We start from the raw sequence: 72,089 nt of genomic DNA, 5'->3' as shown, positions 1-72,089 counted from the left end.
AAAGGCTTATATAAAAGAATTGCTAAGCGGCTACCTTTCGGGCTAAGCTGCCGCCGGATTTACCCTACCCTACTATTAAAGCTTTCTAACGCAGAATATTACGTATATAATTAAGCCACTAGCTAAACAGTAAAACGAGTAAGGCGTCCGCTATAACGCGCATTTTAGCTATATATTGGAGTCACCAGATATATATAGCCCCTCCGCCAACTAAAATATCTTATAAGAATTGGATTCTTATAGCTCGTTCTTATTTATAAGGTAAATTAACTACAGCTAGTTTATGCGCCTTTACGTCATATATATAAGTTAATTAATTATTAACGCCTGACTTTATATTATTCGGACTGCCGTTTAGTTTCAGCTATATTATATAATTTAAATTGGCTGGCCAAGTCGTGAACGTAGTTTTAGCCTTGCATTCTCTATTGTTTATAGCATTATAAGTAGTAATAAGTGGCTCTTACTTACCGCCCTTAAAAAAGTAATACTCTTACGGACCTTTTTATGCAGCCCTTATATAATAGGAAATACACCATAAATAGATTAAGCCGGAAATAGAATATATAATAGGAAATAGACCTCTAAGCTAAAAGAAGTGCGCTATAAATAAATTAAGCTAGAAATAGAATATATAATAAGAAATAGACCTCTAAGCTAAAAGAAGGGCACTACTATTATTGCTGTCTTTTTTGCCTAGTAGGCCGGCCCCTTTTCTTCTATATAGTAGGCCGGGCCTTTAATTTTAAATAATAATGCGCCTATAGTAATCTAAGACTTCTCTCTAGAAAGTAGTCTTTAATCCATTCCTATAAAAGATTATATCCCTTCTTTAATTTAATAAGCAGCATATCTTTCTTTTTAGTGAATTTTATTCTAAACTTTAGCCCTTAGGGCTTTAGCTCCTAGGGCTGCTTAACTAAGTTAAAAGGTAAAGGGAATTGTTAAGGGAGGATATTTAGTGTATATAACCCGTCTTTCTAGCGCCTAAAAGCTGCTTAGATTAAAATTTCTTCCGAATTAGCATTTAAGGCGGCCCCTAGTATTACTTTATTAGAGTTAAAGCCAGAGGTAGGGCTTAGTAGCAGTTTTTAGGTACGGAGGCGATTATATATAGGGGATGCAACCTACTTATAATAATTACTAGTAAGCGCAGTGCTTTAGTTAGATATATGCGTAGATAAAATTAAAGGGGAATAGTGAGACCGCTAGAGATAATGCTTTGTAGCACGCTTTGTCCTTAATTAACTAGTAATAGGGGTTAGTAATCCTTATCGCCCTATACACCCGCGGGCCTTATTACCCTTGTTGCTATTACTGCTATTACCGTCCCCAGAGTTATTATTATCTATATTATTACTATTATTACTTCCGTTACTATAGTTCTCGGCCTTACCTTTATCTATAATATTCTTGCCATTCTTATTATTGCTTTCTTTAGCTAAGCCGTTAATAAGATTGTCTAGAATATAATTATAACTGTTATTAGCCCTATCTTCTAGTGGTTTAGTATTATAAGGAGATATAAAGTGCTAGGGGGATAAGCTAGTAGGCTGCGCAGCAGAGACCACTCGCTCCTTAATACTGTCACCGTTGTTAAGGCCAAGGGTAGGAGAGCTAGAAGGCGTGGTCCTCCGGGAAGTAGGTAACCTTTATTACTTCCTAGGTTGTATACTCTCGCCGCTCTTACTAATAGAAGTATTAGAGATATAATTAATGCTATCTAGTTAATTAAGCTAATTAGACCTCCGCTTCTTTAACTTTTTGGCTTTTAAAGACTTTTAACCGGCAGCCATTAATATCCTAAGCTTCTACCTAAACTGCGGAGTAGTTCTAATGCGACGCCCCTTAGCTAAATTATCCATTTGATTGCTGTCTAGCGTTAAAGGTATAGTATAATTATGTGTAGGTATATATACCCCCTCTTCCGGCGCTTCTAATAAAGGCAGCTCCTTATTATCTTTATCGTCTTTACTACTGCTATTATTCCTATTATTTACTAATTATTAAATAAGGCCATTATAAATTAAAAGGGGAAGCGTATACCTAATCTATAAGATATCGGTCGATTATCGGCTTTATTAGCTTTGTTATTAGCGTTACTAGCTTTATTGCCCTTAGCTTCTAAGTTTAGATCGGCTGTATTATCTTTAATAACTATTAGATTTTCTGCTAGTTGTTAAATATATATATTTACAACTGCTAGGGGAATAGGGAAAGTGTAGTGGGGTGATTATAGGGGATAATTACTTTAACTACTTCCTCTAGAGACTTAATTGTCATTTTTATCCTTATAGAAATCTTCCTCGTCGTCCTTGTTATTCTTATTATCCTTATAATATTTCTTATAAGCTTTCTTATAATTATATATAGGGTCTATAGGCGCTTTATTAGACGGAATCTCTAAACTAAGGCCCTAAGTAGAATAACATGCCGTTAATTGCCTAAGCTTTTAATGCTTTTTTATTTTTTAGGGGGAAAATAGGTACTCTTCTACTCCTCCTTTTAGGCTTGCTGCTTGCGCTTTTCTTAGGGGCTGTAATTATATGGTGCTAAGACAAAGCTATTAATTTTCTAGGGGGACTAGTGTAGAAATTGTTATTATTAAGTGAAATTTTGGGAGGGATACGAAATAAAGATTAAGATAGTGCTAACGTTATTATTATTAGAGTTGCTATTACGTTGTGGCTTTCTATAGCCTTAAGGGGGGAATTATAGGTCTTTTTAAGTGTATATTAGCTCTCCCTTTGCCACTAGCTCTTATCCATTACCTCTTACCTATTACCCCTCGCCCAAGCTTCTTACTGAATTAAAGCACTTAATATATACGCCTCCGGTATAAACCGGAGTAGATTACCGTTTATAGGGTATAAAGGTTTATAAGGGCTTAAATTCCTAACGCCTAATTAATACCCTTAGCAAATTGCGATTAAACTATATCCGCCTATCTAAGCTAGTATATTTAGCTCTAATATAGCTATTATATCTAGCCCCTTATTAGGAGGTTGGTGGCTTAAATTCTCTACCCTTATTCCTTAGTAAAGGGTAGTGCTAATATATCTATTTACTTCCTGATAATACCGATCTAGCTAATCTTCTATGCCGCTTATATTAATAGGATATAAAGCCCCGCTTATATATACGCGTTATAAGCTATCTATAATAAAAGGAGGTAGTGTTTTTATTAGTAGCGGGGCTCTCTAATACTAATAGCCTAGTAACGGATACGCCTGCCACTCGCACGGTAATCGTATATAGATATATAAATACGCTAAGTAAAGGACTATATAGGGTGCTGTATAAGGTGCTATATAATACTCGCCCTCCTAATATAGCTGGCTGGTGTTAGAGATTACTTTACAGTTATACCGCGGTGCTGCTAATCTATTATACGCCTAAAAGCTATAACCTTCTAATTTTAATCTAGGTGGTTTCTACTATAGCCCTATAGCTTAGAAGGCCGGATTGTTAATCCTTTACTACTTTGCCGCTAAGCAGTTAGGTAGAGCTAATAGCCCCTTAGCCCTAAACTAGTAGATTAAACGGCGTCTCTAAAATATCTGTAGTAATGTAACTATATTACTAGGTAGGTATATATAGCCACCTAGGCGACGCTCTATATAATATCCGTTTAAATAATGCCTAACATAGCCCTATATAGGGTAGTTGCTTAAATTAGTGATATTTAGATGCTTTTCCGCTAAGTAGCCTAGTAGGTATACTAGCTATAATATAGGTAGCTTTAGCTATTAGTAAACGCTAAAGTGGGCTGTCTAACTAACAGTATATCCTAGGAGAGAAAATAGTATATAGGTTAGCTAAAATAAGTATAACGTAAGCTTGCTTAAGCCCTTAAGGGTAGTAATACGGCATACCTATCCCTCCCTACCCTGGAAGGAGATATGCGGTAGAGTTAAATAAGACAATAGTGCTAACGCGGCTGGTGACTACGGAATTCCCCTAACCCCCTTCCTATAGGACGGTTTTAGGCTAGCATTATTTAGGAGGCCGAAGGAGAAAGAGTATAAGAGAGAGAATAGGATTATAAGGGTATATTTACGCTTAGCGGACAGAGGCAGCGCTAAGAGATCTTAATAATAATTAAAGTTACTAGCACTAGAGGCGGTGATTGGGAAAGGAGGCTATAACTATTTATACATTGCTATGGAAGAAAGTCGCCTATTAGAAAGGCCGTAATTAACTATATTAATTATTAGTCTAAGATACGGGTGAATAAAGGAATAAGCGGGCTGGACTTGTATACGTATAAGCGCTAAGGGGCGGCAGAAATGCCTTAATGCGACTATGCTAGGGATTAGCAGCAAGAAGAGGAGGAGGCGCAGTGTTGGGAGAAAGGAAAGATAGAGGATAAGAGGAAAAGTGGCGAAAGAAATGGCCTTTTATGGTTAAGGTTGAGGGGCAGTCTTGGCTTAGCCGGGGTTAATAAGCGAGGGCGCCTTGCCCGTAAAGGAAGCCTCTATTTCCTGATGCAGTTTCCCACACAATAAAATAACTCCCTTAATATACTTAGCGAAATTTAAATACTTAGAAAATAGAAGAAGGTGCGAATCCTAATAGATAGTGGAGCCACTAATATAGGTTTTATTAATATAAACTACGCGAAAACCTAATACCTAAATTTAAAGAAACTTAATAAGCCCTAAGGCTTATAAGGCTTTAATAGTAAACCCTTAATATATAGTAAACTAATATACTATACTCTTATAAAGATATAAATAGGTAAATACCTTAAATACGTTTCCCTATTTATAATACCTTTAAAGTATTATAAAGTAATACTTAGATATAAATGGCTAAAATAATATAACCCTTTAATTAGCTAAGTTAAAGAAATACTAAAATTCCGTATAACCTACTACTAAAGTTATTACTTAAAATACTACTTTCCCTACAAATATATATATAACTATTTAAATTTAATATAATATAAATTACCCTTATTATAAACCTTAAACTAATATAATAAAGTTATAACTACTAATCGCGGTAAAGAATGCGAAGATAATATATTAAAATCCTTTAAATTTTATATAGTATAAGCCGCATCCTTTTATTTATTAGTAAGAAAATAAGACTATAAGATCTTTACTATAATACTAGAAGATATTAAAAAGGCATTAGAATTAAAGTAATATATTAACCCCTAACCTTTTATACCTAAAGAATATTACAATCTAATTAATATGTTTAAGAAATAATTTATAAACTAACTACCCCTATATTAAGATAAGTATAATTTTAAGATAGAACTTAAACCTAGTATAACGCTAAAGTTCGGCCCGTTATACGGTATATTATAAGAAAAGCTGCTTATAATATAATAATACCTTAAAGAATACCTAGAGAAAGAATTTATTTACCCTAGTTAATTACTATTTACCTTACCTATACTATTTATTAAAAAACCTAGAGGAGGCTTAAGGTTCTATATTAATTATTAAGCCCTAAATACGATTATAATTTAAAACTAATATCTAATTCCTTTACTTTAAGTAACGCTTAACTACTTAGCGAAAGTATAATAATAATAATAATAATAATTCATTGCTTAACGTCCGATTTGGATCCCTATTAGGCCTACGCGGACTACTCCTTATTTATATATAGGGAGAAAACTCTATTTAAGAAAAATAAGAAAACCCCGTGATCTATCTCCCCGCCTTTTAGGACTTGCCTACTTAGCGCCTATAAGTCGCCTATAGTACTCTACTACCTTACTATTTAACCTCCTTAGGAACTACTGCTGCCGTAACAAGCCTACGGACGCGCTAGTATNANAAACTATTACTCTACTACTNTAGAGTTACTANGGGGCACCTACTNCTNGCCCCCTTNCCTTCTATTACNATTTCCCTTATAACCCAGAACTAATTTAGTATATTTTAACTAATAAGCCACTAGGTAACCGCCTTAAGGCCTTTTTATATTAAGAGTAGTGTATTATAGTTCTCTATACTAGCTACTAAGAGCATTATTTCTTAATTGGTGCGTAGGGGGCATAGCAGTATTACGTGTTTTAGTGTCTATCTTAGCCAGCCACATTCGCATTTTAGGCTACCTACTAGGACTCCCACCCAGTAAAGCTAATCTTTTAGTCCTATTATTCCTATTCTTAAGAGTGTTACTATTATATTTTCTACCTTTATTAGGCCTTCTTAGAGCCCTTAGGTATTTACCCCCTATAGCGTTAACTATACTATAGCTTAGGTTTGTCTTGCCTAAGTTAGCCTCTATACCTTTAACTCCTATTTACCTCTTCAGCGTTAGTCCAACCAGTATTGCATTATGGTAGATAGTTTCCTAGCGTTCTTACGTATTCTACTTTAGCTCCTTTCTCTATCTTACTATTATCTTTACTAACCTTTTGCGTATCTCCCTTCCTCCTCTATATAGGCCTAGGCCCTAAAGCGGCACTATTCTTCTTTTGCTTTCTTTACCTATTTCTCTAATATCTCTTCCCTACTTTAGGGTTGTTAGTTTATTCTCCTATAGGGCACCCTAGGGTCCCTCCATAGTTTACTTAGGCGTATCTTAATATACTTTATAATATTAGAGTTACGTTTATTTTGCGCCCTTTATATTATAGCGGCTTTAATATATAACTATAGGGGGGGAATATTGGATTCCTTCTTAAGCAGTGCTATAGCCGTTCGCTTGTACCCGCCTATAATACTCTAAAGGTAGGCTGTCTAGACCTTTTAAAGTGGTTTAAGGAGTAATTTAAGGGGGCCCTTTTTAGTTTCTCTAATAGCCTAAATACTAGATCTATATGTTATGGTTAGCCAGACAACTGCTATATATAGTAGGCGTGACCTCTAAAAGCATAGACCCTATATAGAATTAACAATCCTAGATAAAGCGATAAACTATACTTAGCCTTTACGGGCCGCTTACGCCGCATATACGCTCCACTAGAGCTTACTATCTACCTATACTCCTAATACCCTTAAGCCCTAAACTGGTTAACCCCTAAAGCCTTAGATGCGAATTATATGCTAAAGATCTGCAGATTAGTTACGTTTTCTTATAAAATAGATTAGCTAGTATTTCTCTAGTAAGAATTAGACTCTATAACGTTTTGCCTATTCTATATAAGTATTATAGGCTTTCTCTAGTGTTCTGCAATTCTTTACGGCTATTAGCCCGTATATAATTAGGTTTATATCGTTAATAAAGCCTATCCCCTAGGTCGCCCCTTCCTTAAAGGAGTTAAGTAGGTTACTTATAAAGAAAAGGAAGAGAATAGGCGAGAGGGGTAATCCTTATAGTATTCCTATTGCAACTGCAATAGGGGGGCTCTAGTATCTACTAAAGACTAGTAATATTTCTTTCTAGCCTATAAACCCTTAGACAAATTATATAATCTATTCTAAGAAGCCCTTTGCCCTAAGGATATATAGGAGACGCTTATAGGGTATATTGTCATAGGCACCACTAATATTTAGGCTAAGTATTAATACTACAAAGTCCTTTCGCATCGCCCATGCAGATTTAATAGTAGTAGCGAGTAGCGTAAGTGCTAATAGTGTTAAGCGGTTCTTTCTTGCCCCTATTTAGCTTTATAGTAGTAGGGCGTGTTCCTTTACTATATCTGCTATACGTTCTGCTATTACCCTTTCTAAGATCTTACTAAGGGTATTTTCTAAGGCAATAGGGCGGTAGTTTCCTGGGATTAAGTAATCTACTTTACCTTCTTTTTATAGGACAACCGTCGTTATAGATCTTCCGAGTCGCGGGTAGTAGCCTATAACAAAGCATGCTCTAGCTATATCTATAAGCTAAGGTGCTATAAGTGGCCCATAGGTTTTTAGGGCCTTATTTAGAATCCCATCTAATCCTAATACTATATTGTTTAAAAGGCGGCTAATAGTTTTAGCCATTTCCTCTATTGTTATGTCACTGTTAACCCGTAGGCAAGTCACTAGTGTTTCGCCTATAATATTACTAAGGTCTACTAAAGCTAGTTAGGGGAAGAACCTTTCTATAAGGATCTTTACCTTCTTATTATTGTCGTTTATAGCCTATAATTCTCCTACTCTTTATAGGGGTAGTAGGTATAAGTCTTCTACTAAGCGCCCTACCTTTTTCTTTACCTATTTTGCTATAGCCCAAAGGCCCTTATTATAGGGGAGGCTTGGGTTAGAAGTATACTCGTTTATAAACCGTCTTTAGTTATTCCTTACTTCTTTTTTTAGGGTATTCTTTAGCTGGTTTCTTATGTCTTTATATCGTCTCTTATCTTTAGGGTTATGGCTACTTATATATTTCCTTCTTACTTATTATTAGCTAGTAACCAGAACTGCGTATTATATAGACTATATATATCGCGTATAGGGGCCCGGTTTTAAGATCAGGCAGTACTCTTCTAGCCTATTTTTAATCGCTGCCTAAATCCTTTCTAGTCTTCGGTTAATTTCCTTAGGGGTAGCTAATAAGCCTCGCTTATTTAGTATTAGGTAGATTTCCTCTAGGTTTTAAAGTTGTTATTTAACTATATTAAGGAAACTATCTATCTTAAGCTTCCTTATTGCGTATCTTTTTCTATTTAGTTGCGCTTTAGTATCTAGGTCTAGCTATATCTAGATAAGGATATAGTCTAGGGTAAGTGCCTATTCTTCTTTAGGGTTATATCTTTTAAGTCTCTAATATAGGCCTTTATTTATAAATATAAGGTCAATTATACTTCTAGCGGTGCCTCATTGCCATATAATTACTCCTAAGGGGGTAGCTAGCTTAAGGCCCNAGATATCTATAGCTCTTANTAGGCACTNTNNCTNTTANTNNNCAGNAATATAGATACCCCCCTACCGCGGGTAGTAGAGGTTTATATCTCCTAGTAGAATAAACTCTATACCTTTAGTTTCCAGTAAGCTTATTACTAATATAATATTCTCTATTTATAGGACCCCTTTAACCCTAGGGTTATATATATTAATAATTTATACCGGTCCCCTATATATTTAGATTATTATAACTATAATATTTAGGTTAACTGCCTATTATAACCATAAGGATAGGCTAATAGCCTTACTAATTATAAAGCATATGCGTATAGCTGCTTTTAGTTTATATAGAAGCTAGAATCCTTAGGGGTAGTATATTAATTATATAAAGGTATTATAATACGGTTCTTATATAGTAAGGATATAATATTTCTCTAGGTCTAGACTATCTAGTAGGGGCCTTATAAGGCGGTGGTTTATGTTGCCGTAGTTATACTATATAATAGATAGGTGGTGGACCCCCAGTAAGGGTCCTTTAACTCTCCTTTATTCCTTACTTTTTCTATTTCCACTTTCTCTAGGATATTTAGAGCTTTTATCTCTTATATCTACACCCTAGTTACTACTTATTTTATATAGAGCTTTCTATTCCCATATTTTATGTTCCTATTAGCGCTTTTATATCTAAATCTATTATTATTACCAGTTCTTCCCCTATTTTTACTAGTCGGCTATATACCCTTTATAGGTCGGTAGCGAATGTTATATTTGCCGCATTAAGTCTAATTCTTAATTATCCTAGTCTTAAGCCTACTATTGCTATCTATAGAGGTCTTCCTACAGGGCGTCCTCTCCCTTGTGTCCCCTATAACCCTTATATCCCTAATTAGTCTAGTAATATCACGCGGCGTCGCTTCTGGCCCATTAAGGCTTGGGATAGCTGGCCTAGCCCTCTAGTATTAAAGGTAGGAAATACTAGGAAGGCGCCTGCGTCCCCCTGGCTTATTGCCTATTATTTCTATTTATATAACCTAGCGTATAGTTATTCCCGCAGCTATTAAGCCCTTACCTTTTATCTCCTATATTTAATGCAGTCTTCTCTCTCCTACGCCTTATATATGCTTCGGTAGCAGTTTACGCATTTTATTTAGTCTTAATTTAAGCAATGTCTTATATTATAGGGGCCTGTATAGTAGCCGCAGCACACCTATACTGCGCATATAGATTAGGTGTGTCCCTATTATATATAGCAATAGTATTATTCTAGGCGTAGTCTATAGTTATAAAGCCTTGTGTTATATATAAGGCCATTTATAATTATTCCTTTTTAGATAAGGAGTTTTTATATTCCTAGTGTATATATACTAACAATAAGGGAGCTATATATTTGTCCGGTGTCTCCCTAATAAGTCTTTAACGACCCTTATGTCCTCTTATTATTCTTATTATATACTTAGTTTATATTTTCCTATTAAAGCTATTAGATTTAGGTGATTTTAAGTCCTAGTATAAGGCGTTCCGTTTATCTTACTATCTTTTATATAATTACTATATTGTCTGCCTAGCGTTCCTTTTTTACCCTAAGGCTTATAGGAACCGCTAGGACTTTAACTAGGTAATCCTTACGGAGTACTTTTATGCTAATACGTTCTCCTAACCTATCCCCTACCCTTACGGCTTGTTCCTTTGCCTATTAGTCCTTTAGGGTAACTCTAATATCTCCGCTCTTAAGGTGTTAGACTATAATAGCGTTATAGACCTCTTTATGTATTTTTATAAGGACTTTTATTTCTAATTATCCCCTAAGCCCCTCTGCTTATTCTATATTTAGTTATATTATAATTATATACCCGGTTATTAACTTAAGGGGAGTAGGTTCCCTGTGCTATAAAAGCGCAGCTATAGCGGCCTAGGTACAGTTCGCTAGTAAAGGGGGGTTATACTTATTTTTAATTTTGCTTAGCCGTTAGAGGATTTAATTAAGGGTTTACTAAAGGGGCGCCTAAGGTTCGCTAGACTAGCGGAGCTATTCTACTAGCTATATTAGTTCGTTATAGCTAATAGTTACTCCCCTATAATTCTAGATACTAAACGCGTCTAATAGGCTTTATATTTTATTAGATGCCTTCTTAATAGAGGTATTTCCGCTTTATAGTGTGGTATTCGCCCGTCTTTATTATAGAGGGCCATTACTAGGCGTAGTTCTAGCGGTCGCGCGCGAGTGNGAGCNACNGTCNTTNNANGTGTNCCTCCCCTGCGATGCATGCATCTTAGGGGGATTCTCTAGGTGTTTTTCAGGGTTCTTTTGGTTAGTTTTGGTCTTTTTAGGCCAGGTGCAGCAAGAGCTCCTTTTTTTTTAGTTATGTTAATTTAGCGAAAGTATAATACTTTATAAAGCTTAACGTAGTCACTACCTTTAATTAAATCTATATTTATGAAAAAGATAAGAAGTATATAGCTTTCTATATATAATAGGGACTTTTTAAATACTTAGTAATACTACTTAGTATAAAGAACGGTCCTAGTACGTTTTAGTAATACGTTAATAATATACTTCGCGAATTCTTTAATATATTTATTACTGTGTATATTAATAATATCTTAATTTATTTATCTTTACTTTCTAAGCATTAAAAGCATATCTAAATGGTCCTTAAGTGCTTGTAAGACGCGGACTTATAATATAATATTAAGAAATGCAAGTTCTATACGTTTAAAGTTATATACTTAGGCCTAATTATATCCCGTAACGGAATTAAAATAGACCTTAAGAAAATTGCTATAATTATAAACTAGAAAAGTCCTAGTAGTATATAAGATATTTAAGGATTTCTAGGATTCGCAAATTTCTATTATTAATTTATTAATTACTTCTTAAAAATTATTTAACTATTAGTAAACTTAATAAGGAAGAATATAAGATTTAAATAGACTATTAAATATATATAATCTTTTAATAAACTAAAATATTATTTTATAACTGCTTTAATTCTTACCTACTTTAACTTGGACCTTAAATATATTATTAAAATAGACTTATCTAATTATACACTAGGAGGAGTATTATTATAATATAATAAAAACGGCAAGCTACGCCTAGTAGCCTTTCTTTTTTAGAAACTTACCCCTATTAAATTAAACTATAAGATATATAATAAGGAACTACTTATAATTATTAGATACTTTAAATAATGGCGTCTAAAACTTAAAGGATTATTATATTTAATACGCGTATTAATGGACTATAAAAACCTGTAGTACTTTTTATTTTTATTTTTTATATCCATTGTATTATACTACGTACAATACTGCGCATGCAGCCTCTAGGCTATGGCGCTATAGTTCTATATACANGAATCCTTTNTAGGCAGCTTAANATNTACTAGTNGCTATGTCCTAGTAGTTTATAAATCCCTAAATTAGGGATTTACAGCTTCCTAGTAAATACTAGGTTGCTAGCAACTATTAGGTAGTGAGAAAACGGTAGGAAAATAGTAGAAAAAAATTGAAATAAAAGTAATCCTAACGCCTGTCCCTGTCCTATTTGTAGTTTATTTCTGTCCTTTTACTTTCTATGGTCCCTATAGTACTTTATAACTATAAAGCAATTAATATAGTGCTAAATTTATTAGGCTAAATACCTTTTATAATTTAACTTTAAAATTATATACCGACCTAGTAAACTTAATTAGAAGCCTAACTTATTAATATAATAATTATAGAACTTACCTATAAATGCCTCTAATAAATGGATTATAAATTTTACTACCCCCTAAATGCTTTAAGAAACTACGCCCTATATTTCTAAATACGGAGCTTAATAGGAATAAATTAGAAATTAATAAGTAGGATATAGAAATTAATAAATTAATAGAGCATAAATATAAGAATAACCCTTCGATAGTAGATATAATAAAAGTAATTTAAATAGGGAAACGGCAATATAAGGATATTACACTCGCTAAATGCGAAATCTGTAATAATTAGTTATACTATTAATAGAAGATAATAGTCCTAAATTCCAAACCCTTACGATTTAAGATACTCGAATTTGTATACGATTCCCCTATAGTAGGGTATCCTAACTATATAAAGAACTATAAGATTATTTAATAAGTATATTACTAGCCTATAATGTATAACTATATATAAAAATACGTTTAAGTATATAGAATATGCGTATATAGGAAGACCTCTTATACATTAGCATTTTATTAGGGTGCCAAGATCCTGGAGGCCTCCTGACAGGATTTTGACTTTCCTAAAGGTCCTGATCGTCCTAGTAGGCTCCTGGCAGGCTCCTGGCAGGATTTTAATTTTCCTGATTGTCCTAATCGTCCTAATAGGCTCCTAGCAGGATCTTTAATTTCCTAATCGTCCTCTTATGGTCCTGTTAGGGTCCTAATAGGAAACTAGTATTTCCTAATCGTTCCTAACAGGCTCCTGGTAGGATCTTAATTTTCCTAATCGTCCTGTCAGGTTCCTGACAGGATACCCCTAAGCGACACCCCTCCTAACCCCCCCCCGACACCTCCTATGCACACCCCTTAAGACACCCCCCAATGCGACACCCTCCCCACTGTGATACCCCCTAATGGAATCCTCCCCCCTAATGCGACACGACCCTATGTGCGCGTGCGCGCGACATACAGTACTATCGTCCCCCGCTATCCCAAATAGCCTACACGTGCCTCTGCTAAGTTACCCCTTTGCAGTCACCCCATTCTTTACCCTCCTTACATCCTCCCTTAGGAGGCACTAAGAAGGCAGCCAGTAGAGGACCGTCGCCAAAACCAGACGACCGTCGCCAGAACCAGACGACCGTTACAAGAACTAGACGACAACCTTTCGAACAACCAGCTAGCGAGACCACGAACGATTCATTGATCGATTAATCGAATTTGATATTAGCCATTACCGATCGTATCAAGGCCTAGGGAGCACCCTAGACGACTACCGTTCGAATGTACAGCTAGCGAACGGGCCATAGAGAACGACCTGGATCAATTAGAGCCTTCGATCAGGCGACCTCTCCCGAATTAATCAGATACTGACACAGGCAGGCAGGTAGTAGGTAGGTAGGCAGGCAGGTAGGCAGGCAAGTAGGAGAGGACCGTCGTCAGAACCAGACGATAATCGTTCGAACGACCAGCCAGCGAACACCACGATCGATTCGATCGATCGGATCGAATCGAACCAGAGCCGATAGCCTATTACGAATCAAATCGAATCCAGGCTCCTAGGGAGGCACGGCGACACCGTTCAAAATGTACAGCCAACGAACCCATGGAGAACGATTCGATTATAACAATTAATCGCAATCGATAAGCAGAGCCTTCGATCGGCCGACTCTCCCGAATTACAGATACAGACAGGTAGGATAGACAGGTGGGCACGACAGGACAGACAGGCAGAAGGTAGGACAGGCAGACAGGCAGGCAGGCAGCAGGCAGGCGAGGCAGGCAGGCAGGCACTAGGCCTAGTTTAGGAATCAGCCGGCCCGGCGGATCATCGGGAACACCGCCGATCGACGATTTGGAGCCTCGCGAGAGGCTCCTTAGTCGATCGCCCGACGCCCGAGTAGAGCTCCATGACAGACACAGGCGGTAGACAGGAGAGATTGATTTGGATTATTTAGATTATATATAATTAAATTAATTTGTATTTTGACTAGCTGCAATACTGGAGTGTTAATATACCTTATTTTTAATCTAGAATTTTTATTGTTGTCCTGATGGTCCTGATGGTCTGATGGTCCTGGAGGTCCTGGAGTCCTAGAGGTCCTGGAGGTCCTGGTGTCCTGGTGGTCGGGCGACCTCCTGACAGGTTCCTGACAGGATGCCGAGTGTAAGTGTCTCCTGGAGCTCCTGACAGCCCTGACAGGAGCTGTCAGGAGCTGTCAGTACTGTCAGGAGGCATAAACATTTTGCTGATGTATAAAGAAATAAGAAGTACTTTAACTATTGCTAATTCTAATATAAAGATAGTAAGATATCTTAATTAACTTTATAGTTAACCTACTTAACAGTAATAGGTTTATAAATATTATAGTAGTTATTAACTGTATAATTATAGCACCTGTTATACTAACCGCGTGCTTACGCGTTCGGTACACCAACTACGCGTTTACGCGTTCGGTGTACTAACCACCCGCTTACGCGTCTAGTGCACTCCTAAAGCACTAACTAATTAGGGGGAGGTCGCATTAGTATATAGACTACGTAGTCTGCTTTAATACAATCGATAGTCACCACCATCCAAACGAGTATATAATACTATACGTATTTTATGCCCCTGGATACGACTCACTCGTGCTATTAAATTAGTACGAACACTGATTAGTGAGCGCGTATAGATCAGCAATTACTTAACACCTCCCCCGAGCGATACTTAACAGCGACTACCTGTTTAGACTCCTAGTACGACCTGCTAGAAGGTTGGAAGTCGGGGATTACGGACTTATTTCTAACTCTGTATACTTATTTAAGTCTTAGTACGGTTTACCGGAAGTTTATAAACGCGAATACAGACCTTTACGGAACCTTTTACCCTTCTGCGAACTATTACGGACCCGTTAATTACCTTTACGGACCGTTACGGAGATCTCCTACCTCTCTGCGAACTACTACGGACCTATTAAAACCCCTTATGGACACCCTTATCCTTTTATAAACCACCATGGACCCGCTAACCGCTTTTACGGACCCTATAAGACCTCTACCACCCGCTACGTACTATACTATATATATAGTATGGCAGATATAAGCAAGCAAGTTAGCGAAGGCTAAAAGAAGTAGAGTTAGGGAGTCGACCTTACGTCTACGGACGGCGTTAACGACTATATTAATTTTAAAATCTTTAAATACGGACACTATAAGCTTCTAAATGACGACCTATAGGAGTAATATAAGGAAGACTTTGCGGACTTTATGGAAGCTATTCTTAAGGCTTATAACCCTACTACTATCTGTAACCTATAAACCCTTTTACGTCACTAAGGTGTATAGGTTAAAAAGGATAAATAAGTTACTGTTATACGGTCCTTATACAACATAATATAGGAGGAGGACCAAATAGAATAGACTAAAGAGGAAATCCTAGACTAGGTCAAAGCCACTAATAAACTCTTTACTTCTCCTAAACTTAATAGTATTGCTAGCCTTATACCTAACCTACTTAACCAAATTCGTCCTATAAACCTAAGCGATTTTGGAATTAACCTTACGGACCAAAGTATACCCAGTACTAAAGTTACGGACCGCAATACCCCCGTAACCCAAATTACGGACCGTAATACCCCTATAAACCAAAATACAGACTAAAACCCTCACGTCGCCTAAGCTATAAATCCGCAACCTACCTAAGTTATAGATCCGCAAACTACCTAAATAAAGACCTATAGTAAGGAGCTAGCTAACCTAGCTAAGCTCTATACCGACGAATCCAAGTATAGCGGCGAAAACGATAACTTTAACTTTAAACTGACTATCTTTACGGACCTCTGTTAAAAGGCCAATATTCCTAAATAGGAGTTTAGCTAAGCCTACTCTACTATGCTGCGCGGCCTAGCACTTAACTACTACTACACTAACCTCAAGAACAACCCCCTTAGTGCTCCCTTTAATAAGCTATACAAAGCCATATACAACTACTTTAAAGGACCGGAATATAAGCGTAATATCTTTACCTAATGGAATGCGACTAAGTTACGGACCGTAATGGATAAGAACACTAAAAAATCGACTATAGAGTGCCTGTAAATCCTTATTAAAGACCTCCGCCACCCATAGCACGGTCTTAATATTAAGCTTTAAACGGACGACTTTCTGCACAATAAACTTATTACGGCTTGCTAGGAAATGGAACCCTATAAATACGCCTATTACAAGCCCGCAGACACCATAGCTAGCCTTATTAACGATTTATGGTCCTCTATTACAACGTATAAAGCCTTAAACCCACCAGGCAGTACTTAAGCCTTTGTTACGGATCTATAAGACCCGTAAACTGACTTAGATGCCTACTTTACGGACCGCCGCTACCGCTAGCAGTACCTATACCGACCAAGTCCTACTCGTAACCCCCGTAGCAACTCCTATACAAAAGCATACCCCCATAAACGAACCAGTTAAAAGTGCTTTATATATAGTAAGAAAGGATATTAGTCTATAAGGCACACCTAGGAAGAATGTAATAAGTCTAAGAAGAGATTTGATAATCGGATTAACTAGTTTATCTTAGACTATAAAGGAGAGGAAGTGGAGGAGTCCCTTAATAAGTTAATGGAAGCCCTTATAATCGACTTTAACTTAGATACTTAGGAATAAGAGATCTTAGAGACGTTCCTAACTACTTTCGGACCCTTTACGGACGGCTAAGCCTTTAATATTATGACCGTATTAGCCAACCGCTCCTTTATACACTTAATTGCACCTAAAAACTAGCCCGTAAATATACCTGTTGGACCTATTACGGACGTTACAGACCGTGAACAGGACCTATTTGCATATATTACTACAGAACGCTATACCCCTAAAGAATTCTATGGCGTTATAATTAATATAGGTGCCTCTAAGAAGTCTACTGCAGGTTATGGATAATACTTTATATATAAGACCACTATAAAGGATAATACGGACATTGATACTATATAAACTGGGGCCATAAATATCTAATTCGGCATTAGCTCAACCGCATTAATTAGATTAGTTAAAGTTAAGACCCTAATTGGCTTAGTTAACTTCTATATAGTAAAAGCGAATACCCCTTTTCTACTTTACCTTACGGATATAGATAGGTTATAGGTCTACTATAATAATGTTATAGATACCTTAATTAGCCCTATAACTGCCCTAGGAAACAAGTATATTACCCTACTAATTACACGACAATTTGGACACCCGTTCCTTATATAGGGAGAGACTTTATAGACCTACATTTAGGAATCTTTTAACTATAACCCGTGCTACCTTACTAGTACTAAAATCTACCGCCTATACCGCCGCTTTGGCTACCTATTAGCCGAAAAGCTATATAGAGTCCTTAAACGCTCTAGACACGATAATATTAATAGGAAGGTAATCGACTACCTAACTAAATACTGCTCCTTTTGCCAGAAATACGGACGTTCCCCTAGCCAATTTAAGTTCACCCTTCGGGAGGATCTTAATTTTAACTACTTAGTATACGTAGACGTTATATATATTAACGGCAGCCTAGTATTATATATAATTGACGAGGTAACCCGCTATTAAGCCGCCTGTTAGTTGCAAAATATATCCGTAAAATATACTTGGAACATTTTACGGACCTACTGGATTAATACATACCTTAGACCTTCTAAGTATATTACCTATAACGCTAGTAGGAACTTTATTAGCAAGGAATTCTAGCAGTACGCTATGGCTATGGCTATTTTAATAAAAGCCGTTCTAGTTAAGGCGTACTAGTCTATTGGACTTATTAAGTGAGCTTACCTAGCTCTATAGAGAGCTTACTAGATTATTACGGACGAGTGTAAGGATATTTAAAAGGAACTGGCTTTACAGATAGCCGTAAAAGCTGTTAACAATATCGCTGGCCCTGACGGGCTAGTACCCACCCTTTTGGTTTACGGAGCTTACCTAAGGATGAGTAACCTAGGCCCTCCTGCCCCGTCTATTACGGAATAAGCAGCTGTAATACGGAAGGTAATAGCCGAAATAGTCAAATTACGGGCTAAATAAACTATTAATAACGCTCTGTATTACCGTAATGGACCTAATATAACCTTAGTATATAACCTCCCGCTTAATTCTAAAGTCCTTATATGGTGTAAAAGTAGTAATTAGACTAGACCTTACTGTCTACTAGCTGTAGAAGACGAGACCTACTGTATATAGCTCCCTAGCGGACTAATAAGCTTTAGAAGCTCGTCTGTAAAACCCTATTTTTAGTCCAAAAACACCTATAACGTTAAGCTAGACGAACTAGAAGCACCCACCAAATTAGGTAAACTAGAAACACCCGCCGAATTAAATAAACTGGAAGTACCCTTGCCTACCCTAGAGGTCCCTTAGAAACTTATTAAACCTACTAAATCTACCGTAAAGCGTGGCCGAGGACGCCCCTATAAAAACCCCGTAATAGAGAATTACCTAACCTCCATAGGTATATCTGTAAGGCAATCTTCGCCTATAGATATATTAGTTCTAGTATAGGAAACCCCTTTTATAAACTTATAACGTAAAGAGATTAACGGACTACTTAAAAAGGGCGTCTTTGTAGTTATAATGGAGAAAGACATTCTGTAAGGCGTCCGTATATTTAACTCACGCTTTGTTAACGAAATTAAGCACCCTGGTACTGATAAAGCCTTTAAGAAATTAAGGCTTATTATATAAGCTTATAATGACTAGGGAAAGGGTTTAGTCCTTACGCAATTGCCTATAATTTAATAAGTTAGTTAACGGATTATACTTACACTTACGCCTAGATTACAGCAAATTAAACCTGTAGCCCTTTACTTACGGGATATCTTATAAGCCTATATATAGTCCAACACCTACCTAAGTAGGGATATCTTTATACGACTACCCTATGAGTTTAACCTATAACTAGGAACAATTTTATGGGTTATAAAACCTTTTTACGGAGTACTAGAAGCTGGAAACTATTGGTTTAAAATATACTACTAGCATTACGTTAGTAAACTTAAAATAGATTAGTTAACCTACGACCCCTGCCTCTTATATACCCTATTAAATAGCCTTAATATTATTGGACTCTAAACTAATAATACCTTCTTCCTAGCAGACTAAACCTTTACGGACGTTAAAGAAACTAAACTATAAAAGGTAAAGTTCTTGGTAAAGCCGTAAGAGCAGTTAACTAAGTAGACTCTAATTAAGTTTAATAGAGGCTTAATTATATAAAAGGGCAACCTAATTAAGCTAACTTAGGAACGCCAAGCTTAAAACCTAAAGCCTATTATAGCAAAGCCTACGGACCTTACTAGTTCCTATAAAGAGACCCGCAAGACCGTAAATATAAAGGACTAATACGCTGCACAGCGTGTAAGAGGCGCCTATATTGCTATAGTCTGTTAACCTAAATCTGCCTATAACCTCTCCTTTACGGCCCAGGCAGTAGACCTATAAGAAGAAAATGTTAAGTAGCTTAATAAGCGTATTTAGTGGTAAATTAATAATGTAGTAAGGGGATTTACTTTTATACCACTAGACCTAAATTCCCTTAGCCTACTAGTATTTATAGATGCCAAAGTAAAAAGCCGTAACAGCAGCGAAACTAGCCTAAAAACTACTTAATAAAGCAATCCGATATTGGAATCCCATTCCCCGCACCGAGAGACCCCATAAAACCACGTTGCCCCTATCTGTAAAGCATAGGGGACAACGGAGGGGCGCAAGCTTCCCGCTGGAGTTACGAAAATCGCGACGTAAGGGAGCTGAACCATAAACCAGGAGGGCAATAATACGGAAAGGACAGCTGCTAGCTTAACCAGTAATGGCAAAAACTAAAGGAAACACTTAGATAAATTAAAGATAATCTTATAAAAGAGGAGGAAGAAACCCTATAACACTAGATACTTATTGCTGTTTAAGAAGTAATATAACGCGTTAAAACCTTTTTAACGCGTTAGATAACCTAAGAGAAGAAAACTAAGGCCTAGCTTAACCGGATTAAAGCTAGCATTATAAAAATTTAAAAAAAAAACGTATAAAGGAGGACCCCTAAGTTTAGGAGTTCCTTTAGTACAGGGCCAGACCTAGGCAGCCGTCGCTGCGCAAGCGGCCCGTACAGTAAACGCAATCGCGGCACCACAGAGAGCGACCGTACGCGTCCGGCTTAAGGAGCCCCAGGGCTATAAACTAGGGGAGCTCCTTAAGAATATTTAGAGAATAATACTAAGCGTATACGCCGTATATACCCTTAATAGCAGGGATATAGACGTTTATATTCCCTCCTAAATAATAAAGGATTAAATCTTAAATAAACTAGATACGCTAGGACTTAAAATACTAAGAAAAGACTACCTCTTAGAAGTACCCGGGGTCCTACTTAAGACCCTAATTAATAGTAGAAAGAACGTAGATAACTTAGAATTAACCTAATCTATTTATAAAGCTATAAAGCGCCTTATACCTAGAGTAGCTATTAGCCGGATCTAATAGCTATACGACCCTAAAGCGTAGGTAAAACGCTAGGCAAGCCCTAGTAGTGCCTAAAAAGAACCTAAGAAGACTAGAGGAATACTTATAATTAGCGTCCTAACCTAAGCAATTTAGTATAAAATTATAAAAAGCGGGATAGTTATTAAATCTTAGCTTTTTAAGACTAGGCTATTTAAGAACAGCCTAATTATAAAGTAATGCTATAGATATAATTAATAGGGATATATATAAAGCATATATAGAAAATAAATAAAATACGGATAATATATAGGACTATATAGCACCATAGATTGCCCTAAAGAAAGGGTATCCTGCGTTAATTACGGTAAAGCCTATAAAGCATGGCAAAGAAAGGAGTATAGAACTTTCTAAAGCTACCTTAAAGGCATCCAAATAAAAAGAATGGCCCTCTTAATATAGTTGCTCCGTATATAAGAAGCTATAGAAATAATATTACACCCACCCCTAATACTAGGAAACTTCACAATTATTATAAATAAAAAAAGAGGATAAGAACTATTAGGGATCTAAGAATAACCACTTAAACGGGGACTAGGTAAACTATCTTTTATTAATAAAGTAAGTAGAGATAGATCGCAATTAAGGCTCCGGCTACGCGCTAATAGAGTAATAACAGTAACTAGCGAAAATAAAGAGGAGTAGGACATAGATATAAATAAGCCTATACCTACCCTAAATAAATAAGTATCTATCTATTGCAGTCACGTAAGGGGATATTTTAATTTTTGTATAATTGGGAGGCGCAGGGCTATAAGGTTGCTTTAGGGCTAGTTCTTAGCAGTTTTACTAGTTCCTAGCACTTAAATCTGCTAAGGATTTGCCCTAAAGCGGCTAGATGTCCCTAACCGTAAGCCTATAGCTGCAAGACTATTTAACTATAGTAGTCGCATTAAGGCTAGCTCTTAGTGGTTTTGCTAGTTCCTAGCACCTACTAAAGAATTGCCTTAAAGCGCTATCTATATATAATACATACTAAGTGCAAGGGATGGCGGGTAGGGAAAGCGAATTAGCCACGTAGTGACTGCGTTTGATATTCGCGAATATTACGGAAGGTCTTAGTATTGTGCGTTACTAAGGTAGATGCTGCTAAGTAATATATAAACGCTAGTATCTATCTATCGCAGTTACGTGAGGGGATATTTTAATTTTTATATAATTGGGAGGCGTAGGGCTATAAGGTTGCTCTAGGGCTAGTTCTTAACAGTTTTACTAGTTCCTAGCACTTAAATCTGCTAAGGATTTGCCCTAAAGCGGCTAGATGTCCCTAAGCGAAGCTCCTGCGCCTAATAAGATATTACCGCATTCTGCTATATTCTGTTAAATTCTGCCACCTTATTATATTCTGCCAAATTCTGCCACATTATCGCATTCTGCCAAATTCTGCTATATTGTCGCATTCTGCCAAATTCTACTATATTGTCGCATTCTGCTAAGTTCTGCTATATTATTATATTCTACTATATTCTGCCAACCCTAAGTTATAAGCTAACTAATTAGGATTTTCTATACCTAGTATGGAAAATTGCTATTAGCTTGCTTACTACTAGTGCCTTAGCGGCCCTCTTAACATCTTAACCTACTATATAGTAATTCTTACGCTAAGAGCGGTACACTACGCTAAAAGTAAGAGTTAAGGCGATAGAGGTTAGTAGTCTTAATCCTAATATATAGGCGAAAGGCTTCTAATAACTACTAACCTAGCTGCTAAATTTCCTAATGTAAACACCCTAAATCTTTAGCGAACTAGGTAGCGCCTTAGCGGAAGGAGTAGTTTAAGTAACTACTTAGGTTAATCCTAGCAGCTACTAGATGGGAGGAAAGGATCTTACGAACCCCTAGAAAGGCAAAGGGTTTACCATTAAGACTAAATAAGGGAGAGTTAAGGGGTTAAGGGTCCCTATTAAACAGCTTCGTTATAGCAGTAATTGGGCATAATAGGCCGCCTACTGCCGCGATAGCGACGTTAACGCCCTAGTGTTACTTGTTGGCTTTGCTCTATTTAAGGCGGAATATTATCCCACTAGGCGTAAAGGTAATATTGTGTTAAGTAGCCTTTTTTGCTAAGAAGGTTGTTTGGTTCTTAAGCTCCGCCGTAGTATACGTAATCTTACCTATCCGTAGAAATCTAGCAAATGCGAGGGTAAATATGGCATTAGTGTTAACATCTAATAGCAATAGGCCGTGTATTACTACATGGGCTAGAATATCCCTAGTAATGGGTTGCTTGTCCTTTTTTGCTAAGGGAGAAATAGCGGCTGCTTTAGTGAGTAATTGGTGTACTATAGGATCCTTAAATACTATAATTAAGATACTATAATCTACGTGGCGTAAGCAAATTGCGGAGACGTAGGCTTATAAGGTTTCGGCCTTAAGCCTACCTATTTATAGCTAGGAGGTACTAAACGCGTAGTAGGCAATCTATTCGCCTAGTTTACGCGGCTTAGCTAGGTAAGGGGAGACTCCTTTAAGTGCGTAGTATAACTCCCAGCTGTTAACTACTAAGGAATAGTTCCTACGGGTTGCTGGCGCAAGGCCGTTCTAAAAAAGGAGCGCGTAGAGGTTAGATAGCGCGTTAATATTATCTTTAAAGTTTATAGGTGGTTATAAGTAGTTTATTAGGTTTACGGCACCTATTAAAAACTTATTAGCTTTAGTAGTAATAAATTAAGGGCCTAGTATGGGCAGAACTAATAGATAGCCGCGGCCTAGAATTAAGATAGTATATTAGCTAAGCTATTCAAATCACCTAGGATCTACTTCGCGGATATTATAATATCGTAAGCTATAGCAGCTAGTATAATCTTACGGGGCGATTTGTTTGCTATACTATAGATAACGGTTTTTTTAATGCCCTAGTAAACTACTATGCTATTAGTATAAATAGATAGCGCGCTATACTGCTAGTTAGTAGACTATAGATTAAATACGTAAGCAATAGTATATATCTCTTTTAGATTAATATAGTCTACTTATTAACTAGGCTTAGGCAATATACTAAACGCCTAAGATTAAGGGAGGTTGGCTGTATACTACTGCTAATTATCCTTATATTTAAGTTTCTTAAAAAAGTAAAAGCTGCTAAACCTAAACTGGGTAGAGGCGTTAGTAAAGAGATAAATATAGGTACGCTTAACGTTGTTAAAGAATAATACCCTATTACTTATAGTAAGTAGGTTAAGCTAGATATATAAGTTACTTCGCAACTTAGTGCTAAATTGCCTAGGTTTATACTTATTTGCTAGAGTTTTTGGCTAAGCAGTAATAAAGATCTAGAGGGATTTAGAGTAAAATTAACCAAATTTAATTACGTGGGCGCACTATATAAGGTAGCCCGTAAGCTACTAGGCTTAAAGGAACAATAATAAGCCGTATTAGAGTGCGGTAGTGACTTTCTTAATAATACGTAATTATTTCTATAGTAACAATCACATTTACATTTATATGGTGTTAATAGTGTATCCTAGAACTTTAATAATAGTTCCTGCTATATTTTTAGAGCCATTTTAAGGGATACCTAGGGAGTTAGTAATAGAGATATAAGTCTAGGTAACAGCCGCTAAGTCGTTTAGGTTGGTAAGGATAAAGATAAAGTTATCTAAGTAGTGTTTTACCTTATAAGGCAGTTATAAATAAAGTATCTAATATAGGCTTTCCGCGAAGAGGTTAAATATAAGCGGCGCAGTTTAAAGACTAAAGAATAGGTAACATTCCTAGTAGGTAACACCTTCTTAGGAGAAGCCTATTAATGTTCTTACCCTATAAGATAGGGGGACTATATAAAACGCGTCTTTAATATCTCTTTTAAGCAGCAAATATTTACAACCTGCAGAAATAACATAGGCTTAAATAGCGGTAACTATAGTGTATACTAGTGCTCTATATTCTTTTAGGATTGCGTTATTAACTAAAGATGCTAGTAGAAAGGAGAGATTATAAATTTGGCGGTATCCTTTATCCGATTTTAGCACTAGGCTAAGAGGTAAGACTATAATAAGCCCTGTTGCGATTCTAATATGTCCTTTTTTAAGGTCTAATATTATCTTTTTAGAGATAAGGTCGGCGTTATCTTAAGAGGAGTTGTGGTTCCTATAAGATCTTAGGGTAGGGATAAACTTAGCTCTTATCTTATAGCTATAGGTTAGGATACCTACTAAGGTGGCTAGTAGATTACCCGGGTAGTTAGATAAAAGGGAGTGCTACGCTAAGATCCTTAGGGGTAATAAAGAGTGGTAGAGAGCCTTCGCCTTTATAAAGGTAGAGAATAATAGTAACGTATTAGGCCTAGGTCCTAGGCGTATAATTAAAGTTGGTGTTATTATTAGGCTAGACCCTACTTCGTAAGGTTCGCCTTACTATTCCTAGGCGCAAGCTTTAGATAATATAGTATAATCTTTACTACACTTTAAGTACTTATGCGGGTATTTACAAGCTATATTATTATAGCCTCTACTATTAAACCTGTGGTAGGTATTAGAGGTATAGAAGGTATCTAACCTAGGTCTCTTTAAGGCGGTAAAGCCAATAGCACTAGACATTATAAGGTATGGCGCTGTATACTAGGCTAGTATTTGCTAATTAGCGGGCTCTAGTTAGCTATTAGTTATTATAAAGGTATAATAGTTAAGTGCTAAGTTAAGTATATAATCTACCTAGATATACTAGGTTAATAAGGTACGAATTATATTTATCTAGAGAAGTATACTAGTAATAAGGTCTAGCGGGTATATACAGAGGGTGCTAGTAATAACTACGTAGTTAGTAAAACCTTTAAACCAGACGCCTTTATCTATAAATAGCTTCCTATTTACCTTTGCCTTCCTTATAACTAGAGTACCATTTTTAATCTATATCTTATTAGTAATCTTAATTTAAGCGGTATAGACTTAAAGACGGGCGAGGTTTATTGGATTAAAGGTACCCTTAAAAATGTCCAGGTAATCCCTTTTTATAACGCCAGAAAGGCAGAGTTTAAGCAACTTTATACTAGGAGGGAGAGGCTTACTAAGGATATTAGCTATAGTAGCTGTTGTAGTAGCCTATAAGGCCAAAGCGGCTAAGCCTAACTATAATTAAGCCATTTGAGCTAAGTAGTATTTATACTAGTGAGCCTTCTTTACTAGGCGGGCTTTACGCTCTTCCTTATACTTCTAAATCTCCCTTTTATCTTAGGCTTGTTCCCTTTACTCTTTAGTAATTTTACGCTCTTCTACGGTAGCGGCGCGTATATTAGCCTTAGACGGCATTATAGAACTAGTGGAGGAGGGTATAGCGGTTATAGACGATGGTGTAGTTGAGGTAGGTTGTCCAGGTGGGTTTACTCGTTGGGATTATATACGCGTACAAGTCTCCCAGTTAGTCATAAGCGGTAATAGCGTTATAAAATAATTCTTAAATAAATGGATAATAAATATATAATAAATATTAATAAGTTTAGCAATATTAAAAGCGAATTAGCTATATAGTGACTGCGTTTAATATTCGCGAATATTGCGGGAGGTCTTAGTATTGTGCGTTGCTGAGGTAGATGCTGCCAAGCAATATATAGACGCTAGTATATAATTATCTAGTATAACTACGGAAATATAAATTAAGGGGCGTGCCGCCCCTTCTTTAATAGCGTTATACTGGCGGACTACTAGGTCCTTATAGTCTAGGAGCTAGCATATAATAGGTATACTAAATTAATATACTACTCTAGGGGATTTATACTTACGTATAACGCCCTCCCCATAATAAAGGTCTGCTTTATAATCAGCTGGAATATTAATACCGCGCATTAGAAGCGCAGATAGTACGGCCCCTTTACTATAGCCCTCTAGGTGCGCCTAGAGGGGCTAAAGATTACAATTATTAACATTTATAACCCGCGCGAAGACGGCCCTTAGATTAAGACATAGCCGGAGGTTAAAACGGCTATTAAGGAAGCTAAGGGAGAAATCGTACTCCTAGGCAACTTTAACGCCTACTACCTGCGGTAGGGTGGAAAGTATATAGCTAGCGAAGAACAGGTAGAATGTTTGCTAGCCAAAACCGAAGCTAGAGGTCTTATACTTGCTATACTAAAAGGAGAGCCTATATAGAAAAAAGGGCAATAGGAGAGTATAATTAACCTTACATTTATATCTCCAAATCTATATAGAAGAGTTAACTTTTATGGCATAGTTAAGAAATAGGCCCTTATAAGAGACTATATACCTATCTATATCTAAATTAATAACGCCGGCTGTCTGCTAGCGAAACGCCGGCGCCTTACCCTTAAAAAACTAGACTTATAGGGCCTCCTCCAAAGCATCTAGGGGCTAGACTAGGCCATATCTAAAGACCCCCTTTAAGCCCTCCAGGAAGGGATTAAATAAGCACTTAAAGAACACTGCCCGCAAGCATAACCTAGCTAATAGGCCCGCTAAGAATAGTTACTAAATGCTATATAGCTCCACGCCAGCGCCTACTAGGCGCGGCGATAGTACTAGGACTATAATAACCCCTAGGACTTGCAAAGATACCTAGCACTAAGCAATTAACTCTAGAAAGAAACTAGGAGAGTTAGTTATAATAACTAGAGGTGCTTTATTTATAAACTTACTAAGGATTAATTAAAACCCTATAATAAAGGACTTTAAATCCTATTAAAATAGAGCAGAAAAGTAAGTATAGTAAAGGCGGACCCCTACTTACTAGACCTTAGGAGGTTTATTAAGGACCCCTTAACAAACAATAATACTATAAAAGCAGATATCTTTATAGCTAAATTCTTTCTTAAGACTGGGGTAGCGGACCTTAGCGATATTAAGATAGAGGCAACAATAGAACAAAGAGCACTTATTATTAGCCCTATTATTTTAACAAAAGAAATTAATAAGCTAATTAGGAGCCTTTCTAATGGAAAAGCTTTAGGGTTAGATAGCATACTAAACAAAGTTCTTAAAGCAGTTGCCCTAGTTATTATAAAAGACTTAGTAGAAGTAGCTAGCCACTACTTTACTAATGGAATAATACCAGAAAGTCTTAAAGAATCTATAACTATAGTATTACGTAAGGAAGGAAAGAAAGACTACTCTCTCCTAGGCAGCTACAGACCAATTACCCTTAAAAATACGCTAGTAAAAGTCCTAGAAAAGCACGTAGCTAATATTATATTAGAAGCAGCGGAAGAGTATAATTTACTCCCTTAGAACTAGATAGGAGTAAGGCATAAGTAATCTACACTATTAGTAGTAGGACTGCTTAGCTCTTACGTATAGACAGCGTAGCGAACGCGCCGTAGGTGCGTGGTGTTAATACTAAGCCTAGACTTAACAGGAGTATTTAACAACGTATCCTATAAAAGGCTCCTCTATATTCTAAAAAGAAAAGGCTTTTTAAAGTAGCTTATAGACTTTATATAAAGCTTCCTAATAGTATATAAGACCTATATTAGGTTTATAGGATACAAAAGCAATTAGATTTAAATACAGACAGGCATTCTCTAGGGGTCTCCCTTATCGCCAATTTTATTTCTCTTTTTTATATTAGAACTTTTAGATAAATTCTAAAGTCCTAACAGCGGCACGCTAGGGTTCGGCTTTATAGATAACACAAATCTCATTACCTAGAGGAACTCTACGGCAGAGAACTATTAATAATTAGAAGCCGCCTATAACTACTATACTGCATAGGCAAACCAATACGGCGCGGCGTTCGCCCCTAAAAAGTACTAGCTTATGTACTTCATAAGGTAACAGCGCCACGCCACCGCAGACCTTACATCCACCGTGCGTATCACTGGCTGCGAGATAGCTCCCTAGAAAACCAGTATGCGAATCCTAGGGATTTAGGTAGACCCTAAGCTTCAGTAAAAAGAACAGATTAAGAAGGTAGCAACTAAAGAATTAGTAGCCTTTAAAGCAATATTAAGGATCACTTCGTTTATATAGGGCCTATTAATACGCCGCTCGCGCCTCCTATACACAGCCACCGTCTAACTAGCGATGCTGTATAGTGCCTAAGTGTGGGGAGTACGGGACAACGGCGGAACGCTAGCAAAAAGCCTACTTAAACCGCTATAGAAAGTCCAGAACTAATGCCTCTATAGGGTTATAGGAGCATACCAGCGAACACTAATAGCTATAATTAAGAAGGAAGCGGCCATTCCCCTAATCTAACTCTATATTAAAACGATAGCCCTCTAAAGAGCCGCTAAGACAGCTTCCGATAGGGTAGAAAAGGAATTAGTAGAGGCACTTAAGGATATCTAGAAAATATTAATAAAGCGCTGGCGGAAAATAAGACGGCTACTAGTACTACTAAAAATACTTAGGGACCGCATAAAGGACTATAAGAATAAAATATAGGGGTTCCTTATATACTAGAAGGATTGTATAAAGTAAGAAGCTATAATAAACCCCCGTAGGCGTAGCTAGCGGAGCGCCAGCAGAGCGTAGACGGAGCGCCGCTACCACATAGGAGGCCACCAGCACCGCTGGCGGGAAATTACCCTTATCGCGAAATAGGCAGACTTAGAATGGCGCCGACGGTGGCAGGTAAAGGCCAAAAACCACACAGAAACCACGTGGAAGACCCTATAGGGAAAACCTATAATCCTATTATATAAAGATCTAACAAAAGTAAAGGCTATAGTACTATTTTTCCTTCGTATAGAGGTAATAGGGCTTAACGTATAGCTTGCATCTATTAGAGTACCAGAAATTCTCCTACGGTGCAAATATAGTTAGATAAGGTAGATAGTACACCATATACTATTCTAATGTCCATAATACTAAAGGGCGGACCTTATAGCATAATGTGCCTCTAAACGCCTCTAAGACGTCTTAAGTAATAAAAGAAGTACTTAAGCGGCTGCAAAGTAGCTAATACAGTTAAGTGCTTTAGCCCAGTTCCGGGCTATAAAGGTAATAGATGCAGAGGATATAAGGGGATACCAGCCCTTTTAAAGCTTAGAGGACTGGTAAAAGAATATAGGCAAAAGGATATAGGTAGAAGGGTAAGGGAAGAAGGGGCAGTGTGAGATCGTCCGCGAAGCGCGGTCAGTTAGCTTAATATGCAGACTCTAAGCCAGGTATGTTGGAATTACAAGGTCATGGGGTCACAGCGGAGGTCTCTTGAGGGTCTAATTGATGATAGAGATGACGCAGACGATGAATATTGATTGATTCGTGATGCAGTAGATGCGGTTTATGTCTATGTAGATTACATGCAGAGTTTAACGATGCAGAGCTTAGTCAGCACCTCATCGCTAATTTCTGACACTCCCCCATGCTGACGACGCTCTCCTCGTCTGTCCCAAATAGGCAATTATAAAGCTATTCCCAAATACCTTGCAAGCGCCATTCGGCCTACGTATAGAGGGAAAACCTAGTAGGCGAAAAACCTCTGTTACTTGCTCCGTTAGTTACCGATTCCTAGCGTTATACAGTACTTCGTAAATTGGTTAATTAGTAGCTATTTTATAAGCATATCTCCAGGTTAATCTTTACCTGGTATATATACTACTTCTAATTAACCTCACTAAACCATATTATTTCGTACGAAGAGGTATTAAGTCTTAATATACTTGGCTTTCTAGTGGTGTTTTATATTGTACAAAAGGTTAACTGTACCCTTATTGTCGCAATAGAGGGTAGGGATAAAAGGGTTATTGTCGTTGTCTCTCTCCCCTAGATTTCTTATTAACTTCTTAAGCTATACTGCTAACCTTGTTCCTTCTAATGCCGCTATAATCTCTACTTCTATTAAGCTTAATACCGTTAACTTTTACCTTTAAGCCGTCTAGATTACCGCTCCCCTATAGCGCATAACTACTATACCTTAGAATAATATCCAATCGTGTTCTGTTCCCTATATAGCATTAGTAAAGATGCTGTAGCTAGTAGGTAAGTTAGTTAACGTAAGCTTATATAGAGGAAGGTAAACTACTTAGCTTAAGTAGGTAATTCCTATTTCGAGCGTGCCGTTTAGGTATTATAGTAGCTGCTTACTTAAGCGGTAATGCGATTCTCTTAGTGCTGCTATAAACCTAGCTAACTAACCAACAGTATAGCTGGTATTAGGACGTATATAATTTAAGAGGTAGATTATAGACCCAATAATCTATTAGTAGACTGTCGTATTATTATACTTAAGAAGGCTTTTAATATTGGGCTTCAGAATAGTACCTATTGGTATTAGTAGCTTAGCTAGATTATAGTTATCTATTTTTAGCCGTTTAAGTAGCTTTTTAATATACATCGTCTAATATAGCTTAAGGGTTTGGTTTGTACGGTCTTAATAGATTTAGAAGCCTATAAATACCTCTATAGGACCTAGGTCTTTATATCTCCATTCTTTTAAAATTCTTATCTTCGTAATATTAAGGTGTCTACGCTTTCCTGCGATTAGTATATTATTAATAAATAATAAAATATATACTTTATTTCCTATAAAGAGATTAAGGTCAGCATTAGCTAATATTAAACCTATACTCTTAAAGAACTTCTTAATTATCTAAAACTATTCTCTTGGTGCCTGCTTTAGGCCGTAAAGTAACTTATTTAGCTTTAAGTAAGTATCTTTTACCTCCTTAAGGTTAGGCTCAAAGTCTCTTAATAGGTTAGGAATCTATATGTAAATCTATTCTTGCAACGGTAGGTTTAAGAATACAGTTTTAATGTTAATATAGTTAAGTTTAAGGTCTTCTACTGCTACCTTTACTATTAGGAACCTAAAGGTGTCGTATTATACAATAGACGTAAATATCTTAAAATAGTCGATGTTAGGGGTTTGCTTATCTCCCTAAATATATAGTCTTACCTTCTTGCGAATTATTTCTCCCTTAGCGTTGTACTTATGCTTTAGAACTAGCTTACTTAGGAGTAACAACCTTCCTTCTAGTATTCTTCCCCTTACGATAGTATAGGTGGGCATTCTTTTAAGAGAGAGAAATTCTTTAAAGATAGCTTTTATCTAGCTAAGAGCGTCCTCCCTTAAGGCCTAATCTAGCTTAATAGCATTAAATAGTGCTATAGGTGCTCCTAAGGAGGTAGTATTCTTAGCTTCTAGGTAGATAGCTTTTATAGCTATTACTAACTAAACCACCGTATTGTTAAAAACCCTTATATTTGGTAACCTTCTAGACCTTATTCTCTACGCATAAGGAATGCGTATTAATATACTTTATACAGGCGTCCTACCCTAAGCATTACCTTATAGATTTAAGCGTCCTACTTAATCTTAACCTAGGCTTCCTACTTAATTCAAGCGGCCTACTCGGTCACTATCTGGCCTACTTATAGTTCTTATAACTGGAGTCTTTATCGGCGTGTTTAAGGTAGTAGGGGGAGGTATAGGTTAGTTTAGAGCTTGGCTTATAGCGTAATTTAAGTGTCCCGCTTAATCTTAACCTAGGCTTCCCACTTAATTAGAGCGGCCTACTTAGTTACTGTATCTTATAGCTTAACTTATAGTATATACCTAACGTGCTCTATAAGGGAACCTATACTTATTTACTTTAGTATCTTTAAAGAGCTTAATTGCTTGCGTATATAGGTTTATTATCTTAAATTGACTACTCCCTTTTAACCCTATAAAAACGTAGTTAGGTTTTATCCTCAAATTGTACTTCCTAGGGTATTTCTTAAGCGTATTAATTGGGTTAGCGTGACACCTAAAGACGACTAGATTCTTAAGGTTAGGGACTTATTAGGTGTATGCCTTATAGGGTGTAATAGCACCACTGTGCTCGTTGTTAAGTAGAAGTGCTAAGGTTAGTATTCGATTCTTGATTTAGATGGCGTGCTTAACTATATAGCACCAGAGCTCTATTAGTACATTTCCTTAAAATAGCAGTGACCTTGTCTTGCAGTTGACTGTGTAGATCGCGCGCTTAATTACGCCATTATATAAGTGCTTATATAGCGGATAAGGTTTAAAATTAATACCCTGAGATATTAATTCGTCTTAAAGTCTGCGGCCGAACTCCCCCTTTTTATTATCCGCTTGAATCCAGACAGCTCTATTACTAGTAAATCTCTCTACCCTTGCGATAATCTCTTTGATATACGGCAGTACCTTTTTAGTTTAGAGGGTTTTAAGAGGAATAACCTAGGTGTAGCGTGTGGCGTTATCTAGGGCTAGGAGGTAGTAGTTATAATCTCTAATTAATGTACCGATTCGTCCCGTAGTATCTAGGTGTAGCCCTTAACTAGGTATCTTCTCGCGCTTAGTTGTCTTCTTACTTAGTATTTCTTGCATCTTACTAGCTAGATAAGCTTCGCATGTGCTTTTACTAACGGGTACTGCTCTCTTCCTAAGCCTTATGCCTAGTGAGGAGTGCTATAGCTTGAATAGATTACTATAATTTGTATATCCAGTTCGGTGATGCTATAGGTCAGCATCTATTTCATTGAGATTTGGTTATAAATTGTATGCTTTTGCCGTTGCATTAAGTGCTTCCTAATGCTCTTATAGTACGTAGAGGTTGTTCTTTATAATAGCCTTAAATATTACGCCTAATTTATGCTTGCTAGCCGTTAAAACCGGACTCTACACCTATATGAGGTGACGGCTACGAACCTGCTGGTCTTCGGATTTAGTAGAGCCAACGCAGAGACGTTCGTACGGCAGCGCAGCGTCGGCGCTGCGACGTCGTGGTGGTGGTGCGAAATTTTTTTCCTACTGGGAGGGTGAGCCCCAGCGGAGGGCTACGAACACGACTACTACGATTTTACGTACACGTCGAGCACACTCGAACCACGGCATTTATATACGGCAGCGACCCTCTTTTTTTTATGCGGTATAACAGTATATATACTATACGGCACCTATATATAGCTAAACCGTACCTTATAGGTGGAAGGCCTAAGCCTCTTCTACTCGCCTCTACCCCGTTACACCTTAATTTACCTAGTGATCTTTGGGCCTTAACCGCAGAAGGTATATAACCCGTCTAACTAGGGACGAAGCTACTAGGAAGCTAGGTAGAGGCCTAAAGTAGGAAGATAAAAAGGAATAAGGGATATATAAGGATGGGGCGGTGGGAGGAGCAGGAGGACTATAGGCGAGATATATGTATAGGGCAGTAAGAAGGAGCAAGGGTAGGATAACTTAACTTTATAGTATTTATAAACTTAAATGGAAGTATAGTACGAAAGGCAGATAGGGCAAGATAGGTAATTAGGGACTATGTCCCAGAACGGTGACCTAACGGTATTTTTCCTCCCGTTGACGTAGTACGGGCATGCTACCTAGAGGGGTTTATGCTGTATTACCTCTTACGTCTCCCTTGGAGGTTTTTTGTACCTAAAACTTAACGGCAATATATAGTCTATATGGACTTAGAAGAGGACCGCATCGGACTTTAAATAAGAATTAATAATAATTTATGCTTGCTAGTAGCTTAATTGTCTAGGTTAAATGTAATTAAGTAGCCTTCTTAAGTAAGGGTCCTTACTAAAATCAGCTTAATTATCTTAAACGAAGGTATAAGCTAGACGTCTTTTAGCTTTAGGGTACCGATTTAAGCTTGGCTATAGCCTATAGTAGGGATAATAATCCTATTTGTAGTACGGACCTATTAAGGCGTATTCTATCTCTTTAAATATATTAGGTCTAATTGGTTACTAGTGAAGTGCTTAGTTGTACCTAAGTTAAGAGCCTAAGCTAAAGACGTTTAAGCATAGTACGTTTAGGGTTAAGGTTAGGGTTAAGGTAGATTGAATTGCTGTTAAATTTGTCCTTAGCTATTACTATATTCCCTACTTCCTCTGCTTTAGAAGTACCTTAATCTATCTTCCTAGCGTTATTGAATTGGAATTGCTTAAGTAGGGGATAGTCTTTCTAGTAGTAACCTTTCTAATAATATACTCTATACTTGTCTCTTTCTAGTTATCTTAGCTCTTTGGTTACTTAAGATAACGAGCTATAATGTAATAAGTAATGATTGAATCTACTAGCACGACCTCTGCCCCTTATTTAACCTTAACCTTAGTTTCCCCTTCTCCCCCTAGGTTTGTCTTTCCTCTTATATATAAGTGCTGCGGTCTGTGCTTATATAGGGAGAGCAGTCTCTTGCTCCTAAAGAAGGGTAATGCAGCTCTTAAGGTCTCGTTTGTCTTGTAGGCACTAGGTTTTTGCATTCTGCTATATAATATCGCTTAGGAGGGCTAAGAGAAGCTGCTCTTTAATATCGTCGTTGGTAAGTACTTAAGGCGTTAAGGCTAGATTGATCTTAAATTGATTAAGTATATAAAGAAACTTAATAATTTGTATCTTTATAGGGTCGAATGTAGTGCTATAGAACTCCCTATGAAGTCTAGAGATGTAGACCTTGTTATTGGCCTTATTAAACTTCTTTATTCCTTCCCACATTCCCTAAATATTATACGCCTTTATTATCGCACGCATCTCTTCCTAATAGTCGTCTCCTATTGAATTGTAAATGATCTTATTTGCTTCCCCTCGTCTTCTTCTCCTATTAGCTGTATTAACTCGAGCTGGGTCTTCTATACTAGTAACAAAATCCTATCCTTCTGCCATAATTAGGGCTGCCTTATAGGTGCGCTCCTAGTCTATAAAGTTGTCTCTATTAAAAATGACGATTTTACCAGCCTTGTGATTATATGTAGGTGGCGTTGTGGTTAAGGTAGATAAGGTTATTTTTGGGGTTGATTTTTGAGTCAGGAGGTGTTGCTACCCGGGAGAGATTTGCTACCCGGGCTTATAACCTGTTGGAATTACAAGGTCATGGGGTTATAGCGGAGGTCTCTTAAGGGTCTAATTGATGATAGAGATGACGCAGACGATGAATATTGATTAATTCGTGATGCAGTAGATGCGGTTTATGTCTATATAGATTGCATGCAGAGTTTAACGATGCAGAGCTTAGTCAGCACCTCATCGCTAATTTCTAACAAGGTAGAAGGCGAGTCGCCGGCGCCCCGATATCGGAACGCCGTCGTCTTTCCAGCGCGGCCCGCGATCGGGTTTTCTCTAAGATAGAGTTTTTCCTATAGAAGGTATTAGCCTGCGTGGACCCACTAGGGGGACTGGGACGGGCGGTAAATTGAATTTATTATTATTTATGGATGCCTCTTTTGCTAATAATAAAGACCTATTATTATAAATTGGCTTTATAATTATACTTACGGACCGTAATTAGGACGTAAATATACTATACTAGTCTTTAATTAAGTGCAAATAAGTAACTTATAGTGTACTAGCTTCTAAACTATATATATTAGCTTATAGCTTTAATATAGCAGCCGCAATTAAATTAACGGTCTAGAAGATTCTATAACTGGAGCAGTTACCCCTGGTTTTATACACTAATTTAAAGTCCCTTTATAACTGCCTAGTTAAACTAGGTATAATATAAAAGAAGAGGCTTATGGTCGACCTAATATACTTACGTCAGGCCTATAAACGACGTAAGATTACGGAGGTTAAATAGATCAGTAGCGGAGATAACCTAGCGGACGCCATAACTAAGGCAAAGCCGTGTTAAGCTCTAAAACCCTAATTAATACAAATAAGCTTAATCTAAAGGTTATAGAATGGGTAGAACGTGACTAACGGAGCACTTATAGTTTATTTACGGCCCGTTAGAAGGCCGTATAGTTTACTTTACGGACCGTAAGTAGGACTTACGGCCAGCTTAAAGTACTGTTGGGAAGGCAGCCTAGAAGGCACCTTAGGAGGGATTTCCTATATATCTCTTTTATATTTTACGGTTCTATTAAAACAATTACAGAGGGTGTACATAGGTGGTTTCATTTTTTAAGTACCGCTAGTGTATAATTATAGCACCTGTTATACTAACCGCGTGCTTACGCGTTCAGTACACTAACTACGCGTTTACGCGTTCAGTGTACTAACCACCCGCTTACGCGTCTGGTGTACTCCTAAAGCACTAACTAATTAGGGGGAGGTCGTATTAGTATATAGACTACGTAGTCTGCTTTAATATAATTAACAGTTACCACTATCTAAACGAGCATACAATACTCTACGTATTTCGTGCCCCTGGATACGACTCACTCGTGCTATTAAATTAGTACGAACATTAACCGTTTTATAAAAATGCAATATATAATTCCTATAGACTTAATTAATATACTATTAGTAGCCAAATATTTTATTAAGTACGTTTTTAAGCTATACAGACTTCCTAATTTAATAATATTTAACTATAGAAGCTAGTTTATTTTAGACTTCTAGTAAGCCCTATATAAATAATTAAGTATATAAATATAACTCTTAACTATATTTTATTTAGAGATAAAAAGTAAAATTAAAATTGCGAATATAATTATGGAATAATATCTATAAATATACTGCTCCTACCTATAAGACAACTAGGAAAAGTAGCTATCTTTAGTTAAGTTTACTGCGAATAATATAAAAAACGAATTAATAGGCGTAACGCTATTTTATATAACCTATGGATAAGACCCTTAACTTAGATTTGGATTATAACCCGAAATTAATATAAGAGGACCTATAATTAAGAGGATTTAATTAATTAACGTATATAACTTTNCTAATTAAATAAAGTAGTTAACGGAATTATTATAAAGTAAATTAGCGTACGCTTAAATAGTATAGAAATAGTATATAAATAAAGAACGAGCTCCTATATAGGACTTTAAGAAAGATAATATAGTTTACTTAAATATATAAAACCTAAAGACTTAACAACCGTTAAAGAAACTAGACTAGAAGTTTACGAGCCTATACTAAATTAAAAAGAAATTAAGCCTATACGCTTATAAGCTTAAACTACTAACTAAGATAAGAATATATCTAACGTTTTATATATACTTACTATAACCCTTAAAAGGTAAACCTATAACTTATAAAGTGCCACTACTACCTCTTATAATTATTAATAATAGTAACGGTTCTTACTTTATTAACTTAATTAATAATATATAATAGAAAATATAATCTAAACAATTTAAACTTTTTATTAAGTGGGAAGGATATAAAATATAAACTTAGGAAACCTATAATTAGATTAAGACCAACGCGCCTTCCCTAGTAAAAGAATTCTACAAAGACTATCCTTTGCGGCCTATATTAGCTAGATAGATATAATATAAAGGCAAATAACTGCTACCTAATATAAATATTTAAAACACGATAATAGGAAGCTTAAAATTAAAAAGAACTTAAAATATATTATAATATTTATAATATAATTATATAATATATAAGATATTAAGGATCTTTAACTAGCGGTTAAAGTTATCTAATTAGTTAAATTTGCCTTGCTAAGACCTACTATAAAGATATTAGTTTGGCTTACTGCCTTAACTAAGCTAATAGTGATTTTTTATACTAGGTATAGAAAATCCTAATTAGCTTACTTAACAATTAGAACTAGTAAAACCCTATACCGCTACCTAACGCGAAAATATAACACGTAATAAGTTATAAGTATTAACTAAAATTAAATTATTTAGACCTTCGGCTAAAAGGGGGGGTACTATAATAGGACTAGCCTAGTTATAGTAGGAATGTCTTAGTAAAATACTTAATAGATAAATTCTAACGCTTTAACTAAATTCTTCTAAATTCTGCTAGATTAATTAAATTTTACTAAAGTCTATTAAAGACCGCGTATATATATACGCATGTATTAACCACTAAGCCCCTAACTATTTAATTATATAATTCTCTTATTATTCCCTTCTCTTCTTTATATAACGTCTTGTTCTTAGCGAGAGCTATATACCCTTTAATTTAGATAGAATTTATATTATTCCTTTAAATCTTCCCTAAAGTCTTTTTATGCCCTTATATTTACTAATATAGAGTTTATTATAAGAAAATATAATATTATAACTAAGAAGCTGCTAGTACCTAAGCCACTACGCCTTATAAATAGTATTTTAACTTCGCTTATTATAGACTACTTTACCACCCAAATATTAATTAGCCTCTATACTAAAGCTATACTCTTTTTTATTACTAAACTCTTACCTACTACCCTAATTATCCTAGGTATGCCTTAGCTTTAGGAAGCTTAAGATCCGCTTTAACTTAGATTACTACTTTAGGCACTACCTCCTATAGGGGATAACCGACAGTAGTAGGGACGCCCTATATAGATACTTAGTACTACTAAGCCTAGTACCTAGGACTATATATAAAGCCCTAATAATAGAAGATTATAAGGGCGCGGAGAGACTTTAGGGAAGATTTAAAGGAATAATATAAATTTTATCTAAATCTAAGGGTATATAGCTCTCGCTAAGAACAAGACATTATATAAAGAAGAGAAGGGAATAATAAGAGAATTATATAATTAAATAGTTAGGGGCTTTGTGGTCGATGCGTGCGCATATATATACGTGGTCTTCGACAGACTTTAGTAAAATTTAATTAATTTAGCAGAATTTGGTTAAAGCGTCGGAATTTATCTATTAAGTGTTTTACTAAGACATTCCTACTATAACTGGGCTAGTTCTGTTATAAAGATATTCCTAATAAAGAGGAGCCTATATAGCTATAAAGTAATAAGATAGTAGAAGACTAGACTACCCTAGTACTTAAGACTAAAACGACAAGCTAGCTAGCCCTACTAAGACTAAGGAAAAAGGTCCACTTTATGCCGCTACTACTAAGAATCTAACCTTAACCTAGATACTATTTAAACCCTAGCCGCCTAGCCCAATACTTAAAACTAAGCTATATACTATATACGCATACTATAGCTCGCGTTATAGTAAGGACTGGCTATAAAACTACTAAGACTCGTATAATAGAAACCGCGCCACTATAACGCCTAACCTTATGCCTATTTCCCGCGCGTACTATATAGGGCCGCTACTTTATTTCCCCCCCCTTAAGCTAACTAAGCTATACTAGCCTAGCTATAACACTGGAGAACTAGATACGCCCTAATCTAGATAATATTAGATACGCTTATACTATTAATTTCACCTAGTTCTATAAATAAAAAGACGTAATAGTAATAAGGATTTATATAGCAAAGCTAGTAAAACTAGTTAAATAAGAAAAGCATTAATAGCTACTTAAAGAGCTGCCTATAGGCCTAATAGAAGTACTAAACCTATTAAAAAGGTCTTTCTGCTAGCTAGTACGTTAGGAAAAAATTTACCAGCATCTAATTTTACTTTTTTGCCATTTTAGCATTTTCTAGCATTTAGCAGATAAATATAGCATTTATTACTAAGTACTAGCATTTAGCCGCTAAATGCTGTATTTATAATTAAGTATTAGTATTTAGCTGCTAAATACTAGAAAATGCTAAAATGGCAGAAAAGTAAAATTAAATGCTAGTAAATTTTTTCCTAATATAGAGGCTCCGTATAAAGCTCTGCATAAAGCTCTACACGAAGTTCTACACGAAGTTCTGTACAAAGTTCTGCACGAAGCTCTGCACGAAGCTCTACACGAAGCTCTGCACAAAGCTCTATACAAAGCTCTACATAAAGCTCTGCACGAAGCTCTACACGAAGCTCTATATAAAGCTCTGCACGAAGCTCTATACGAAGCTCTATATAAAGCTCTGCACGAAGCTCTATACGAAGCTCTATACGAAGCTCTGCACGAAGCTCTATACGAAGCTCTATACGAAGCTCTATACGAAGCTCTGCACGAAGCTCTACACGAAGCTCTATACGAAGCTCTGCACGAAGCTCTACACAAAGCTCTACACGAAGCTCTACACGAAGCTCTACACGAAGCTCTACACGAAGCTCTACACAAAGCTCTACACGAAGCTCTACACGAAGCTCTACACGAAGCTCTACACGAAGCTCTACACAAAGCTCTACACGAAGCCTTACACGAAGCTCTACACGAAGCTCTACACGAAGCTCTACACAAAGCTCTACACGAAGCTCTACACGAAGCTCTACACGAAGCTCTACGGCGAAGCTCTGCACGAAGCTCTACACAAGGCTCTATATAAAGCTCTGCGTACAGAGGCTCTGCACAAGGCTCTGCGCGAAGCTCTGCGTACGGAGGCTCTACACGAAGCTCTGCGTACGGAGGCTCTACACGAAGCTCCGCATCGGGTCCCCGATATTCCCGATAGCCTCTACACGTGCCTCTGCCAAGTATACCCCTATATACACCTAGGTAGCCACCTCATTTTTTACCCTTCCTTATATCCTCCCTACCTAGGAAGACACCAGAAACGACAGCCAGCAGACGACCGTCGCCGAGCTAGACGACCATCAGAGCCAGACGACCGTCGTCAGAGCTAGACGACCGTCGCCGGAGCCAGATGACCGTCGCCAGAGCTGGACGATCGTCGTCAGAGCCAGACGACCGTCGTCAGAGCCAGATGACCGTCGTCAGAGCTGGACGACGTCGCCAGAGCTAGACGACCGTCGCCGGAGCCAGATGACCGTCGCCAGAGCTAGACGACCGTCGCCATCGCCACACGACCGTCGCCAGAGCCACACGACAACCGTTCGAACGACCAGCCAGCGAATACAATAAACGATTCGATCGATCGATCGAATCGAGGTGACATAGATAGGTAGGCACAGACAGGTAGGCACAGATAGGTAGGCATAGACGGGTAGGTATAGACAGACAGATAGACAGGTAGGTAGGTAGGTAGGCAGGCAGGCAGGCAGGCAGGTAGGCAGGCAGGTAGGTAGGTTAGTAGGTAGGCAGGTAGAAAAGAACCGTCGCTATATTATATTAAATTATCTAAAATAATATAATTTATTTTGCACTAACTGCGTAGGAAGAGTAATACTTATTTATTGCTTAAATTAAGCAAGATATATAGAATGCGTGAGAAGGGTATTATATATAGAATGTATAAGGAGGGCATTATATACTAAATGCGCAAGGAGGGCATTATATATTAATTGCGCATTAAGTGCAAAATGCGTAATTAGCTGCACTATATTATTAAATACAGCAGTATACCGCACTGTATTATTAAATATAGCAGTATACTACACTATATTGTTAAATATAGCAGTATACCGCACTATATTATTAAATGCAGTAGTATATAGCAGTATGCCGCACTATATTATTAAATATAGTAATATACCGCACTGCATTATTAAATACAGTAGTATGCCGCACCTTAGTTAATACTATATACTACACGTTATAGTACGCAGAATGCGCATTTAGCCGCCAAATGCTGCCAAATGCTGTAAAAATGCTAGTAAATTTTTTCCTAACGTAGAAGGCAACTATATAATAAAGAAAGCCCGTAAAGTGCTACCTCCCTATTTTTATAACTTTCTTAAAACAAATCTAAAAACTAAGCCTAAGCTTTTACGCTAGAAAATAGTTAATACTAATATTAAAAAATTCCTAAAAGGCAAACCAGAATTAACCCGCGAAGATATTCTATAACGCCTATTAAAGGAGTTTTATAAATATATTAAGTACTTCCTTCTTAAGAATATAGATAAGCTGCCCCCTTACTAACCATAGAACTATAAAATTAAGATCATCCTTAGAAACTAAGCCCCGTACTATAAAAATAGACCACTTTTACCTACTAAACTTAGGTATATAAAGAAATGGATTAATAAGATGCTAGATAAGGGTTTTATCCATAAATTAACTTTACTAGCTACTATACTACTCCTCCTTACTACTAAGCCCGGCGGTAGTATATAAATTTATTATAACTACTAAGGCTTAAATATAGTTACTATTAAGAATTGGTACCTACTACTACTAATCCATAAGACACTTAACGCACTTTATAATACTAAGTACTTTACTAAACTTAATATAATTACTGCGTTTAACCAAATCTGGATTATAAAGGGCTATAAGTAGCTTATAGCATTTATTACCTAGTTCGGACTCTATAAAATACTAGTTATATTATTTAGCCTCTATAACGTACCCGCTATGTTTTAAAACTATATTAATTATATTTTATATAACGCCCTTAATAACTACTACACTGCCTACCTTAATAACGTTCTTATCTTTTCTAAAACATGCGCTAAGTATACTAAGTATATAAATAAAGTTATCTAAAGACTCGGTAATGCTGGACTTTAAATTAATATTAATAAGTCTAAGTTTTACTCTATAAAAATAAAATACCTTAGCTTAATTATCTTAACTAATAGTATAACTATAGACTCTAAAAAGGTATAGGCCTTATAGGAATAGAAGGACTTAACATTAATTAAAGAACTATAACAATTTCTTAGCTTTATAAACTTCTACTAATAATTTATCTAAGGCTACTCTGCCGTTACTATACCTATAATAAAACTCCTAAAAAAGGATACTGGATGGCTATAGGGACTAGAATAAGCCAAATCGTTTAAGGCCCTTAAGGGAGCCTTTACCTTAGCACTAGTACTAGTATACTATAACTATATAAAGAAAATAGTAGTAGAGATAGATATATTAAATTAGGGTTTTAGCGGAGTCCTTTCCTAATATAATAATAACAGTAAATTAAAACCGGTCGCATTCTTCTCCGTAAAGCACTTTATGCTAAAGTATAACTATAAAATCTATAATAAAGAACTCTTAGCTATTATTAAGGCTTTAAAGGAATAGTATCCTAAGCTATAAGGGACTAAGGAGCTGTTTAAAATCATTACCGACTATGAGAACTTATAGACGTTTATAACTACTAAGTAGCTAAATTAGTGCTAAGTCTGGTAGGCAGAGTTCCTTCTATAGTTTAACTTTATAATTATATATAGACCTAGTAGTAAAGCTACGCTCCCTAATGCCCTAAGCTAGCTACTAGGAATAGGGCCTAAGAATACTAATAATAAACGCCTCCGCTACTAAGCCTAAGTCGTAATACCGCCCTAGAAAGTTAACTCTATAATTTTAGAAGAATTACTATATAAGTCCTATAACTTTAATAACGCGGAGTTTATAGCCGCTCTAGACCCTAAAATAGCTAAAAAGTTACTAGATAAGTTAATTTAGTTAAAATACTAAAAGAATAAACTTATAAGAGATATAGTAGCGGCCCTATATAATTAAAAGTCTCGCTAATAGCTAAGGAAGATTAGGAAATTACTCTGTTGTAATAAGTTAAAATATAGTATTATTGACGGATAGATCTACTTCCGTTAACATCTTTTTGTCTTTAATACCCTAAATCTTTACCTAGAAGTTATCTATTACTTTTATAGTAGCGGCCCTACTAGTTACCCTAGCTAGGTTAAGACCCTTAACCTTTTAAACTAAATATACTAGTGGCTAGAAATCTCCTAATTTATAGCTACCTTCGTTAAAGACTATACCCTATACTTTCGCACTAAAAACCCCCGTTCTGCCCCGCCTGGTTTTTTAAAGCTACTAAAACTACCCGCTCGCCTATAGACTAATATTTTAATTAACTATATTATAACGCTACTAGTATACTAACGCTATAGTAAGGTATATAAATATATCCTTATTATTATAGACCGCCTAACTAAAATATAATACCTTGTTCTAGTAACATGACTCTTAATAAAAGAGCTAATTAATAGCTTTATTAACAACGTATATAAGCTCTATAGTGTACTAAGCATAATTATCTCTAATTATAGTATATAATTTATTAGTAACTTTTAGCGATAATTAAGTAAACGCCTTAAGACAATATTAAGACTAAGCTTAGCCTGGTACCTAGAAACGGACGGCTAAACTAAAATTATTAACGCTACCGTAAATAAGTACCTCTATACTTTTATTAGCTTTATATAGGATAACTAGGTTAACTATCTACCGCTTACTAAGTTTGCTATAAATAACTAAATTAATAAGAGTATAGGCATCTCCCCATTTTTTGCAAACTATAGCTTTAACCCTCGCCTTAGAATTAAGCCTACTGGCCCCTACCTACTAATACTGTCTGTATAAGTAGAGGTTGTAAATTATATTACGCGCAGAGCGTATGCGGCAGGGGCCGCATAGCGTAGCGTAGGTCACCTGACTACCTACGGCCCGATAGATAGCCCGACCTTTACTACCCCTTTCTTTCTCTTTTGGGAGATAAGAAAAAGACACGAATAAACCAAGAACCAGTTACCTTATATTGCAATTGCAGTACCCCCCCGGGTGATACCGACAAATACTATTAGTATAAGTAAAGAAGAAGTTCTTCCGCGCAGACTTTATAGCTAACCGCTTTAAGCGGATATTAATATAGCTTAAGGCCCTAGCCTGGATTTTATAGTAACGCTATAAAGATAATACTAATACCTATAAGGACGAGAGCGCGTTATTCTATAAAGGCGATATAGTTATAGTTAACTTAAAAAATATAAAGATAAATAGACCTAAGAAGAAATAGGACGGCCCGTACCCTATACTTATAGTATACTAAGGAGTAGTTATAGTAGACCTCCTAGACTATATTTAAGTAAATAAATCCTTTTATATATTTAAGGTCCGCCTCTAGGCTGCTAAAAAGATCCCTAGTTAAGTAAATATTAATATTATAGAGCGCCGCAATATATAAGGACGAGTAGTAAAGAGAGATAATAATGGTAATATAGAAGACAAATAGGAGTTTAAGAAAATCCTTAATGTATATAATAAAGACCCCCAAGGCCTAACTTATAAGATTAAATAGAAATATTATAAGAATATAACCCAGTAGCTAAAAGAAGACCTAAAAGGTTATAAATAAGCTGTATAGCGCTTTTATAAGTAACACCCTAAAAAGCTAAAACCCCCAAACTGGGTATAAGATAAGGAAAAGCTATACTAAGGTTATAGTTAACCACCGTATTAAAATTTATAGTGGTTAAGATGTTATAAAACTTTAACTAGTAATTAAAGTTGTCTAATTAGCTAGATCCTTGTTAAGAAACGCTATATAGATTAATTTAAGTAGCGGTATAGAGTTTTACCGACCTTACTTATTAAACTAACTAATTAGGATTTTCTATGCCCGGTATAGAAAATTGCCATTAGCTTAGTTAAGGGCGGTAAGCAGAACTAATATCTTTGCGATAAAAAACAGGCAATCCTATAACTGCCTATTTTAAAGTTATCTATTTAGTTTAGGGACTAAACTATCTAGAGGAGAGGAGTACTATTACGGCACTAACCTAACGCATACTGTTTTATACTATCTTGTACTATTTCCTACTATTAGCTAGCCCACCACTAGTGCCTTAGCGGCTAGCACTACTATTTATATATAATACCCCCTTTCTACCTTCTTCTCCTCTTTATATTATAACGTAGTTATTTAGTCTACTTTATTACAGCACTGTAATAGTAGGGTTGCTTTCCCCTAGCTTATATTTAATTTTAAAATTATATCGCGTAAGCTCCTTTACTTATCTGGCTTATTAAGGTATAAGCTTCTTTATAGTTATAAAGTACTATATAAGAGGGCTTCTAGTTATAAATTATCTCTACCTTTTTAGGGTCAACCTTAATTCCTTTTATAGTTATAATAAACCTAAGGTATTTTATACGTTTTACTCTAAACTTATATTTCTTAATAGTAACTTATAAGCCTACGTTCCGTAGCCTTTCTAGGACCTTTTTAATATAAACTTAATACTTAAGTTCGTTGTCTAAGTATATAAGAATGTCGTCTAGGTATACCGTGTAGAATTTATTAAGGTAATTAAAGAGAACGTTATTTATATACCTTTAGTACGTAGCCGGTCCGTTTATTAGTCTAAAAAACTTTATATTTATAGGAACTATAATAGGTATAGAATATTATTAAATCTTTAGATATAGGGTTTATTCTAATTTAATAGAAAGCTTAGCGGATATTAAGTTTAGTAAAGATCTTTACCCGGCTTAAACGTATAAGGGTTTTATTAATTAAAGGAATAGAATACTAATCCTTTTAGGTAATAGCGTTTAGCTTTTAAGAGTTAATATAAAAATTAAGGCCTCTACTAAGCTTTTTATAAATAAGATAGAGGAAGTAAAAGGGGCTTAACTTAGCTTAATAAACCCTTTATCCAGGTTATTAATTAAGTACTACTTTATTACTTTTAGCTTGTCTATTAATTATTAGTAAAGGGGCTATAGCCTAGTAAGTTATTGGCTTCTAATTAAATCTTATAATTATATATCTAGTAAGGGGGTAACTTATTTAAAGCCGCTTTTAAAAATATATCCTTATAGTTTGTATAGATAATAAGGAGAAGGCGTTTAACTAGTTTCTTATTGGTTTCCTTAACTAGCTCTTCTTCTCTATTATTAATAATTTAGTTAATTTTATATAAGCTTATTTTAAAGACCTTATTATCCTTTCGGTATATATTAAAGTAGAACACTATAGCGCTAATTATAGCGATATTTACTATAGGGGGGTTATATACTAATAGGGGCGTACGTAACCTTAGGGGCTTTTAGGGTACTAGCGTTATTATTACCCCTTTTATCTTCTATCGTATCTTTTAAAGGTTATTCCTTATATTCTATTAATATATTCTTTTCTATACTAGTTAAATCTACGCGATTTAGACGTCGTCTATATTACTATTTATCCCGCTAATATATATAGAGTTCTCTTTAAATATAGCACTTTAGGAGAGTATCTTTATTAGTATATATTTCTTTTTAGCTTTATAGTAGGCGTCTTTTTAGGCAAAGGCTATGTTATGGGCCTGGACGTCCTACTAATAGGTAGGGTTAGACTTTACAGCTAGTATCTTATAGTTAGTTTAGATTTCCCTAATAAAGAAAGGTACCTTTAGTCTATCCTCTGGCTAGACAAATTATCTTTATTATATATTTAGCCAAATATTAAAATAGGACATCTATTTTCGGCTAAGGATTATATTATAAGACCCTAGGTCTAGGATATAAAAAGGGATACTATATTAGCGTTATTTATTAAGAGTAATATATAACTTTAAAATATGGGTAACTGGCCGACCGGCTTAGCCGTTATAGCCTTTTACCTAAATAGGCTTCTCTAGTTAGGTAGCTTTTATATTTAGAAACTTAGCAACATTATTTATATAGGCAGTATTTATAAAGGTAAAGCTATTTACTCTAGTATTAATAAGGGCGGTTATATTAACTCTATATCTATTTTAAGATACTATATATAGAACTATAAAATGCTTTCCACCTATTAACTAATTAAGATTAGTCTTATTAAGATTAATAGGGTACTCTAAGAGGGAGTCTTTCCCTAGGGTTTTTCTTTTCCTAACTTGTTAGACGTTTCTCCTTCCTCTATTTCCTTAATATTGCCTATATCCTTTAGCTCTAGACAAGATAAGGTAAAGTAATCCTCCTTTTTATAGTTGTAGTATATAGATAAGGTAGGGTTAATTAGGGTATTACGACGAGTACTAGTTAATAGTATAGTACGTTGCTAGTCGGGCGAGGCTTACTAGTATATAGATATAACCGCTTTTAGTGCAAGAGCCGTTATAGCTTATCTTTCTACTCTAGCTCCTATAGGTATAGTTAATAAGTTTTAACTATTACGGGCCCTTTTTATTAATTAGAATAGGTATTAATTTGCTTTAGTTCTAAGTCTAGTAATAAATATTAGGCTATAAGTCTTTAGTAGGTTAATAGGTCGTCTAAAGCTACCGCGATCTTCTTTTATAGTTAAACCGTTAGCTTATTATAATGGTCTAAATAATAGTTCTTAAGGAGAACCTAACCTTTACCCGCTAGGTATAAGAATTAAGTCTAGAACTTAGTAAAGGATTAGTTTAACTTTATTATTAAGCCATTATAGTTATAACGCGTATCCTAGGCTTTGTTTAGGTTTATATATATAGCGGTTAAATACTATAGTATCTTACTAATAGATGTAAAGCGGACAGGGGGTTATCCTTAAATTTGGCTTAAAGGTAACGTTAGGCATCTCCTATAGTTTAACTAAAGAGGTAAAGTATCTTAGCTTCTTTAAAGGGGAAATAGTTATAGTTAATACGGAGTTTTCCTTATACTTAAATCTTCTAATTCTTAAAGGTAGAGTTTATCTTATTAAATAGGGGTTAGGGGTTAGGGAGCTTAACAAACTTTAATTACTTTGTTATTATATCCGTACTCCCTAGCATATTATATTTAATAGAGTAAATAAGTTAGCTAGGGCTTTAAAAAGGGGAAGCTAGGCTATTTTATAGGGCCGCGAGGCTTTTTAGGATCTTCTATAGGGTCTCTTATATATTTCTTACTTTAAGACAATTGGCTTTCTAGCTAGCAGTAAGGGCACAAATCTACTTACGTACGTCTATAACATTATTATTATCTTTAATTTCTAATCCTAATTGGATCTCTTAGGTAGAGGCAGCTCTCTTAAATAAGCTTACTTTAGGTGGTATTATACGCTTTAGTTTTAATTCTAGGGGTATAGGTCTAGTCCTATCTAGCTAATAAAGTGGCATATTATTAAGGCCTTCCCAGGTAGTATAGAGTTATTTTAGTGTCTAAGTATAGCGCGTTAACGCGTTATTATAGACAAAGTTTCTTTCCTTTAGAGTGGGATATTATTAAGGCCTTTTTAGGTAGTATAGGGTGAGCTTAGTATAATATTACGGCTTGTATAAATGCCTCTAAACCAAAGCTTATAGAATGCTATATTACGAAGATACTAAGCTAAGGAGAAGGAAAAAGGCGGGTTATTAGGACCGATGTAAACAAATATATAGGGCAAGCTGCTAAGGTGCTAGCTCTAGGCGAGCTAATTGTAGGTTAGCAGAATATAGTAGAATTTGGTAAGTAATGTGCGATAGCGCCGTTATATAGACCTTCTAAGATACCTTAGAAGTATAGTATAAAAGGTAGATATACTATAAAGGTAAATAAACTAGGTAATAGTAGGGCACGCAAGACTAGCTAAAAGGTTATACCGAGGTTTTTTCCTTATAAGGGATTTTTCCTATAAATAGAAGGTAGAAGCCTATATAGACTTAGAAAAGGGACCGAATTAGGCAATAAATAGAATTGGTAATAATAATATTTTAAACCCCTATTAAATTTTAAAAATTCTTAAATAAGTAATTCTTAAAAAATATTAACTTGCCTAAATTTAAGAGTTAAAACTTAATGTTTTTATAACGAACTTAATAATAGCCAGCTCCGTTACTTTAAAATTTTAATAAAAATTTTTAAGTAAGTACTATATAAATGTATAATAATTAATATTAAAATCTCGCAATGCTATTTTTATATAATTTAGTATATTTTTAAGGCAGCAAATAAGTAATACTTATAGTTAAGTAGTAAAATATATTAATTAAATATTTTTTATACTATAGATATTATTATTATTTATCCTATTCACTGCCTAATTTAGTCCCTTATCTAAGTCTATACTCAGTGCTTTCTCCTCCCCCTATAGGGGGGTCGCCAGCTTAAGCACACTATAGGTTTAAGCGTACCAGCACCATAATATTATACAATTTACTTGATTTTTCCACTATAACTATACTTTCTACTTATACTTATAAGGAAGTTAAAGTTTAGAAAGCTATATACGCGTATAATACCAGTTTCTATATAAATTAACACACTATAGCTATTAAATCTAGCGCAAAGCCTTTACGCGTTTAAGCCTATTTCTATAGTATTATATTACAAATAGACCGGCTAGTACCTAATAGGCTCCTTACTATCTTAGAGAAGGCCAGCCTTGTCTTCTAACTAGACCGTAATATCGCTTTATGTCTTAAAACTACTAATAAATGCTAGAAAATAAGTATAATAGTATCCTATCTTAACGCGAGTGTTAAAAAGTAGACGCGCCTCTATAAACCTATGGTAAATCTTAGTTACTATAATTCCTATAGGACTACCGATAATTTATCTATTAAATAAATAACCTAAGGAAGCTTGCTTAAAAGGTAGTAAAAAACCGTATTATATTAATAAGTTAGTTTACTAGCCTAAAGAAGACAATAGAGGTTTAAAATATTAAAGTACGCGATACCTATAATTATAACAAAATAGGTATATAGCTAGGTATAGGAAAGAAGGAGAAGGTTATTATAGAGGTAATAAGAGGATATATTAAGTCTAGTATAATAATAACTCGTAGGAGCTGTATATTTAGAGAGTATATTTATATAGACGGTAATATTATACCACCGCTTCTAGTCCTAAAAGGAAAGATATACTAAATACGCTAGTATACCTAATCGCTTATTCCTAATAACTATTTAGTAAAGGTTAATAAATTAGCATATATAAATAATTAACTAGTATTTAAATAGGTTAAATACTTTAATATATAGTTAATAAAGCGATAGAAAGGTCTATGGTGGCTACTTATCCCTAATAGCTATACTATATACAGTATACGCGAGATTATTAAATATTATAACGATAGGAAGTGTAAGCTTTACAGTATGTGGGTATTAAACAAACGACTTTATTGTAAATCTATGGAAATTAAGTGGTATAAATATATGAGGAAGGTATTGGGTAATAGGAAGTAAGGGGTCTAGGTAACTAAAACAAGGTAGTACGTAGATAAGATAAATAACGTTTTAGTATAGTACCAGTAGTCGGTTATAGGAAGGTTTTTATCGTTTCTATACTTCCTTATACTACGCAGCTATATTAGCCTCCTAACGTTATATACTTCTAGCTATATAAATATTAGTATAGTTAGGTGGTTCTTATAGCCTATATAATAGGCTATACCAAGTTTAATAAGATAGAATTCCTTAGCGCAATTTATAGAGTTTAAATAAACAACTTTAAGCGCTTTACTATTATTACCAGCTTTAAAGAGATAGAAATTATACTATTTAATCTATTAATTATTATTAATAAATACTCTCTACTTCCCCCCCCCCTTCTAGCTTAACTATTTACGCTACTATAACTTAATTGGAATAATATTATAACCCCTAAAACTACAAATAGCCTTAAGAGGATTGGCAATTATATTATAGCTAATTAGTAGGACAACTAAGGCTAGGCGTGGACCGTTAAATATAATAATAATAATTCATTGCTTAACGTCCGATTCGGATCCCTATTGGGTCCACGCGGACTACTCCTTATTTATATATGGGGAGAAAACTCAACTTAAGAAAACCCCGTAATCCATCTCCCTGCCTCTTAGGACTCGCCTATAAGGCGCCTACAAGGCGCCTGCGAGTCACCTATGGTGCTCCTACTACCTTACTTTTTAACCTCCTTAGGAACCACTGCTGCCGTAACTAGCCTACGGACGCGCTAGTATTATATACTTTACTCTGCTACTATAAAGTCATTAGGGGGCGCCCGTTACTCGCCCCCCCGCCCTCTATTATTATTTCCTTTATAACCCGGAACTGGTTTAGTATATTTTAGCTAATAAGCTACTAGGTAACCGCCTTAAGGCCTTTTTATATTAAGAGCAGTGTTTTATAGTTCTCTATGCCAGCTACTAAGAGTATTACTTCTTAGTTAGTGTATAAGGGGCATAACAGTATTACGTGTTTTAGTATCTGTCTTAGCTAGCCACATTCGCATCTTAGGCTACCTACTAGGACACCCACCTAGTAGAGCCAGTCTTTTAGTCCTATTATTCCTATTCTTAAAAGCGTTGCTATTATATTTTCTACCTTCGTTAGGCCTTCTTAGAGCCCTAGGGTATTTACCCCCCATGGCGTTAACTATGCTACGGCTTAGGTTCCTCTTGCCTTAGTCAGCCTCTGTACCTTTAACTCCTATACACCTCTCCAGTATTAATCTAGCCAGTATTACATTACAGTAGATAGTTTCCTAGCGTTCTTTTATACTCTACTTTAGCTCCTTTCTCTCTCTTACTATTGTCCTTACTAGCCTCTTACACGTCTCCCTTCCTTCTCTATATAGGCCTAGGCCCTAAAGCAGCACTATTCTTCTTCTACTTTCTTTACCTATTTCTCTAATATATCTTCCCTACTTTAGGGTTATTAGTTTATTCTCCTATAAGGCGCCCTAGGGTCCCTCTATAGTTTATTTAGGCGTATCTTGATATACTTTATAATATTAGAGTTACGTTCCTTTTACGCCCTTTATATTGCAGCGGCTTTAATATATAGTTATAGGGGGGGAATATTAGCTTCCTTCTTAAGCAGAGCTATGGCCGTTTGCTTATATCCGCCTGTTATACTCCAAAGGTAGGCTGTTTAGACCTTTTAGAGTGGTTTAAGGAGCGATTTAGGGGGGCCTTTCTTAGATTCTCTAATGGCCCAGATACTAGACCTATACGTTATAGTTAGCCGGATAACTGCTGTATATAGTAAGCGCAACCTCTAGAAGTATGGACCCTATATAGAATTAACGATCCTAGATAATGCGATGTACTATACTTAGCCCTTACGGGCCGCTTGTGCCGCATATACGCTCCACTAGAGCTTACTATTTACCTATACTCCTAATACTCTTAGGCCCTAAACTGGTTAACCCCTAAAGCCTTAAATGCGAATTATGTGCTAGAGATCTGCAGATTGGTTGCGTTTTCTTATAAAATAGATTAGCTAGTATTTCTCTAATAAGAATTAGACTCTATATCGTCTTACCTATTCTATATAGGTGTTATATACTTTCTCTAGTGTTCTATAATTCTCTACGGCTATTGGCCCGTATATAATTAGGTTTATATTATTAACGAAGCCTATCCCCTAGGTCGCCCCTTCTTTAAAGGAGTTAAGCAGGTTACTTATAAAGAAAAGGAAGAGTATAGGCGAGAGGGGTAATCCTTATAGTATTCCTGTTGCAACTATAATAGGGGGGCTTTAGTATCCGCTAAAGACTAGTGATGTTTCTTTTTAACCTATAAACCCTTAAACAAATTATATAATCTATTCTGGGAAGCCTTTTGCCCTAAGGATATATAGGAGACGCTCGTGGGGTACATTGTTATAGGCGCCACTAATATCTAGGCTAAGCATTAATACTATAAAGTCCCTTCGCGTCGCCTATATAGATTTAATAGTAGTAGCGAGTAGCGTAAGTGCTAATAGTATTAAGCGGTTCTTTCTTGCCCCTATTTGGCTTTATGGTAGTAAGGCGTATTCCTTAGCCGTGTCTACTATATAGTCCGCTATTACCCTTTCTAAGATCTTGCTAAGGGTATTCTCTAAGGCAATAGGGCGGTAGCTTCCTAGGAGTAAGTAGTCTGCTTTACCTTCTTTGCGTAGGATAAATATTATTATAGCTCTTCCAAGTCTTGGGTAGTAGCCTATTATAAAGTATACTCTAGCTACATCCGCAAGCTAAGGTGCTATTAGTGGTCCGTAGGTCTTTAGGGCTTTATTTAGGATCCTATCTGGTCCTAGTGCTATATTATTTAAAAGGCGGCTAATGGTTCTAGCCATTTCTTTAGTTATTATGTCACTGTTAACCCTTAGGCGAGTCACTAGTGCTTCGCCCGTAATATCGCTAAGGTCTACTAAAGCTAGTTAAAGGAAAAATCTTTCTATAAGGATCTTTGCCTTCTTATTATTATCGCTTATAGCTAGTAATTCACCTGGTCTTCGTAGGGGCGGAAGGTATAGGTCTTCTACTAGACGTCCCGCCTTTTTCTTTACCTATTTTNCTATCCTCNAAAGACCTTTATTATGGGGGAGGCTCGGGTTAGTAGTATGCTCATTTATAAACCATCTCCAGCTATTCCTTACTTCTTTTTTTAGGGTATTCTTTAGCTGGTTTCTTATGTCTTTGTATTGTCTCTTGTCTTTAGGATTATAGCTACTTATGTATTTTCTTCTTGCTCGTTATTGGCTGGTAATAAGAATTGCGCATTATGCGGACTATGCGTATTGCGCGTAGGGGCCCAGTTTTAAGACCGGGCAGTGCTCTTCTAGCCCATTTTTAATTGCTGCCTAGATCCTTTCTAGTCTTTGGTCGATTTCCTTAGGGGTAGCTAATAAGCCTCGCTTGTTTAGTATCAGGTGGATTTCTTCTAGGTCTTAAAGTTGTTATTTAACTATGTTAAGAAAGCTATCTATCTTAAGCTTTCTTATTACGTATCTTTTACTATTTAGTTGCGCCTTAATATCCAGATCTAGCTATATCTAGATAGGGATATGGTCTAAGGCGAGTGCCCATTCTTCTTTAGGTTTGCACCTTTTGAGTCTCTAGTATAGGCCTTCGTCTATAAATATAAGGTCAATTGTACTTCTAGCGGTGCCTTATTGCCATATAATTGCTCCTAGGGGGGTGGCCAGCTTAAGGCCCCCGGTGTCTATAGCTCTTAGTAGGCACTCTGCCTATCGTTCAGCAGCAACATGGATACCCCCCCCCGTTAAATATATAAAGAGAAGCTAGGCAATTATATACGCCGGTAATATTTAATATCTCCCCCTAAGCTTCGTTTGGCAGAGCTCCGTATACATCTCCTACTCTATTAGGGCCTCTATAACGGCTTGCAGAGGCGTATAAAATAGATATATTGCATAAACGGAAGGTTATCTACAATTCTATAGATCGGTTTTTATAATAACGTAGGTAGTAAGGAACTCCGATTTAGGTTAATACACCCCCCTAGCTATACAGAGCCTTTTAGGCTGCTATAGAAATACTAAAAAGTTATAATAGCAATTTAGTATTAAGTTAAAGGAAATTCTCTATATATTTACCTTGCCCAAATATTATTTAAATTAAATTAAATTAGATCCTTAATATTAATAAAGTTTAATTACTAAATAAATATCTTATACTTTTAATAAGGTAAAGCCTTTATTAGGCCGTCTACTGTTATATCTATAGTAGGCACCTATTTAATATTAATGCTTCCTTTATAAACTTCCTGGCGGAGCTAGTAGTAATAAATATTAATATATTAAAGCTTAGTATTAAGCTCCGCGTTACTTTTAGTAAACTGTTAAATTATCTGTATATTATTATAGTATATTACCTACTTCTTATTAGTATTAAATCCGACTTTTTTAAAGAATCGCTGCCACTAAATTAACTTGGTAGCCGCATATAATAGGGCTAAAAGCTTTACTTTAGTGCTTAATTTTATTACTAATCTTTACTTAGTTAATCTCTAGTTAATTAGTCCTCTAAATAAGATAAATAAATAGCCTTCTGTACTCTTCCTACTAACTAGATTATCTTTAAATAACGTATTACTTACCCTTGTAAAGATCTAGTTTATTATATTCTCCTTTAAGTACTTAATTGTAAGAGTCTTAGTTTAATTAAGGTAGGCAATTACCCTTATAGTAGCTGCGTTATAAATTGGTAATGGATTTTATAAGAATTTTAATAGCTTGCTTACTGCTCTCGCTATATTTAAATTAGTAATATTAGCTGTATAGAGCATAGATCCGACTTTCCTCTAATAGGTATAGGTATCCTACTTAGAGGCTTGCTCCGGATTAGGCTTAAGTTCCTTAATACCTATTAGTATATATACTACTTTACAATAATCTTTAACTTTAAAGCTTATTATATTTTTATTAATATAGAAATCCTAGCTAAGCTAGAGCTTTCTATTCTTTTTATTACAGATAATTTAAATTTTTAAAAACTAAGTAAGGTTACCTAGGTTCTTTATCTTATACTTTTTTATAAGGTACTCCTTAAAGGTTTAGAGTTTAAGTAGGTCTTTCTTCCTAAAGGTAGCTGTAATATTATTAACGTAAAAGAAAACTATTAGCTAATCGTTTTAATATAGGTAAGGCTCCTCCGCTACTAGCTTTAAGCCTTCCTTTTTTAGCGTTATTATTAAGTTACTATACTATAGCAGAGGTAATTACCGCAATCTATAGAGCGCTCTTTAAAGAAGTAGGCACTTGCCCTTAATTAAAAATCTATCTAAATACTTAATATACACGACCTTATTAATTACACTGTTTATAAATACATTAATAGCGTCGCCTTACTAGCAGTCTAGGTTAAATATTATAATAATAGCTATTAAGGCTCTAAATAATCTTACTACTAAAGTTACGGTATAGGTGTCCTTATAAACTAACTTTTATAAATTACCTCGTGCGTAAAGATAAGCTTTAAACCTCATTAGATATCCGTTAATATTAGTCTTATAGGTAAATACCTAAATAATAGGCATAGTTTTAATATAGATTGTCTCGTTAACGACTTAAAATATTCCTTAATTTTAAAGGTCTGTATACTCCTTCTAAGTAGCAGCCGCAAATTCTTCCTTATATTAATATCCTTAAAGCTCCTTTTAATTCCTAGGTAGCAGTAGGAGCTAATTATAGTGTAGCTTTTTATAAAATATAAGCTCTATATTAAAGGCTAATTCTTAGGCTAGAAGGCTTTAGTTAGTAATATTAGTAAAAAAGCCTACGTAGATCTTTAATCGTCCTTTAAGTCTCCTTCCTTTAACCATATTTTGCTCTCCTATATCGCCATTAATCTTCTTCTTTAGCTTAGCTTTATTAGTCGGAACTAGAATATAGTACGGCTTCTTTACTAGGGTATTTAAGGACGGTAGTAGAGGCTCTGGTAAGTTAGGTTTTAGTATTTTATTTAGGGTAGGAAGCTCTAAAGCTAAGTTATCTTTAGAGCTTAAATCTTATTGCTTACTTCTTTTAGTATTAGGCTCTTCCTAATTTTTACTAGAATCCACCTATTATCTTCCTTTAGTATTAACTTAAATCTCATCTTAAGTCTTATTGCTTTTATTAGATAATAATTCTAATTTATTTTAGAGATCCTATATTTAACGGATATTAATAATTTCTAATATTTAGTTAGTTCTAACTTAAAGTATATTCGCAAAATTTAGTTATAAGTTATTATAGAGTAACTTCTTATTAAACTTTACATCTCTTATCTTAATAACTTTCTTCTGGCTTAGAATATAAACTTAGAATATATTTATCAAATTATACCCCACTAGATATCTAATATGGGCCCTTAGTACGAGCTTATTTAGGTGTAGGATATTATACTTAAGAGGGTAGGCCCTATAGCCGTAGACTTATAGGTAGCCTATATTAGGTTTTAGTAGTAATATTCCTATAGCTAACTAGATTCTTTTAAAAGGTATTTACTACCTAAGTCCTCTACTAGGCGTTTAATTAAGTGGATAGGCAGCTACTTTATAAACTTTAGGATATAGCTCCTCTAGTAAATAGGCCTTAATCCTTATATACTAAGCCTTTTATATAATTACCCCCCTAGATTATTCTGCTGGACCGTTTTATAATTAAGTATTAGGTGCTAATCTTTTAAGACTAATTCCTTATTTAGCTACCTATTCCTTAAATTCGCCTATAAGAGACGTCTCTCTATCTATATAGATAATAGCTATCTTAAAGCTATATCGTTGTTTAATAATATTATAATATTTAATAATAATTTAGGTGAGGGACGATTTCTTAGCCATCGTCTCTACCTTATTTATTCGCGTTATATTATTAAAGAAGTATACTATGTACTTATTACCATTGAATGCGACTATTTTAGGTATTAGATTAAGGTAGATTTTATAAAAAGGAACTATTAACCATATTAGTGGTCTTCTTAATATTACCTTATAAGCTTTACTTACTCCATATAATTTATATTCTACTATTATTAGGCCTTTTAGAATCGCGTCCGTTACTAACTAAGGTAGTTACTTAATTACGTCTTTTTCTATATAGCCCAATTACTAGTGTTATATATAGCCTTCTACCTAATTTAGTAGAGGCTTTAATAAATGCTTTATTGGCTTTAATTAAGTTGCAAATAAAGCCTTAAGTAAGTCACTTTTTGGCTTATTGTATTTGATAGTGTTCTAACTATAGTAGCGGCCATAGTAGGTATACGTCTCGTTATCGCTATAGAAGAGAGTATTCTCTTTATTGTTCTAGTAGACTCCCTTATTATTAAGCTTATTAAGATATACTAAGTTAGTATAAAAGCCTAGTATAAAGGCTGCTCCTAAGAGCTATATTTATCTCTTCCCTTTAGGATTATTAATCGTAACTATAGCTATACTATAGCCTATAATTTCTTCTATATATAAGTCTATGTAGACGCGTTCTAATATAAGCTTAATATTACTAATAAACCTAGCTCTATTATTAAAGACGTATAAGCTAGTTCCTAAGTTAAGAATTACACTATTATAAAGCTTATAATTAGAAGCTATATTATTAGCTCCTATATAATAAACTATAAAGTTTCTGTAGGGCTCTTAAGGGCTTTAATTACTACTATCCTTTAGCTTTTTATTAGCTTAATTGTCCTTTTTAATTTACTTAATACAAGCCTTAATTTTAGGCATTATATTAGTAATCTTCTTATCCACCTTCTTCTAAATTTTATTACTGGGTTTAAACCACAATAGGTAAGGAATCGACTCTATAATATACTAGCACTTATTAAAGTAGTAATATTTTCCGTATATGCACTCTAGCGGCAGTTGCCTTTCCTTCTTCTACTTATCTGCTAACAATTAAGACTTTAATTTAGGCTTTAAATTTGGTAACTTATTTTTAAAGGTAACTCTAAATAATCCTCCTTATAGGGTTTTGCCCTTTTAGGCAAGGTCTGTATAACGGTAGTTTTAGTATATTTTAACTAGTTTAAAAAAGGTAAAAAGCGTCTTCTTCTCCTACTTATGCTTATTAAGCTTATTTTTCCAATATTCTAACTAGCTTAGTATAATTAATTTAACTATATATATAAAGTCTTTTACTAAATAATTACCATCTACCTTAGGTAGAGCTTACTCCTTATACTTAGTATATATCTTCTCCTACTCTTATAACTAAACCTTAAAGTTTTGGTTTTAAGGCGCCTTCTTAAGCCTTATATATTAAGTGGCTATTTAAAGCTTTTAGGCATAGTTATTTAGAGTAATTCTCTTCTTAAGAGATACTAAGATGTAACCGACTACCGAGGCTCGCATCACCTTATGACTCACCACCCGTTTCGTGACTCGTATGTCTCACATCGTATGTCTTACTACCTATTTCCATTACCTATTGCCGACTGTAAGCGCAGTCTTCTTACCACCATTTCATGTATATATACCACTTGATTTCCATAGATTTACAATCAAGTTGCTCGTTTAATTCCTACACACTGCAAAGCTTACATAAGACGTTATAGGTAGTAGTATATTTAAATGTGTAGATAAGGTAGGTATATAAGATAGAGCTTAGGATATAGCTGCGCAACGTATTAAGAGCTAATAGCTGTTTTCTATATAGCTTTATATTATCCCTATAGTCGGCTTTAAGCATACAGAGCTTCTCCTTTTCCTCCTTATTTAAGTCCGCGAGCTTCGTCTTCCCCTAGCTATTAGCATCCTTAGGTAAGGCATAAATAGGGTTTTTAAGCTATAGTAGATTAGTCTTAGGTGTTAATAGGTCAACATACTTCCAGAGACGATTATTATTTACTTTTAACTTAATAACCTTAATCCATTTGTTCTAATTGTTTATACTTACAAGGATAACAGATAATATAATAACGGGAGGGGTTTCTTATTAAGAAGTCATTGTAGGTAGTTATCTATAATTAAGATAATAATTAAAATTAATGGGAATAAAGGCTTTAGAATTAAAAATAATATAGTAGACGGCCTGGGCTTATAACTATTAAATAGACAATTAGGAATAAGAACTCTGTCTATTAATAAGGGCTTTAGAAGCTCCTTATATATATTAGGTAGGTCTAGACAACTAAGTTAAAATAGGTAATAGAAAGTAGGTAATGAGACATTTAATAAGACATTTAGTTATAAGTTGAGAGACAGCTAAGACATAGTTCGTATAGACGATCTAGGTCGTTAGACAGTATTACGATGGTAGTAAGGACCTCCGATTCAGGTCGACAGGATTTGAAAGTTCGATTGTACGAGGAAATGGCACTAGCAGAAAAGTCAGACGACGAACTTTACATTCACCTCAGAACTAAGTTAGCACGAGCTCAGGCTAACTAACGTGATCGCTCATTTAATTCACAGACGTCGAATAGGTTTCGTAGTATCAGCCGCATACTGGGAAGCTGAATCGCAGCAATATGCCTGTCTTTTTTCCCACACATCCCAAGTACATTTTCGGCACGAAAAGCTGAACTAAACTTGATGATCTATAATCTAAACGTAGTGAAAAGGCTACATGATGTGTCTTGGAGTAAAAGTCAATGAACACATCGAAAATACCTAGTAGACTAGCTTGGTTGTTTGAACGGAGAACGGAGTTATAAGGGTGCGAAATGTTCATCAACATAGATGGGGGTGGTTGACGCTCCACCAAAAGTACAACATCCTTGATTGTGTACCATCCACGCAAGTCAGAGGGACCTCAACATGAGGTTAAAAGTGATTCAACGAGCAGATAAGAAGATCGGCAATCTGTATTGTTTGATCATGTCATCTAGCGGCTCGATTTTTTATTCGGGTTTGATAGAGATCTTTGTGCCTTGTGACTAGAATATCGAGAAAGAAGCATTCGTAGAACGTACGAGATATACCACCTAGGACGACTAGTTACACGATGTGGACGTGGTGACAACCGAACCACAAGCACCAACGTTGTCTAATTTAATCTTCCAGCAAAAATTTGACGATACCACCTAATCAGGATTAGCTTATATTTGTAGATTAAGACAAGTATACAAGATACGCTTGTAGCATATTGAAAGACTTCTAACACCTTGGACCTAATCCACGAAATGTCCTTAAGACAAGCCTTGAACGAAATAAAGATTGTGGCACGTAGGATCCACTCATCTAGATTATGATGTAATGTTAATGAAATTAACAACTTCTTGGAAATTCCGTGCCCACACAACTCCGTTCTGGTCGGCCTTTGAGAATTCTCCGATATGCGGAACAGCAACTTCGTTTCTGTCAAATGTTTCGGCCAACTCTCTCTGTCCGCTATTACTCAGATCATCCCTTATGCATATGCCAAGATCTGCTTCAAGAAGACATTCGAAATCTGTCATGCTGTCGCCAACGTAGATTAGCGGTTGTGATTCTGGGGCACCATGGTTATTTTTCATTTCCAGTAGGTGTCTGAGTTTGTCCGAACTCGTCCTAATGCCGCGATCTTCAATACTGGTCAACATGCCTGAAGAGCCATCCGAATCGTATAGCCCTTGAAGTTCATTTGCGTAAATTTTGATGACTTTTGCATCGGCGTGTTCCATAGAGAGATACCCCCCAAAGCCCGTTGGGGTTGATGGAATAATGGGAGTTTTCGCAGCTGTGAGGCACTCATTGATAAAAAGTTTGCTCCAATTAACACTCAGGATGGTGACTTGATCTATTTCGCCTGACGTATCTTCGCGCTGCTTCTCGTTCATTTGACGCTCAAGAATTTTGGAATATAGGGAATACCAGCCCTCTCTGATTTGAAGTTCCCCCTCACCTTGCTTAACAGCCTGGTTAGCTTCTTGCTTGATGTCTGCTGCTGTTATACCTCTAAAAATGCGTGATTTTTCAACTCTCTTGATGCTCCGAAGTTCAACATTCTTTAAGCTGGCAAGCCATGCTCTTTCTTCCAAGAGCGTCTTTCGATTAGACTTCATGGGCCTATACTGGTTCTGATGGGCAGTAAAATCTTCCATGTAGGCATTAACAATGGCGCCCCAAGACATCTGTGCGGTAGGGTCATCGTTGGTTGAAGAATCCAATGACTTGGTTTTCTCCCGACGTTGAGAGGCAATTCTGCCAAGGAATTCCAGTGTATCTTTCTTGGTGATGGTTCCGTCCCAGTCAATGATGAAGTGGATAGCACGGTTGCGGAAGCACGATAAAATCGCAGATCCCGACATTTTCAGTGGCTAAAGTTAGAATTGAATGGCTCTAGCAACGTGCAGATGTGGACACGGTCTCCCTCAAAACCAGCACCGACGACTATTTTGTGCTGGGGAGTATATGATATCCATTAGTCCATGACTTTAACTTTGATGAGGGGATTTTGCGCTCTGGGAAATTTTCACATAAAGGTGTAAGGAACTCTGCGCCACACCCTATCACTTTTAGACAGAATTATATAAGTGAGAGTAAGACTGTTTGATACAGCATGCTGCTTTCAAGGAATATTTTAGTAATCAGACAACGAGTACATGGAGAAGCGGTGTTGTGGCGCACCAAGGAGGACGTCTGGATTATGTCAGTCGGCTGACTTTCTTCGGCATATGATTGGGTGGTAGCTGCCGAGGGCTCTCGTCTTCGATGCGGTGCAACTCATACAAGCACCACGACAGACACTTTTGCCATCTGAGATCTCCACCACCTCAGCCACCATGGCCGCTGCGCGCGCTCTCTCCAGGCTAGCCGTCCGGCGCACAGGTACGTCGCCAGTTTGCAATTGCTTCAGAGGAATATTCCATTGATATAGTCCGCCCCGCAGCTGTGCCCGCCGTATGGACCCGATCATTCGCCTCAGTCGACCCCGTCTCCAAAGTCGGCGAGACCATAAACCCAAGCAGGCCTGCGGGCCCTGAGTCTAAGGCTCCGACAGTCAAGGAACCTGCACCAGAGAAGGGTTCAAAAATCAAGACATTCCACATTTACCGATGGAACCCTGATGAGCCCACCTCGAAGCCCCGGATGCAGACCTACACTCTGGATTTGAACAAGACAGGCCCCATGATGTTGGATGCGCTGATCAGAATTAAGAATGAGGTTGATCCAACTCTGACGTTCCGGAGGAGCTGCAGAGAGGGTATCTGTGGAAGCTGTGCGATGAACATTGATGGTGTTAACACACTAGCCTGTCTATGTATGAAGCCTCAATTTGCTTCCGAATGGATAGGTACTAATATAGGATGATTAAAAGGCCGCATACCTACTGATACTGCCAAGGAATCCCGCATTTACCCTCTGCCACACACTTACGTTGTCAAGGATCTTGTCCCGGATCTTACTCTTTTCTACAAGCAATACCGATCTATCAAGCCGTACCTACAGCGCAACACGCCCCCACCAGATGTGAGCCATTGAAATTCCCTTGTTTCACCCCAATCTATTTGAGAACATTTCTTGTTCATGTGTTTGCCATACAAAAGCTAATACTCATATCTCCATAGGGCCGGGAAAACCGCCAAACCAAAGCAGAGCGCAAGAAGCTTGACGGCCTCTACGAGTGCATTCTGTGCGCCTGCTGTAGCACTTCCTGCCCCTCATACTGGTGGAACCAAGCAGAGTACCTTGGCCCGGCTGTGCTGCTCCAATCCTACCGATGGATTGCCGACTCGCGTGATGAGAAGACGGCTGAGCGACAAGATGCTCTCAACAACTCCATGAGCCTATACCGTTGCCACACAATCCTAAACTGCTCTCGGACATGCCCTAAAGGATTGAACCCGGCACTGGCGATTGCGGAAATTAAGAAGAGCATGGCATTTACTTAAAAACCAAACAGAAAGAGTATATATGGGTATGAGTTTGGGGTTGTGAGGTAGCATTCGTTGTATGTAAATGTATGGACTGTTAGCCTTATTTCGGTGAAGCGTGCGGTCGCTAGCTTGCTAGTGCCACTATATTGAGCGTGTAGCAGATCACCGAATAAATAAAACACTCATAAATTTATGTTGAAACGTCCTTGCCACTGATAGGGCGCGGGCGCACTTGCCATTGATTCAAAGTGAACATTGGTGGCCTCCAAGGCACAGCCAGGCCAAAACTCGTAGTAAGCCTGCAACTTCGATTTCACCCAACAGTTGAAGCCGATTTCTTCTAAGACAGCTAATTCTTAATCCTTTGGCACGAACCTCAGTGTATCGGTTGCCTATAATTACACCAATCAACCACACCAATGGACACGGTAAGCTCTCATTGGATTGGTACTAGAAGATACGAAGAAGGCGAACCGTTGCATGAAAGAGTCATGACATTTGTTCAAAAGGTGAACTGGGAGGCTGTTCTTCAGATTTGCAGGCAGAGACGTGCAAATATGCCATTTCGTCTTCAGGAAAACTTCAATGTCAGTCACTTCAACCTCATCCGCCATATTGTCTTCGACGACGGAGATGAATGGGTTATAAAACTGCGGCTTCCCGAGCTGTCTAGTATTTTCGGCACCCGGGAGCTACCAGACGTTGAGTCAGTGATGAGATGTGAAATCGCAAGCATGAAGTATCTTCGGTAAGTACTTGAATAATTGATTGTATTCATCAATTAATATGCCATGCATTGTAGGTAAAACACCAACATCCCAGTACCAAAAATCCATCATTATGATCTTAATCCTAATAATGAGGTTGGCGCGCGATTAGTCGTTATGGACTGCGTGAATGGCACGACCGCAAATAAGCTGCATGAACCCCGGAACAGAACGCAAAGCTTAGACGACAAATGACACAGACTCAGGTGGAATTGGCCCAATGTCAGTTTGGTCAAATTGGATCACTACGATATGACAAGGACAGCGGTGAATTTACAATCGGACCCGAAATTGAGACCGGACCGGGCCCATGGAAATCCTCATTCGCATATTATCATGACGCAGCTGAGCACGCACTGAACAGCTGTATTAGGCATGGAACTGAATACCCGGTGTTCCTTCGCTCTTCCACTATTTTTCAAGGAGCTGGTTCGCCGTTACTGTTCCGATGATACTGGTCCATTCTCCCTCACAAACCGAGATTTCGGATTCCACAATGTTCTTGTCGACGACAGCTATTCTGTTATAGGGGTTATCGATTTCGATGGAATCATGGCAGCTCCAAAGGAAGTTGTTAGCCAGTTTCCTGCCCTGTGTGCCTTAGACCCGCCTGCTCCAGGAGTTCCTCCTAGAAATGAGTTCGTCAAGGCAGGGAGGAGCAGGAGAAGCCATCAATTGAGTCATATGCTACGTCGCTTCGAGCCCTTGCCATCGGCTCCGAACGCCAGATCTTCGCTGATATGATATCCATTCCGAAAAGTTTGGTACGGGCTTGAATGCTTTCATAAGTCATCGGGATTTGGTCAATGATCAGTGGGTAGACTCATTTTTGTGTCTTCTACAGAAGAGGATTATAGAGGGTTTCAATTGAACCGAGTGCTTCTGATAACAAGATCGCGTTTGGGGATGTTCACGGTAGTGATGGCTAAAGCGTGTGTAAAAATGGGTTTGCAGAATTCGGTACCAGGTTCCGGAGAATTGAGAGATCATTGGGCTACAAATGACTTTTGGTCTTTGGTCCTTTCTCTAGCGAGAGATATCAAGCCCATAACAAGCTCAAGGAACCAAAACTTTATGGACCTGTATGAAGAATGGCTGATCAAGTCCAGGTTACTGGGCTAATTATACTCTTAATGGGTACAGTAACTTCCCAGACTTACCAAGATGGCCGATGCTACCTTTCAGAAGTAGCACAATGGCCTTCAGCACTAAAACTCCTTACATGTTCAATGCTACGTGCAAGATTTCCAGCCAGCAAATTCATTGAAGTGAGTCCGAACGTACTTTGAAACCACCAGTTCCCCACTCCCCCCTCACCCGACTCTACTAATCGGACTCAGTATCCGTATCCATCTCGCCGTCCTCCCACCCAGACTCGGCTAATATTTCCCTATCTTCAAACGTCTCTGACTCTTCTTTATCCCATTTCGTATCCGCCGCATCCAGCATTGAATCCCCGTTCGTCTCCTTCCAGTCTGTGCCGAATAAGAGTGTCTGTCCACTCTTCCGCTCTGCTTTCTCGACTACGCAGCGGTACACGTCTATTGCGAGATCATTTTCCGCGTCTAACGGACTTACCTCTTTGGCCCGTATCAGTGGCTCCCCAGCTCCGATACTCGGCGTGGCGTCAAAGCTGAAATCCGGCATCTCCGTATCAAATTTAGAAGAGGGTTCCACCCTAAAATGATCATTTCCATCCGTGGTTGTCTTTCGCTGCTCTTCGTGAAGGGTGTCGATATGGGAATATGTTTTGCACAGCACCATTCCCTCTCGCTCCCAGAGCTTGACGTTCGGAGTCTCATCCTCTTCAGCAACTCGTACCAAAGAAGCCAGTGGGTGTAGACTGGCAACCCAAGTCACTTCATCGTCTTCCGTCTCATCGACGGTGCTGTTTCCAGTCGCAGCAGAGTGGCCGTCGAAGCCATTATCTCGCTGTGACTGCTTCACACAAGCCTGCGCCACCAGCTCTCCCTTCTCATCGAACGCCTTCTCGAACCTCGGAAACCGGCTCACGCGCATCCCTGCCGCGATCTTCGCCCTCACCGTTTCCAGCACCCACCCATCGAAGCGCCGAACATCGAGCGCAAGCTCCGGCCCGCCCATCGTGAAGAGGCAGTGCAGGGGCTGGCGTACGTTGGTGTCGAAAGACCACGGAATGAGGTTCTGCTTTACCCTCGCGCCGGCGTCGGCTTCGCCCGCAAGCTCCTCCAGCGACTCGCGGTCCGGGAAGAGCTCCTCGAGGCTGACTGTCTTCTCCTCGTCCCACAGCACCTCGACTTCATTTTGCCCCTCCTCCCAGTCTGAGTTGACATCCCTTGCTGCATCTAGCTTGCCATCGAGACAGCGGATCCAGGGTTGCTCGAGCGGGTGCGTGTTGTTCGGCCTGGCATTTGCGAGGATGCGCAGGAATAGCAGATTCAGCAGGCGCTGACTGTACGGCTTTGGAACGTCCTTCCATGTTTCGCTGAGGATTTTGGCGCGGAGGTACTCTTCTAGCCTCATGCTGCACGAGGGTATGTGGTAAGCTGAGATGGCGCTGGAGTGGCATCGAGCGCTACAGAAAGCGACGCGGCGACATGCGGGACATAGTTGGAAGCCCTCCAGGGCCTCGGTTTCTTGAGGTAAGGATACGTTAGAGAGAAGTGGAGAGCTGAGGCCCGGTGGGGTTGGAGGAAGCTTGCGGAAGCTAGAGGATGTGGCTTCTTGAGAGAGTGTGTATTGAGGCTTGTCATCTGCGGCATTCTCGATCACCTCAGAGTTGGAAGAAGAACAATCCTCTTCTTCTTTGATATTAGAGGTGTTCCTGATATACTCTGCTACATCGAAGAATTCAGTAGCATTCGAGTCTTGTGATAGTGCGGCACTCCGATTCATTCGATCCAGCTTTTCTTCATCTCGTGCCAGCTCTTTTGCGATTCTATTGGCATGAACGCAGAGGGGCCCGGAAACGTCCAAGCTAGCCGCGCATGCATCACAGGGAAGTTTTTGGCGGAAGTCCCAGCCTAACGAAGTTACATGGAAGCAGCTCATCTCGTTGAAGATAGTCGCTGGGCCCAGGAAGTGTTCTTTTGCGTACAGTGAAAGCTGCGCGGATTTGCCCACTTCTCTTACTACTCCTATTCGGCAACCCGGAGCTTGTTTGTTGACCATCTCGTTGAGTTCCGCAAGAACTTGGTGTAAATTATCTCCGGTTAAGCTGTACGTATCCCAAGGATATAGCTCTCTCTTGATTTTCGTAAATCTCGTCTTCAACAGTCCGCGAATCCCATACTCTTCATAAAACTTTAAAGTATCACTATCCTCTCTCATCCCTTGGCTTGCAATGCAGAATTGCTTGATCTGATTTTCCTCCTTTATAACATTTTCGATATCAAGAAGGATACGATTTCCGAGCTCTTTGAACTGCTCCATATCGTCTGGCGTACAGAACCTCAGAGACTGCGCATCATCCAGCACATCCAATGCACTCTTCAGCGCGCCTCCTCCGCACTTCCACAACGCAAGCGCAAGCCGGTAATAAGCCTTCATCATGGCATCGTTGGCTATGCTCACTAAAGTCTTTCCCAAGCTCTCTATTGGCTTCTTTTTCTTGGACCGATTCTTGGGTTCGACAGCCAGACTCGCAAGGTCTTTGCTCAGCCAGAAGAACAGTCCAACACCAACGTAGCATGATGGGTCGGTTATCCATGCATGCTCAAGCTCATCCGCCTCTTGGGTAAATTTCCCGAACAAGAACAGCTGTCGCGCTTGAGCGTTAGGAGGCTTGGAGTGTCTGGCCCAGTAAGCGGCAAGGAGAGCACGGTAGGCGTCTGTGACGGCGAGTGAAGGGAAGCCGAGGATGAGATAGCAGAGAGATCGGTTGAGAAATGCGCACGGGTGGCCAGGGGAAATTTTTGTGAGCACTTGGGTATAGAGTTCGAGGGCAGCTTTCGGCCTGAATTCAGAGAGGTGGGAGTTGGCGCGGGCGAGGGTTCGATTGACCGGTCTTACCTGGAGAGAGCCCGTGAAAAGTGAGAGTTTGATTGCACGGTGAGAAGGAGACGGCGGCGTGGGAGGAGTACTAGGCCGAGGTGAGGGAGGGCACTGGAGTTGGTCGGTCATGGTGGAGCAGAAGCTAGAAGTGAGTGGAGGTGACAAGACTTGGAAGATTCTGTGAACCCAGAGAAAATACGAAGTGAATAGAGCTTTTAATTAGTCGTGCATTGTGTTTTTAGAGAGTGTTGAAGATATGAGAAGATGTTGAGCTGATGCTTAGATATTGAAAAGTGTTATGATGCGGGTAGAACGGGACTTTCAATGTCCAGAGCAGAAGATATGTTGCCGTGGATATTCACACAGTCTCCGATTTCACCGCAACTTTTCCAATTCACTTACTTTCTTGACTCGAAAACAGAACCACCTCATGACCAAGGGAATGGTCTGATGCTTTCCTGAGTCCATTGTCTTCGTCATAGATGTGGATGTGAGGAAGTCATGTCTTTAGCCGCTTCGCAACTCCTTCCTTTCCAGTTAATTGTACACTAAACCGTCCCTGGGCTCTAAAATGATCCACTAGCAAAGAATCTTCAATACTATATACTTCTTCCATCATATATCAGTTCGGATGTTTGGAAATGTTTACAACGTCCCTCGAACTCGTCGCAATTTCCTTCTTGCTAACTTTGCTGATTTTGAATTTGAGCAATTTGATGAAGTCGCGCTGTGCAAAAACGAAGTGACGTGATACTAGGGCAGGACTTACACATTCACTCGGATTTAATATCATATTGATACCAAGAACTGACACCCATGAGTGGGCGTAGACTGCATCCCAAGGTATCGCGAATAGCGCAAAAAGTACCGCTGTACCAGGATCCAAATACATTGTTCTTGTAATGAATGGAAGGCGGTATGCAAACCTGGAACCTTTCGAGGGATCGGGAAAACTAGCCCGGCAACCGAGATCACATGAACGCACGGTGACTGACGCGAGAAGGCCAATTACTGGCATATTTGCATTAGCATGACTGATAGAACCCCGAACCCACCCGTACATAGCTGTGCAAGATCATCTGCTATCTCTTTTAGTGATTATTGGACTCTCGGCGGAGTTGTGGTGAGAAAAAAGAAGGCCCAATGGGGACCGTTGGAACTCATATCCGCCTACAGGCTTGGCGCGGGTGGTAAAAGCTTGATCTTCATCCTTGTCGAAGAAATCGACGACCAGGTACGGCAATTAGCAGCGAGTTGGAAGATCCCGTATCTGCTATTATGATGCAATTTTTGGTATTAACTGATTTTTTAGGGTGCTGGGCGATTGTTGATGCAATTTTAAGGTAATTGGAGAAAGAAGCTTTCTCATCAGCAATGATAAGCATCAAACTATGACATAGCGCATGGAACAAACCATCCTTGCGCACGGGTGGGGAGGAGGGGGCTGTCTGTGTGACGAGTTCATCTGTGTTTTTCTCTGGATGACAGCAAGAACACGCTACAAATTGGACGATACAGAACTGAATTACACCTCGCTCAGGCAAGACAGACTGCCTAACAGTAAGTTATCGTTAAAGGATTCTTGTTGTTGTGGACTGTTTGTGTCTCGGCAAGTTGGATCTTGACGCAATTTCTTTCGATCGACTGCAATAGCCTGCCTTAGCGCCGACCGAGCGTTGGCAGCTCCTGGTCTTTCGTTCCAACCTCTGCCCACCCGCAAGCTCCGTCACAGTACCTTCAACTCAATCTCTACACTCTCGCCTCTGCACCCACGCCGGTTGCCCATCTCAAGCTTCAGGCTCATTGTAAGTACTCTCACGTTCCTTGGATATTCAATTGGCATCCAAAGGGTTGTCCGATAATTCCGCAGCCATTTGCCGGTCGCCGCCGCCAAACAGAGGTTTATAACAAATGCCTCAACGCCGACCGAAAAAATGCGCTTCTTTAAACGCGAGGCGGTCGTGTGAAAATCTTTTCGGTTCCTCTGTGCCATCGTTCCGCTTCCTCCGTGAATTACTTTTAAGCTCCTGTCTCTGTCGCAATGATAGGTGGTCATCCGTGTGCTAACGAGCTCGTCGACTTCTTAACAGCCACTCGAATAGCTCCGTCCTGACGACAATTGCTTCAATAACTTCGTGAGCAAGTCTCTAAACCCAAAGGTGGGCACAATTTCACTTTTGGAAGACGCTGGAAGCAGATCTCGATGGATGCATAGTGGTAGCGCAGTCCCGCCGGATGGCGCAAGCCTCAAAGCAACCGTGCCACCCTTCCAACCTCTTGTGTTTCCAACCCACCAAACGCCAAGCAAACATATACAATGATTGTTAACTCCTTGACGCTTCCCACCAAGGAAGCTCTGTATAAGACAGTTCCACTGACAAGGCTCCCATAGAACTCGACATTAGACAAAATGGCCGCCTTCGATAGATCCCTCATCGCGCGCAGCGAAGCGGAGTTCCACCAGCTCATGAAGCGCAAAAACTGGGCTGCTAAGGAGCCCGGTGTTGTACTTGTGTTCTGCATCATCGGCGCCATTGTCATCCTGCTTACCTTCTTATTCATCCAAAAGAAGATCATGGCACGCAAAGCTGCTCGTGCATAAGAGATACCCGAGAAGGAGAGAAGTGATGGTGGTGAGATCTGGAGACAGTGTTGGAATGGGCTGAAAGCAAATAAGATCTGGGATTGGAGTGCGAGTATGTTCGGATGACTTTGCGAAATTGCAGACGGGAGTAGCATATGAAGTGCTATTTCCTGGGCAAAAGAGGCGTCAGCGTCCATCTCGTCAACGTGTCTATATATTTCCGTGTTTTTTTATACCACGTTTTCGTTTTTGCCTGTATACCTCTACTAGCAGACCTGCCTTTTCTAGATTTCCAACTCTAGAAATTGGAGGAAGCTTGTCCAGGCTTAATAGCACAGTTCATGGCTATGTGTATATTTCGAAACTATTCGTAATTCTGATTTCACTTGCACTTCGTTGCAGTTTATTTTTTGAACTTGAAGGTCTCATGATGTTCCGTTGATGCACCAGTAGACGCTAGCTAGGATGGCCTGGAGTAATTTGAGTGTTTTCTCAGGACGTGCGGGAATGATGCACCATCAATATAGATTTCCAGGGTAGCTAGATCTTCGGGATTTGGCATCAGCCTCAAGGTCGGCGACGTTTTTGACCAACTACCTCATCGGAACCTTTCATTTGGCTAATGTATCTCAGTATTTGTAGTCCGTGCGAATAACCCACTTCAACAAAGCAA

At 37.4% G+C, this 72,089-nt stretch overlaps 7 protein-coding genes across 7 annotated transcripts; 4 read left to right on the top strand and 3 right to left on the bottom strand.

Annotated features, from left to right (window-relative positions):
- Nucleotides 1-61,123: 61,123 nt before the first annotated feature.
- Nucleotides 61,124-62,797, bottom strand: K441DRAFT_656760 (uncharacterized protein). Its single transcript, XM_067648056.1, has one exon. The coding sequence runs from the start codon at nt 62,522-62,524 to the stop codon at nt 61,481-61,483; it is 1,044 nt and encodes a 347-aa protein (XP_067506259.1). The 5' UTR covers nt 62,525-62,797; the 3' UTR covers nt 61,124-61,480.
- Nucleotides 62,798-62,979: 182 nt separating this feature from the next.
- Nucleotides 62,980-64,491, top strand: K441DRAFT_656759 (putative iron-sulfur protein subunit of succinate dehydrogenase Sdh2). Its single transcript, XM_067648055.1, has 5 exons — nt 62,980-63,044; nt 63,106-63,477; nt 63,535-63,686; nt 63,785-64,386; nt 64,474-64,491. The coding sequence occupies exons 1-4, from the start codon at nt 62,999-63,001 to the stop codon at nt 64,106-64,108; spliced, it is 894 nt and encodes a 297-aa protein (XP_067506258.1). The 5' UTR covers nt 62,980-62,998; the 3' UTR covers nt 64,109-64,386; nt 64,474-64,491.
- K441DRAFT_39948 (uncharacterized protein) lies at nt 64,261-65,052 on the top strand. Its single transcript, XM_067641494.1, has 3 exons — nt 64,261-64,386; nt 64,474-64,841; nt 64,896-65,052. Exons 2-3 carry the CDS (start codon nt 64,513-64,515, stop codon nt 64,897-64,899), a joined length of 333 nt encoding a protein of 110 aa, XP_067506257.1. The 5' UTR covers nt 64,261-64,386; nt 64,474-64,512; the 3' UTR covers nt 64,900-65,052.
- K441DRAFT_713498 (uncharacterized protein) lies at nt 64,903-65,685 on the top strand. The gene has a single exon (XM_067653944.1). It carries the CDS (start codon nt 65,236-65,238, stop codon nt 65,602-65,604), a length of 369 nt encoding a protein of 122 aa, XP_067506256.1. The 5' UTR covers nt 64,903-65,235; the 3' UTR covers nt 65,605-65,685.
- A 501-nt stretch (nt 65,686-66,186) lies between these two features.
- K441DRAFT_675688 (uncharacterized protein) lies at nt 66,187-68,961 on the bottom strand (the record flags this gene model as incomplete). The annotated part of the gene is made up of 1 exon (XM_067650876.1): nt 66,187-68,961. The coding sequence occupies one exon, from the start codon at nt 68,959-68,961 to the stop codon at nt 66,187-66,189; it is 2,775 nt and encodes a 924-aa protein (XP_067506255.1).
- A 247-nt stretch (nt 68,962-69,208) lies between these two features.
- On the bottom strand, nt 69,209-69,939 carry K441DRAFT_39952 (uncharacterized protein). The gene has a single exon (XM_067641495.1). It carries the CDS (start codon nt 69,893-69,895, stop codon nt 69,455-69,457), a length of 441 nt encoding a protein of 146 aa, XP_067506254.1. The 5' UTR covers nt 69,896-69,939; the 3' UTR covers nt 69,209-69,454.
- Nucleotides 69,940-71,242: 1,303 nt separating this feature from the next.
- K441DRAFT_550266 (uncharacterized protein) lies at nt 71,243-71,434 on the top strand (the record flags this gene model as incomplete). Its single annotated transcript, XM_067643048.1, has 1 exon — nt 71,243-71,434. One exon carries the CDS (start codon nt 71,243-71,245, stop codon nt 71,432-71,434), a length of 192 nt encoding a protein of 63 aa, XP_067506253.1.
- Between the last annotated feature and the right edge of the window lie 655 nt (nt 71,435-72,089).

This window comes from Cenococcum geophilum (genome assembly GCF_001692895.1).
Source record: "Cenococcum geophilum 1.58 unplaced genomic scaffold K441scaffold_12, whole genome shotgun sequence".
Classification (NCBI taxonomy): Eukaryota; Fungi; Ascomycota; class Dothideomycetes; order Gloniales; family Gloniaceae; genus Cenococcum; species Cenococcum geophilum.
Note: the sequence above shows the minus strand (reverse complement) of the source record. Positions and strands in the feature narration are given on the sequence as shown.

Coding starts and splice junctions, on each gene's coding strand:
- K441DRAFT_656760 (XM_067648056.1), bottom strand. CDS start 62,524: ATGTCGGGATCTGCGATTTTATCGTGCTTCCGCAACCGTGCTATCCAC.
- K441DRAFT_656759 (XM_067648055.1), top strand. CDS start 62,999: ATGGCCGCTGCGCGCGCTCTCTCCAGGCTAGCCGTCCGGCGCACAG. Junction 63,045..63,105: donor GCTAGCCGTCCGGCGCACAG/GTACGTCGCCAG, acceptor TCCGCCCCGCAG/CTGTGCCCGCCGTATGGACC. Junction 63,687..63,784: donor GCAACACGCCCCCACCAGAT/GTGAGCCATTGA, acceptor ATATCTCCATAG/GGCCGGGAAAACCGCCAAAC.
- K441DRAFT_39948 (XM_067641494.1), top strand. CDS start 64,513: ATGGACACGGTAAGCTCTCATTGGATTGGTACTAGAAGATACGAAGAA.
- K441DRAFT_713498 (XM_067653944.1), top strand. CDS start 65,236: ATGGAACTGAATACCCGGTGTTCCTTCGCTCTTCCACTATTTTTCAAG.
- K441DRAFT_39952 (XM_067641495.1), bottom strand. CDS start 69,895: ATGTACGGGTGGGTTCGGGGTTCTATCAGTCATGCTAATGCAAATATG.